This window comes from Eublepharis macularius, chromosome 18 (assembly GCF_028583425.1).
Source record: "Eublepharis macularius isolate TG4126 chromosome 18, MPM_Emac_v1.0, whole genome shotgun sequence".
Lineage (NCBI taxonomy): Eukaryota > Metazoa > Chordata > Lepidosauria > Squamata > Eublepharidae > Eublepharis > Eublepharis macularius.
In genome coordinates this window covers 9,342,216-9,414,304 of record NC_072807.1, presented here as the reverse complement: position 1 = coordinate 9,414,304, position 72,089 = coordinate 9,342,216, and the positions used below count along the sequence as shown (strand labels likewise).

Genomic DNA, 72,089 nt, shown 5'->3' with positions numbered 1-72,089 from the left:
CGGAGTTCCAGAACCTCTTAAAAACGGTCACATGGCCGGTGGTCCCACCCCCTGATCTCCAGACAGAGGGGAGTTTAGGCAATCCCCTCTGTCTGGAGATCAGGGGCGGGGCCACCAGCCATGTGACCATTTTCTCTGAGGGCAACCCACTGAGTTCCACCACCTCTTTTCCCAGAAAAAAAGTCCAGATTATTACTATTTAATTTTTTAGAAGACTTAATATAAGCTAATTCTTATCAAGAAGTTAAGATAATTATAGACTAGTAATAAGGTAGGTAGTGGGGAATTTGGGGTGTGTGTAAGAGAAATGGGAGGGAGGTATACAAGAAGTTGGGGCTGTTTTGTCTACTGGTTAAAGTTATTGTTCAAGGCTATACTATATACAATTTTTTTCTCACCAAATGCTGTAACTCAGGTACAGAGATATGTAAACAGAAAGGCTTCTTATTCAAATCTAATAGCTCAAAAGGAATTGTATAATGAGAATAAAAAAATACAAAAAATTATGGTTCATCATTATAAAACAAACTAATAGTCTACTAGAGGAAATCTGTTTCTTAAAACTGTGTAATGTCATCTCTTAAGGTCGTATCTTGGAACTGCAAGGGATTGAACAACGTTCTGAAGCTTAGGAGAGTTTCAAATGTTTTGTCTAAAGAACATCCATATTTTTTATTTTTGCAAGAAACTCCTTATGGGACAGTAGTAAAACAGGTATTAAAAACCAACTGGTTTGCTCAAAATTTTCAGGCACCAAGTTCATCAAAAGCCAGGGGGGTAGTAATTTTAATTTCAAGAGGGATACCTTTTCAATGCCTTGAAACAAAAAGAGATCCAAAAGGGAGATTTCTCTTTATAGAGGGTGAAATGGATGGAACCTCCTTGACTTTAGTATCATTATATGCCCCAAACACAAACCAATTAGATTTTATAAATGACACTCTGGCAGAATTAGCTATATTCCTAACAGGTGAGGTGCTTATAGGTTGTAATTTAAACCTAGACAAAAAATTATCTTGGTATCAAGGTCGTGGCCCCTGCCATACTCTGGAGGTTTGGGGTTCACTTTTGGGCTGCAGACCTGATCTTTTGTGACATACTGTCATATATGACTGTCTACATATCTGCCATGAGTATTCTTTGTGCTCTGTATTGTGTGCTGATCCTCTGAGAGTATGTGAAGTTGCATATTGGGGGCCTGTTTAGCTGGAAGTTGCTTATCTTACAGGTGCCTACTGGGATGTCTACTTTCGTTTTCACATCCACTTGAGAATGTGTCCTTGAGTACCGGCTTCTTCCTGGGAACTGAAAATAACTTCATCTCTCCTCTAGTTCTTCTTTCCTCCTATCTCAAAACCCCTTCCACCCCTTCCTTGTTCTTTCGTGCCAGAATCCTAACCGTCCATATCCTACAGGCAGGAACTCACCCTATAACTAACCCCTTCAAACTTCTACACGTCACTTCTGCTAGTACCCTTGTCTGTGTTTGCTGATACTGATGGATCTCAAATAAAGTAACTTTAACTCATACACTGGAGTGCGTGCAGTGAAGTACTATGGGGATCTAACTGCCAGAACCTGACACATACTTTGGAAGTGCTATAGGGCCCTGTGCTGGAGAAGCGGCTTGAGAAACTGTGAGATGCTGAGAAGGAATGTGGTTATCAGTGTTGCCAAGGAGATGTGGCCAGATGGCTTGAGAAGGACTGGATTCCTAGTCATAACAATATTACTTTCTTTCACTTTACTTTCTTGCTGCATAAATGGGAATGTAGCTAAAACTGTGTGTGTGGGAGGGGGGGTTAGAGTAGAGTGGGTTATGCTTGAAGGGTTTAATATGCCTAGTAGGGGGAGGGAAAAGTTATTCCTGACAAGAAATATCTGTATCTCAATAAAGCTTTAACTCATGTAGTGGTTAAGAGTGCAGGACTCTAATTTGGAGAACTGGGTTTGATTCCCCACTCCGCCAGTTAAAGCCAGCTGGGTGACCTTGGGCTAGTCACAGCTCTCTCGGAGTTCTCTCAGCCCCACCCACCTCACAGTTTGATTGTTGTGGGGATAATAATAACATACTTTGTAAACCGCTCTGAGTGGGTGTTAAGTTGTCCTGAAGGGCAGTATATAAATCAAATGTTGTTGTTATGATGATGATGTCTCCATGGACTCATGCAGTGAAGTTACTGAGATCTAAATTGGTAGTCCCTGACACTTGGACATAAAAGCAAAAATTAACTAATTGGAAAAAAGGTATATGAAACATGGGGGTAAAAAAAAATACATAAATTGGATCTACAGTGTAAAAACCTAGAATTATTGGAAACTTCTAAAATTTAAAAAACTTTGGCATATCTAAAACAAACATTCATAGTTAAAAATCCAAATTCTATGGAATTGCTAAAACACAGAGTCAAAAAGAAATAATCTTCAAATCTTATATTCTTGATTAAAAACCCCCAAGGGAAATCTTTAACTACATCTAACAATATAGCCCAATCAAAAATTATATAGATCTGAAACTCCAAAAGTAACTTTTGGATCCCAGGAGCAAAAGTTACTCCAAAAGTTACTCCTAAAGTATCAATTGACCTGGAAAAAGCCTTTGATAGTGTTGAATTCCCATTTCTTCACACTGTTCTAGAGGTTATGGATTTTGGCCCAAGGTTTAGGAACTCGGTCAGTGCCTTATATGCATCTCCGACCGCAAAACTACAGATTAATAATTGTTTGAGTGACCTTTTCCCCTTATCTAGAGGAACAAGGCAAGGCTGCCCTCTGTCCCCTTTTCTCTTTGCTTTAGTGATTGAACCATTAGCCATTTTAATTAGGAAGCACAAAAAGGTTGACGGTAGTAGAATAGGAGGGGTAGAGAATAAAATTAGTCTATATGCAGATGATATATATCATATTTAGAGAACTCTATTCCAACTTTAATGGATATTTTCACTCAATTTCAGTTTCTTCCTGGACTGAAGATTAATTTTAGCAAGTCATTCCTGGTACCTATTAACATCCGTAGAGAAACGAAAGAACAACTAGGTCCCCAGATTCTTCTTTCTTGGAAGGATACCAAATGGAAATATCTCGGGGTACAAATTCCAGCTAGATTGGATCTTAATGATTTAATTTCTGTTAATTTTGAAACGATACATAAGGAAACTAAAAGACAACTGAAAAAGTTGCATAAACAGGGCTTTTCACAAACTGACAGATTGCAAATCATTAAGAGTTTTATATTACCTAAATACTTATTTTTATTTCGGGCTTTACCTATACCTATTCCTAAAAATCTATATCTAAATGGCAATCTTCAATGACAGAATTTTTTTGGTCTTACAAACCCCCGAGAATTAAATTCAGTGTGATTTCTAACCCCAAAGCTCAAGGCGGCCTAAATTTTCCAAATTTGCAATTTTATTATGAAGCTGCCATATTAACTGCACTGCTTAGAGTAATTATGTTCAATCCAGATGAACAAACAAGCTGGCAACATATTGAAGAGGACTTTTGTGACAAACGTACAATTCTAGATTTTTTTTGGAATTTACTGATGGATAGATCACCCCTAGTCCAAAAAAATCAATTTTTAAGGATATCTTTGAAAATTTGGGATAAATATAGAAGTGAACTTCTTCCCTTATCCTCCAGATATGCCTCTTATACTAATCAATCTTGGTTCCCTCCTGCTCAAGGGAATTCTCCTTTTAGACGATGGTACCTTAAAGGCTTTGTTAGATTGGCAGATTTTATTTCAAATGGTCAAATCCTTTCCAAACCAGATATAGAGGCTGCAATGCAAGAAAGTATATCTTGGTTAAATTATTATCAGATTGGACATATTATACAAACCCTAGGTATAGTGCGAAATTGGGCAATGCCTTTAAACTACTCTAGAAGCACTATTTAAGCAAAGTGAGAGTGGCCATAAAGGTCTCGTTTCTAAGATCTATAAAGTACTATTATCAACATGTAATAATAAACCTAATATAACAGCTGAAAGAACTTGGATTGCAGATTGTGAAGGTAGAATTTCCAAAGAAGAGTTCGAAAAAACATGGAAGGCCCCAAGTTTTAACTCTAAAATTTCAACAATTCACCTTAACTCATTTAAAATATTACATAGAAGCTATTTAACTCCAATGAGAATTGCTAAATTTCAAAAAAAATTGAACTTAAAATGTTGGAAAGGTTGTGGACAGACAGGAGACTTCTTACATTGTTTTTGGCTTTACCCCACCATTAAAAGGTTCTGGAATAAAGTATTATTGCAAATAGAAAGTATAGTGGGCCAACAGATTCCAAGAAATCCAGAAAATATTTTTCTAGAAATAGATTTGTTAAAACAAGTAGATAAAAACAAGCTGGTTACAATAACAACTTTGTTAGCAATTGCTAGGATAGAGATTGCCAAGAAATGGAGAAATAAGAAAGGGCCCTCACTACAAAATTGGTATGATTCCATCTGAAACCATTTTATATTGGGTAAAGTGGATTGCTCTACAGGCATTCAGAATTTGGAAGCCTATCGAAAAAATTTCCAAGGAATATGGTTTCCTATTGTGCAGTTTTTGCAGGAAAAAGATATTGTTTCTTCTAACATTCATTGTCAAGAACTATTGAATTTCTAGATGTATGGAACTCCTTAGGAATTGTTATATTTTGGGTTTTGTATGATTGTGTTTATGTGGAATGGGTTTTGTATGGTTATGTTTTAAGTTAATGTGGAATAAATTTATTATAAAAAAACAAAAAAAAACAAAAGTAACTTTAATAACTGACTATCTAAATAAAATAAATTTCAAAACAACTCACACCAGAACATTTACTGCTCTGAGCATCGCTAACCTGTACATGGTGGATTTAGAATCCAAATACATTTTTGTAACAGAACACAACCCTTTTTTGGATAGCATCAGTGTTTACAAGAGGTACATTGATGACGTGTACTTTTTATTTAAAGGTGGGGAACGGATAGAGGCATTCATAACTTGGATTAATGGACTTGACATTAACATTAAATTTACTGCACAAATGGATGTCAATTGCATCAGCTTTTTGGATGTGGTGACTTACAGGAACGATCAGGGCAAGATTGGGGTGAGACCGTTCAAGAAGAGTACAGACAGGAATTCTTACTTAGAATTCCAGTCCTACCACCCCTGCCATATCAGAAATAACATTCCCTATGGCCAGATGCTGAGACTTAAAAGGAATTCGAGTGAGGAGAGTGATTACTGTAGGGGCACCCGTGGCATTAAGAGAGCCTTCTTGAACAGAGGATACCCCCTTGAGACCTTAGTAAGGGCAGAAAATAGGGTGGCTGGGACCCCTAGAAGTGATCTATTTCAACCAAGGGCTTATAAAGGGGATGAATCAATCAAGTGTGCGACAAAGTTTACCCCACTAGTGGCTAATATCAAGCATATATTTTTACACCATTGGCATTTAGTTTTGGAGATCAAGGGATGTGAGAATCCACTGAAAGTGGGTTTCAAACAGACCAGGAATATTCGTGATGTTGTTCACTCGGACTGCAGGGACCGCATGCTCCACCGGTGGGTCACCATGCATGCGGTCATTGTCACATTTGCCCACTGGTTTTAGCTGGCAAAGTTATTAAGAATGAAGGGAGGAACTGGGACATTGTGTTGAGGTACTTCTCCACATGTCAGACCAGCAGAGTAGTGTACTTGATTATCTGTGGATGCAAGAAGGTATATGTTGGAAGCACTCCATGCCTGGTCCAGGTTCAAATCATGGAGCATCTATGGAGCATCTATCACGAATTAAGAATCAAGTTATGCAAGCTTCTTTGGTGGAGCATTTTGCTGCACACCACAAAAGTGAACTAGAATTAAAATATACTGTACTGTATGTCGCCCCTGGGGGTGTAACTGGATATGCTCATAGAGACCTGTTGAAAAAAGAAGCCCATTGGATCTATTCCTTAGGGAGTCTACAGCCTAAAGGCTTGAATTCGGAGTGCAATTTGTCTTGTTTTTTGTGAGGTTGTGCAGTGTTGTTATATAGGATACTATCCCTTTAAGGTTGACTTTAACAAGCAGCGTGTTAAGTATTTAAGTACATTGTTAAGGGTGGGGTGTGCTGTCTTAACTGACCTGGCTGTGCTGAGAAAACACTGCACTCAAGAGTGTCTTTGCCATTTCCAGCTGGTGAGTGCATGTAAAGGCTTTTTATGTATTAATTTCTATGTATGAGTATTAGTTATGGTAATAAGGAGAAACTACATCTTCACTGTTATTTTTTATTTGTAGAATGTTTATGGTGGTATCTATTGTGGCCTCTGAGGAAATCTTGTCTAGATGAAACAAGCAGATTATTTTGACCTTGCCGGCCGCTTGTCAGGCCGACCCGGGACTGCTTTGCTCCTGGGATCCCTCTGACTGTGTCCACCCGCATAAGAACGAAGAGAGAAGATTTCTTACTGCCTACACATTTCCATCTCTGGCTTTTTCACATCTCCGACGGCTGTTTGGATTGCCTGGACGCTTGGAAAACTAGAGGAACTGAGAACAAATGGACTTTCATTTGATTTGTTTCCGGCGCCGCTTTCTTTTTTAGGAGTCATGGCCTGTTGTAATTGACTAAGACTGTTCCTTGTACTTACCCGACTGTGATGGTCATTTAAATATTCTTCTAATTATGTTTGTATATTAAGAAATTGTTTTGTTGGGTTGCACTATTTAGTGGCTTCAAGGATTACACTTGGTTTATACTTTTGTAATTAAGTGGTTTCATTTATCCCCGGGTTTTGTATATTTTGTATGGGTATAACTACCGTCTGAAGCTATTGCTTGATGTGAAAGTATGCAAAGGAGGGGCTGTCTCCACTGTTATCTGTCTGTTCTTCTACACTCCTCCGAGCCTGGGAAGAAGTGCTGGCACAGGCACTCATGACCTTGAGACTTTTACCACATCGACTCTGCTCTTTCCCACCAAGAGATTTCCTCTTGAACTTAGCTAACCGTTACCTAAAAGGGGTGGGGAATTGGGAATTCGCCTACACTTAGAATCCTCCATATGCTTTGTGCTTGTAGAGAAACGCCATTCCTGTCAGGGACGGAGTAGGTGCTGAACTGTAGCTTATCAATAAAGTTCTTTAACTCACGCCATGAAGTCTTTTTGAGAGTTGCCTGGCAACCTTCACAGATGATGCGTTCCGAAGAATGTGACAGCTCCCATGAGGCAGGGCAAGGCAGTGGCTCTGCACTACACATTCCAGTGTGATGTGGAGTTAGGGGGAGGGGTCATCGGACAGAAGTGCTTTGATAATAGGAAGCAGGAGGGAAAAGAGGGTGAAGTCCTCCTGAGTAGAATTACCTAGATTTTGGAGCGGGGGAGCTCTGGCAATAAATATTAGTGTAGGGTGGGCCTGGCCCATAGCTAGATGCATACTTTGCAGATTGCCACCTTGAAGACCATCTTGGTTGGGGCAGAGGAGGGCTTGTGTGAATTTGAGTGTCACCATCAGCCTACGGGGGGAGGTGCTCATCTTCTCTGTATCATCCCAATTTTAGTATATGTGCTGCTGAGGTGAGCTGTAGCATAGTAGTTGTGGTTGGGTGGCAAGTCAGGAGGACTCTGCAGGTTCAAATCCCACTACTGCCATGAGGTCAGTAGGTGCCCTTGGGTAAGCCACTCCTCTCAGCCCCAGCTCCCCAATTATTGTGAAGATAACAACAACACTGACTTTGTTCACTGCTCTGCATGAAGCACTAATCTGTGTAGAAAGGCTGTATATAAACACAATTATTATTATGGAGCTACTGACAGTCCAAGAGAACAAATCCAACAAAGAAAGACCTCCTTGCGTTAGCCTCTAAAATGGACTTGGATTCCTGTTTGACGTTGCTGTTGACATTTTACTACTCCCACTGGAATTACAGATGGCCAGTAAGCAAACCCTGGTCAGGCAACTGAAAGATGAAGTCCAGACTGGAGGGTGTTGATGCTGTTGGGAGGAGAAGTTGTGCAATGTGATGGTCAGTTAAGAAGAAGGGTAGCTACACAACATTTCTCACAATGATTCTACGCATGCAGGTGACCAATAATCCTGTACAGTCAACTCCGTCTACTCTTTGTAACATTAAAACATACCAGCAAGTTATTAGTCACACGGTCAAGCATTTCTAGTCCTTCAGTGTTACCCACCAATAAGGGGCTGATGCCCAGCTGATTCCTCAATTGCATCAGCTTTAGGATGACTGTTAGTAAGAGCTCTGCACTACCATCTAGGTGACAGTATTGATCTACATTGACAGTTCTGGCTGCCCAAGCCCCCAGGGATAGCACTATTCCAAATGGAACTGCTTTCCACTGTGTCATTCCTTGAAGAGACACCCAAGTATCTGCTCCCAAGGAAACCACTCTGTGCTGGCAGCAGGCAAAGATATAAAAGACCAGGCCTGCGATATTATAAAGACCCTCATCTTTTATTGAGAGATTTTGAACATGGGAGGAAAAGGCACGATTCACATTACACAAATCAAAGGCAGTTTTACAGCTTTCGGCTGGCGATGTCTTGTCCACAGCAGGCAAGGGTCTCAAAGCCTCTGACTGGAATCCTATGTATACTTAGCTTCTAAGCAAGTCCGACCAAAGTAAAATGACCCTAAAATATATTTATTTTAGCATGTAAGACTGCCACTTTACAGAGCATTCAAGGATAATTAACATTCCCAACATTTGGAACTGATTTCTGATTTCTGTCAACACAGTGTTCTTGTAAGAAATCAGCAGAGTAGCTGCAGTGACTGCACATTGGAAGGAATGAGAATTGACACAGACTCCAGTGTAGCTCTGTAAAATTACTTTACTAAGAGGATAAAATAGGGTTATTTTGGAAGAAAATAATAAATTGCTAATAGGCTACATCTTGCTAGTATAGATAGACAGAACTGCTTAACTGGATATTAGGAAAAACTTTTTTTACTGTCAGAGTAGTTCAAAGGTGGAATCAGCTGCCTAGGGAGGTGGTGAGCTCCCCTTCACTGGCAGTTTTCAAGAAGAGGCTGGATGAATACTTGTCAGGGATGCTTTAGGCTGATCCTACACTGGGCAGGGGGTTGGACTAGAAGGTCTGTATGGCCCCTTCCAACTCTGTGATTCTGTGAACTGAACTGCTCAACTGAACAAAGAGCAATAAAACTTCAGTGTATAGTACCACTTAATTGCCCGCCAATAAACAAGTTGCCCAATAGGAAATTCTACTTCATTATGCTTAGAAACTTCCCCTTCTATGGCAGAATCTTTACTCAAAGTCCTAATGGTTACATACAAAGTAAGTTTACTAATTAAGTAGGTAACACAAATAGTTTAACTCTTTCATGACTGAAACGAAAACACTTGCAAACCCCCCAACAGTTCTAAGTGAAGCCAGAAGGTAGGTGCCAACCTTTAGAGAGAGGCAGAGAGTGTGAAAGTACTCTTGGTGCAGCACACGATGTGCAGCCAAAATCCTTTTGCCTCCGGGAAACACCTTCGCATTGTAGAACAGGATATCGGCTTTAGCAGCACAGAAGTGCAGCTTTGCAGCTGGGAAGAATCTCTCTGACGGCAAGGGGAACTTTCACATGTGCATTAGAAGTGCACACACCCATATATGTTCTCTATATTTGAAGTGCCAGAATTCTACATTTTGTAATACTCACATTTACAGTTCATGGAGGTGACTTGTAACATTTTGGGAATGAGTTATTATTCAGACTTGAGAGTAGGGTAGAGTGAAACAAACCAAGTTTGAGCCAATAAATTTAACTCTTTAGGAGAAGCACCTCAGGACATTTATTTATGGACTACATACAGTTTTGAGTTGGATGTTCCTTGAGTATTTGGGTGTTGGTAGGATTCCTCATTTAGCAAGTGGCCAGAAATCGCTTTGAACCCAAGATATACGGAGACACCGCCTGGGTCCATCATCAAGGTCAGTGCTGTCCATTCTGAGTGGTAGCAGCTCTCCAGGTCTCAGGGCTGATGCCTTTTATATCACCTCCTACCTGATCCTTTTACCTGGAGATGCTGAGGACTGAACCTCCTTCCTTCCTATTTATATCCCGCCCTCTCCACAAGCAGGCTCAGGGTGGCTAACAACATTTATTTCTGCATGTAAAGTAGAGGACTTCCACTGAGCCATGGCTCCTCCCCAAACCACACCTCAAACTGCATAGGCAAATTATCTAATAAATATGATTAGATGATATAATATGCAGAATTTTGTTAGGCAGCTGGTGTTTGTCAGGGACTGTGGAAGGGTAAGTTGGTGAAAGAAAAAAATAGAAAGGAAATGGGCCTGCAACACCAAGAAAACCTGGAGGCGTGGTGTGCCTCCAGGATATGTCGTGTGAATTATCTCCTGCCTTTTAAGCACACTCTACAAGATGAGCACATCTTTATGATTTTATCCACAACTACAAAGAAAAAAAGCAATCCTCAAGATCCACAAGAAGCTGTTGGATTCTACGTTCTGTGTTCTGAACTGTTCTCATTGCCAGAGAGACTCCTTCACTGGCTGATATTAAAGAGATATGGATGAAGAGGCAGCTAGTGCAGGGTAATACCATGGGAACATTGGGGCTGCAGCAGCCGAGCGTGCGTTCAATCCTCATTTCCCCCCCCCCTACAAAACCCCTATGCAGTCATCACCCTTAGCACTGCTTGGTTTAAGAACTTCCAGTTCAGGTATTTCGAGATGCTGCTAGCAGATAAATGGCCACTTATACCCACCACAAGGTAGCCCTAAGCAGAGATACAGCCAATAGGCTGGCGTCTTGTGACCACCTAACATGAAAAATGTTCACACTCTCAAGGGACAGCTCAGAAGGCCGGGAGGTGGAGAACGCATCAAGGGGGCCTTTGTGCCAGAGCGTGAGAACTGGCTACCTAAAACACAACACCCACAACAGGGAAGTGGTCCCTATCCTGACACTAGGGTTGCCATCCTCCAGGTAGCACCGAGACTTCTTCCAGAATTACAACTGATTTTCAGACAACAGAGACCAGTTCCCCGGATGAAATGGCAGCTTTGGAGGGGGGACACATTCCCCACTGAGCCCCCTCTTCTTCCCAGACTCCATCTCCACAAGGCTCCACCCTCAAATCTCCAGGAATTTCCCAAGCTGAAGTTTGCAAGCCTACCTGGTACCCTGTTGTCAAGCGCGATTATGCCAGGAGTCAAGCCTGTTCATCAAGAGGCCTGGTTTGAAGACACCGATTTCTTCCCAACATGTGGGGTGGAACTACAGCACTCTTTCTGATAAATCCCCACTGAATATTTTGTGAACATGCACCGGCTCTTAAATCTTGGTCAGGTCCCAGAGGCAAGACCCAAACTCATTTTTTTAGCACATTAACATTGAAGTGACTAAACAGCAACTCAAAGGAATTGTGCATTATATGCCCTGAATTACTAAAAATTAACACTTTGGGGGGTGCTATTGCATACATTTTTTTCTGTTACCAGTAATATACCCAACAATAACTGAGTCCTACCAAATGTATGTATCTGGTGATTTGAAGCAGCATTAATTGCTATAAATACATTCATACATACGTTCGATTGCCAGCAAAAGATCCCCTAAGAGAATTCGCCCTTCAGGACACACCAAAATATACACTAATTTATGAGGGAGCAATTAATACACAACAATCCAGAGATTGGTTTTAACCAGTTTAATCTCCACTTGATTCCAAAGCAAACCATCTTGTTCCAGATTTATCTACTATTAAGTGTATACCTCAAATTTCCAAGAAGTTGTACCTTCCTCTAAATACCGGTATTCATCCCTTTGGCTGGGTGCCACTTCCAAAGCAATGAGTAATTTCAGAGACTATAAAATGCATGCAAGAAAAATCAATGTTGTCAACACTGCCCTGCAGTTTCAGGAACTAGATGCCAGGGCAGCTGAAATTAGAACCCGTTGGAGTTTCGCAGGGCCTGTAAAATGGAAATGTTCCACCGGGCCTCCGGCGGAGTGCCAGCGGGTGTCCTGCTTCCATCTAAGACCACCACTTCTGGGGCTGCCCTCGGCCATCGGCTATGCCCGTATACAGACTCCCAATATTTGTCTAAATAGCCTGCTCCTGGACTATTTTAATGATTTTTAAAAAATTATTGTTGATTTTATGTTTTTGTGATTTTAATGTATTTTTTAATGTTGTTAGCCGCCCTGAGCCCATTTGTGGGGAGGGTGGGGTATAAATCGAATAAAATAAATAAATAAATAAATAAACAAACACCGTTCAATGGGATTCTGCTACATTCATCACAAAGCCATGGCAGAAACTTTAATTCTTCCAGTGGCAAACAGGTTACATTTTTGAGAACTAGAGACGAGGTCATTGCTCCTTACAGTTCTGAGGCACATAAATAAGCAAAGGTGCTTCCAGGAGGGCACGGTGCTGTCTACAAAGATGGCAAGAGGCCAGGGCACCTTCAAGGGGTGTAGTGCCCTCTCGGTATTGCACGGAAGGTGTGGGAAGTGCCTTGGCAGTCTGAGTTCCTGGCTGATGGAACCTAAGAGAATATGTTAAACAGAAAGGAGTCAACTCACGGAGGATTGCTTCATTTCTGTGAAAGGGGAGAGGACACTCTAATTGGAAGTGAGCACAAGCATGCCTCTTTCAGCGGACCTTTTGAGAAGGAACCCCCTAATTCTACCCCCCGAGACTGATGCCAGCCTGTCTAGGCCTTCTGGGTATCAGGACTGTGTGTTGAATCCTTTCTAGTAATGGCTGTAGAGGTAGTTCTGATGGTAACTGAGGAAATAATGGTTCAAGTGATTGCCTCACAAGACTTACAGTGATATCCTAAGCAGAGTTACTCTACTCTAAGCCCACTGAAATTAATGGGCTTAGACTGGAGTAACTTTGTTTAGGATTTCATTGCTCAAGACTCAGCTAAGGTGTGCCGCAAGTTGTTCTGCGATTACTCCAAACTCCTAAATGTGTCCCTTTTCCCCCTGTTAGGATCTGAAGGAAAATGACTTTGACGAGTTATACTGGAGATGCCGATACAAAGTACATCTGCCAAGTAGCAGTTGAAGGAGGAGACAGGTCCACCATGCTCAGTGCCAATAAAGCCTGTTCTGACAGAGAAGCCACCCAGCGCATGTGGCCAGCTGATGCAGCCGAGAACATGCCTCCAAACCCAAGTCCGACAGCTCATACCTGAGACCTGCTCTGCCCAAAGCTCTCCTAGGCAGGCTCTGCCCTGCTTCTCCCTTCAGCTACACCATACTATTTCTTTCTCCCTGCTGAAGAGTTATCCCCACCTTCCCTTCAGTGCAGAAGCACAGGTATCCCCTGCGAGGAGAGGGCCAGTGGAAGGAAGAAGAAATCCCAAGCACAGCTCTCCTCCCAGCCCCCAAGAAAACTTGCGCCGAGCATCTTGATGGCTGCTGGGCTTCCATCCTTTCAATGGTGATGCTACTCCTACTGTTGGGGGCGAGGATGGTGGGGGAGGAGAGAAAGCTCCTGCCAGAAGAGCAGAGTTAATGGATGTTTCTCCTTTTAAAGGGAACAGAAGCCCCGTCAAAGCATGCAATGTTGGCAGGATTCCAGATGGGAAGCTTCTTTGAAGCTGTATGGTGCAAAGCATGTGCCTTTCCTGACATTTTCAAGAGATGCTAGGTGTCAAGGCAGGCAAGCCAGCCTGCCTGCCATGACGGCGAATGCATGTCTACGGGGGGTGGGGGTGGGGAGATGGGCTTTCTTCCTGTAGTGTAGCTTCTTTCACTAGGCCTATGCTTTGCTAAGAGACCTTATCAGTGCAGCAGTGTGGGAACCAGGCGTGGGAACTTCGGCTGGGCATCTCTTGCAGGACTTTTGCTGACTTCAACTGACTTGTTTGGACTGGGGGAGGGGAACTGGAGTATAACCTCTCAGGGAAGACTGTCCTTCAGCGTTCTGGGCAATCTCTATGTATCAGTGCACTTCTAGGGAGTTTTATCTGAATAAAGACCCTTTTAACTCATACCACTGTGTTGGATGAAGTGGAGAGCCAGTCACACACACTCACAGTCTAGCCTAGCTCACAGGATTGTTCTGAGAATAAAAAGGAGTGGAAAATGAGTTGAGGCACTTTGGGTCCTTGTAAAAAGTGGGGTATAAATCAAGTAAATAGACAAATAATTCTCTGAAAGCTTTCCCCCCATGTACATCTGCTCAGCTCAGAACTAGATAAAGGAGAAATCTTCCCGCCAAAGAAACAAAACAGTGTCTAAAATGGTGGGGGAGGAGAAAGAGGAGCAAGTGCAGGCCACCAGATGCTCATGAAGTTTCCCCAGTTTCAACGCAGCTCTTGACAGCTGGAGAAACTGGAAGATGGAAAAAATATACGCAATTTTCCTGTAACCAAAATTCTACGGAGGGGTGGGGAACGCTAGAAGACCCCGCAGCAGCTGAACAAAGAGTATAACATGCTATCATCGGGAGAAGTGCTGCACACGTCTGTGAACACCAGCAGCTGTAGATACAATGTTTGGGTGCAACTGTAGTGGGGAAAAAGATGGCCCTCAAAGTGTAGAACACTCCTACCACTTCTAGCAGATCCAACTGAAGTTTTAATAATAATAGTCTCATAGATTTGTACCAATCACGGAGCACCTCTTGAGACTCAAATAGACCTCCTTTGGCACCTTTGAGTTGGGTCATGCCTACTTAAAGCATTGACAAATTCTGAACCACGAGTTATCTATCCCCAGGATAACCAACCAGCTAACGTTACATTTAAAACAGATACAAAGTAAGTGTGACGTTGCATTCTACACTGAAGAATCTAAGTTCTAAATAAGTTGCAACAAACAAAATCAACACTTGGGCATTAATGCTGTGCAATCAAATCTATGCCTCACTCTGATGACCGTGGAATTCTGTTGGTCTTTCAGGTGCTATTATACTTTGTTCCGCTACTCCTATCATCAATATGAGACGACAATGAACATCCAGTCCTGTCCTGCATAACAATGGCAGTAGGGCCGGAAGTCTTCTGGGTTCTCCATCTCCAGCACTTTCCTCTTCTGTTTATAGTTCAGGAAGAGAAAGTGAGCAACTCTCAAAGTTTGCACGAGTATGGACGGCTGTCAGAAGCACTAAAAGATACCACCACAGAGCCAGTTTGGTGTAGCGGTTAAGAGCAGCAGGACACTAATCTTGAAAACCAGGCTTGATTCCCCACTCCTCCACTTGAAGCCAGCTGGGTGACCTTGGGTCAGTCACAGCTTCTCGGAGCTCTCTCAGCCCCACCCACCCCACAGAGTGATTGTCGAGAAGATAATAACAACATACTTCATAAACTGCTCTGAGTGGGCGTTAAGTTGTCCTGAAGGGCGGTATATAAATCAATTGTTGTTGTGATGCTGCTGCTGCTATTGAAACAGCTTTGTTCCCCTCCCCACAAAAGGAGAACAGGATAGTTTGTTTTCCACGACTCACCATGGCCTTGCCCCTTTGGAAACAGAAAGTCCTGGCTAAGCGCGACCTTACAGCTGACCAACAACACCAATCAGCAAACACGCACAGGTGGTTTGAACTTAAAGTAGCAACACTTGATATACTTTCCTGGGAATTCACCAGCAAATTTCTGAACTATTGTTTCTACTTTGGAGAGGGCAGTGTAGAACAAGGATAACCCTGTACAGTCAACTTAAAGGTGCTACTGGACTCTTTTTGATTTTGCTACTACAGACTAACACGGCTAACTCCTCTGGATCCTGTACAGTGTAAGACCCTCAGGGAAGCTAGATCCAGGGCTTTTTTTCAGCTGGAACAAAGTGGAATGGAGTTCTGGCACCTCTAGAAAATGGTCACGTGGCTGGTGGCCCCACCCCCTGATCTCCAGACATCGGGGAGTTGAGATTGCCCTCTGTGCACTTCCCTCTGTCTGATCAGGGGGAGGAGCCACCGGCCATGTGACCATTTTCGCTGAGGGTGATTTAAACTTTAAAAAACTCCTCCCTGAGTTCCACTGCCTCTTTTCCCAGAAGAAAAGCCCTGGCTAGATCTATATGGTTCCTAACAAAGAAAACAGAGAGAAGCAATACATCAAACGGGGAACACACTAAGTTAACAAAAGACCTTGGTCCAACAGTCAAAAAGGACAACATTTTTAAGAATTGACATTGGGATTCATATCTGTGATTCAGTTGCCTTTTAGGGGAATTGGTCTTTACAGTGCAACAGAATTTCCAATCCATTTTTTCTGCAAACCGCCCCCCCCCCCCCCCATCTCTCTCCCAAGATTAAAATTCCACAGAATGTAGGAGTGGCAGACATTCCCTGTATGATGCAGATATCTCTCTTGCAGTATTTCAAGATGTTTTTTCCTATCGTGTGGTGAATAATCTCTACCTACAGTCAACTTCCAATTAATAAATAGCAGTGTGCACTGAATGAAGAAATTAATAACACATGCAGAAAAAATTGGATACAAACTGGGTCAGTTAGGTTTTACAAATGGCATCCAAAATGGATACAAACTGGATCGGTTAGGTTTCACAAATGGCATCCCAAATGGATACCGACTAGATCAGTTAGGTTTTACAAATAGTATCCCTTGCAAATTGCTGACGTGTTCCAGAATTAAGAACAGTTTCACCTGCCAGAGCAGACAACAATGAGGAACAGGTGCTGCTTTCCCTTGCAATACAGGTAGGACAGCACTGATCGAGTCTTTTCTGCCTCTTGACTGTTACCGGCTTTTACATTTGTACAGATGAAGCTGACTGAAGAGTTCCAAAAGGCCATAACTCAACAGAGGCGTTTCCTCCATTGTCACGTGATCATGTGAGTCTCTTCATCCGCATCATAGAATTCTTCGTCTTCACTTCCGCTCCCAGCTGAACTATCCCGGTCAGACTACAAGGAAAATGAGAACCTGATGTCAGAGACAACCTCCGGCAAGTAACTGTGTGGCATGCTGGAGTTAACCTTCCCTCCTTACAGAGTGAACGGAGCCGTGAGTAAGGCAATGACGGATCCCTCTCCCCCACCGAAGCCTCTTCTCTCCCCACCTGGCTGCCCCTTCAAATACGCTTCCACGTGGAAAAGTGCGTGCAAGCTCTGACCGGCACCACTTGCTCCCCTCTCCCTGCTTCCAGGCTGCGGTCTGCAGTAAGGCTTCAGCCAGCCCTGTCTTTGCTTCTGCCATCACTGCTGTTGGGACATGGGCTCAGACTCCTTGGCTGCGGGGCTGATGTTGTTTGAGGAGGGGAGGGGAGTCCTATAAGGAACACTAGCAGTGTCCTGTTCAGAAGCAGGCTGCTGGGCTTCAGCTACTCAGCTGTGACCCAGGAGCATAAAGTAGCCCCCCCTCAGAACAAAGCTTTGCTGCCCCTCCTGCAATTGACGGCAGTTGCTGCCTTTCTCCATGGCATTTTCCTGCCCCTCAAGAGCAGCTGCTGCTGCCCTTCTCCACATGTGAAGAATGGAGGGGGGGGGGCAGAGATCAGACCTTTGGACACTTACCGAGAAGGGTCCTTCTCCTCTGAGGGCAGGAGGACATCTTGGGTTGTTTACTTTCACCCAATCAGGGAGGCAGAAAGTCAGATCTTTTCTTCCTCTTCCTCTTGGAGCCTAGGAATGCCCCCTTTCCCCCAGTTCTGGTGACTCCACAAGCAGTATGTCTTCCATCATTTAAAACACTCCCTAACAACCTCGTAATCTGTTTTGCTCATATGACCTGGAACCGAAAAAATTTGTAGACAAAAGTTCAGCAGATTAGAAATGGAAGGAGAGAGAAGGAGAAAAAAACAGCAGAAATACAGCATCTTATGCAAGAGAAGAAGTTGACAAGGAACTTGGGAGGGGCAAGATGTCTTCCTGCCCTCAGAGGAGAAAGACCCTTCGCGGTAAGTGTCCAAAGGTCCGTTCTCCCTCTGAGGCGGAGGACATCTTGGGTGCTCCCAACGCCATTATTCCTTAAAGGGGGGGGGGGAGTTCCTTGTCCTGCACCACATGCTGAAGAACTCGCCTTCTGAGTCGAAAATGTTCAACTTATAGTGTCTTACGAACATGGAACCTGAGGACCAGGTGGCCGCCTTGCAAACCTCCTCCACCGAAGCATTGTTGAAGAAGGCTGCGTTCGCTGCTGCACTTCTCACCAAATGGGCCGTAATCCCCTGAGGAACTTCTCTGTTACACAATCTGTACGCTTCTGCAATGCAGGATCTAATGTTTTTTCCAATTGTTGCAGATAACATTTTCTTCCCCTGGCTAGGAGGAGCGACATTTATGAAGAGGGAGTCTGTTCGTTTGATTGATTCTGTCCTGGTGAGATACGTCTTGAGGGCCCTTCTCATGTCGAGATTATGCCAGTCCCTTTCCTTGGGGTGGGAAGGATTGGGACAAAAGGACGGGAGATTGATTTCCTGCATCCCATGAAATCTATAATTGGATTTGGGAAGAAAAGTAGGGTCCGTGCGGAGAACCACCTTATCTCAATGGAAAATGCAGAGGTTGGGTTTGATCGACAGCGCTCCCAGCTCTAAAATTCGTCTGGCTGATGTGATGGCCACCAAGAATATCATTTTAAGTTTCAGCCATTTCAAGGAGATGGTTCTGAGTGGTTTGAAGGGGGGTTTAGTTAAGGCTGACAGTACAACGTGAAGTCTCCAAGTAGGGAAATGATGGATTGCAGGAGGACTCAACAAGGTGGCTCCCCTCAGGAAGCATTGAACATAAGGGCGTCTGGAAACCTTGAAGCCCTCCACCAAAGGAAGGACTGATATTAGGGCCGCCACTTGTTTACGGAGTGTGGCTGGCTTGAGGCCAGCACCCAGACCTTGTTGGAGAAAGTTCAAAATTGATGCGATCGATAGGTGCATGAAGTTGACCTTCTTTCTCCTGACCCAATGGGTGAGGGCCTTCCATGAGGTATTGTATATTCTGATGGCTGACTTCCTCCAGGAGGGTAGGAGGGTGTGTATCACCTGGGGAGGATATTTCAGGATCTCTAGGTGATGCCTCTCAATTCCATGCAGTCAGACACATCCAGTCTGGATGAGGATGCCACACTGGACCCTGCTGGAGGAGATCTGGCACTGTCGGAAGGCACATGGGTGGAAGACTCGACATTGACTGGATCGTGGAGAACCATGGTCTCCTTGGCCATCACGGCGCTACTAGGATCACTTCTGCCCTTTGTTCTATTATCCTCCTCAGCAGTTTGGGAAGGACTGGGATTGGAGGAAAGGCGTACAACAGGCCCCTGGGCCATGGAGATGAGAGGTCATAGGTCTCCTCCACTTGGGGGTGTAGGAACCTGGAGAAAAACCTCAGAACTTGACAATTTACCTGTGTCGTGAATAATTCCAGGATCAGGATCCCGAAATAGTTCATTATCTGCAGGAAGACTTCCCGCTTGAGGCCCCACTCTCCCAGATGAATATTTGCCTGCTTAACTAATTGGCCTGAGTGTTGGCTGGGCCCTTGACATGCTCTGCTTGCAGGGAGGCCAGATGGGACTTGGCCCAGTACATGAGCTTCATCGCCTCTTTGTGGAGCCTGGAGGAGCGTGTGCCCCCCGGTGGCTGATATACGCTTTGGTGGAAATATTGTCCGTGCGTATCAGGATGTCCTTGCCGGCTATGTCCTGGGAGAAGTGGGAGAGGGTGAGATGAATGGCCCTTATCTCCAGAAGATTGATGGGCAGTCATGTCTCCTCTTGGGACCAGGTGCCCTGGACAGGTCGGTCTTCCAGAATTGCCCCCCAGCCGGCTAGGCTAGCATCGGTAAATAACTGCAGTCTTGGTGGATTGAGGAAAGACTTCCCCTGGCATACACTGGAAGTCAGGGTCCACCACCTGAGACTTTTCTTGACCTTCTGGGGAACCTTGAGCTGTTGGTTGATCTTGGTCACAATTAGAGATTGGAAAGGTCAGAGGAACGATAGGAGTTCCCGAGTATGTAGACGACCCCAGTCCAAGGCCTCACAGTTTGCCACCAGAGTCCCCATTAATTTGGAAAGAGTAAGAAGCGAGTTGGAACTGCTCCTGATCATCAGGGTAGCCAGCTCCTTGGTCTTCTGGATCTTTTCTAGTGGAAGAAACAGGCATCCTTCTTTGGAGTCAATTATTAATTCCAGATGAAGCAACCTCTGAGAGGGTTGCAAGGAGCATTTGGACAGGTTTATCAGGAAACTGTGTGTCTGCAGGAAGAGAATGGTGGTCTGGGTGTCTGACACTGCCTTCTCCCTGGAGTCTCCTCTGAGAAGTAGGCCGTCTAAATAAGGATGGATGTGGATCCCCTTCTTTTGGAACTGGACGATGGGGTTGGTGAGGACCTTGGAAAAGACCCTGGGGGCCGTGGCTAGCCTGAATGGAAGTGTCTTGAACTGAAAATGGTGGTTGTCTACGTGGAACCTTAGGAACCGGCGATAAGCCGGGTGAATCTGGATGTGGAGATATGCCTTGGTAAGGTCTATTGAGGTGAGGAATTCTCCCGAGCGCAGAGCCTCTGAAATTGACCTTAAGGTTTCCATGTGAAAGTGCCTCAGTTTTATGAATCAGTTTACAAATTTTGAGTCTAAAATGGCTCTCCAATCTCCATTTCTCTTTGGCACCGTGAAAAAGAGAAATACCGGAGCCCTGCTCTCGATGTGGAACGGGTTCTATTGCCTTGATGTTCAAGAGGTGTTGAACTGCTTTTAGGGTGATGGTTCTTCTTTGGTAACCTTTGCGTAGGGGGGATTTCAGAAAACAATTCGGTGGGTAGGATTTGAACTCTATTGAATACCCCTTTGAGACTACTTCCAGGGTCCAGGCATCCGCCTTCAACTCCTCCCAGGCTTGGAGAAAAAAATTGTAGTTTCCTTCTCACCAGATCTCGAAGCAAGTCAAGATTTCTGATTCTTGGTGCCGTACTCCTGTCTGTCCCCCCGCTGCTGATGTTGTCTGTTGGATCTGAAGCCAAAGTTGGTTCTCTTGAAAGTTTGCTTGTTAATGGTCCAGGAGGCGCGCTGATGCCCTGGCACGGCCTTGCCAAGGAGTGACGCGTACGAAAGGACTGATTGTTGAAAGGCCGTCCGTCCAATCATCTGATCGACTTTCTTCTTGTCCTTTGTCTCCACCAGCACCTTCTCCAAGGTATCCCCAAACAATCTGTCCCCTTGGAAAGGGTATGCCATCAGGATAAATTTGGATCAAAGATCAACCGGCCAAGCTATGGCCCTGAACGAGAAAGTGAGAGCTACAGTGGCGTCTGCTGTGAAGGCTGCAGCCTTCATGATCTTGTTTGCCCCTTCTAAAAGGCGCTTCCAGTTGTCTGGTAGAAGCTGGATCAGCTTGTGTAACCACACCACTGATGCTCTGAATACAATGGATGCGGTGGAAGAGGCTCTGATCGCCATGGCTGTCACTTCGTGGGCTCTCCTATGAATGGCCTCAGCTTTTCTATTCCATATTGTCTCTGACCATCTTTGGACAGAAGACCCGAGGATTGGAGGGCTGCCACTGGAGCATCAATCTTTGGAACCTGCAAAAGCTCATTTGCGTAAGATGGTAAGGCATATAATTTTTTATATTGTCGAAGGCTTTCACGGCCAGAGAACGATGGTTGTTGTGGGTTTTCCGGGCTGTATTGCCGTGGTCTTGGCGTTGTAGTTCCTGACGTTTCGCCAGTCACAGCTGCTGGCAAAACGTCAGGAACTACAATGCCAAGACCACGGCAATACAGCCCGGAAAACCCACAACAACCATATAATTTTTTAATTGAGCTTGAACATTAATTACTAGAAGCAGGGAAGACCATTCTGCTTTTAACTGTCTTTCGAAGTATTCAGGGAAGCGGAAGACTTTCTCTGGGGTATCTGCCCTGGGGAAGAACTCCTTGCACCCTCTGAGCCTAGAGGTGGCCTTACCCGCCCCAGTAGTGTCATCCTCCCCTTTTTGTTTCTCTTGGAGGTCTAGGGCCGACAGAGCCTTGTTCAGTAGGTATTGGTAATCTTCAGCCCTAAATAGTCTATCAGACTGATCAAGCATAATAGTCTCCTCTTCCTCCTCCTCCCCGGAGAGGAACTCCCCCTCTTCTTCCTCCTCGCTGTTGGATGAAGTTTCTCCCCCCACTACACAGGCTTTGTCCCTGGATGCATCTGGGGCAGACTTCTGAGCAGCCTTGGTGGGACACCGCCGATGGGTGCAGCGTACCTTGCTGCGGGGGGAGGGGGGCGTGGGATGGAGGTAGACTCACTTGCTGCTTCTAGAGAAGGCTGACAAAAATTATTAATTTCCTCTCTCATGGTCGGGTGCAAGAGAGAAAGAAATTTGTCCTGTAGCAGGGAGCTGAGATCGCAGTTTACATTACCAGTTCCTTGGGCACTGGAACTGGCGGCCTGCAGGGTCCAATCTGTGCCAGAAGGGCCTGCGGAGCACTCTCCCAATGGGAGGTTGGCCGGCACGTTGCTGGGAACCGCATGGGATTTGGCGCGAATGCCATTGTTGTTTCCCGCCTTTTCTGCAGCTGCTATATTGGCGCTGCTGCCGACTCCGGGGTTGCACAGCTCTGCCAATCCCAACTCCTGCTGCTTGCGGCAAGGTCTCTTTGAAGAAGTACGCGGCTTTTCAGCCAGAAAGGTTCTGGGATTCGGTTCAAGCCTTGCTGGCCAGACAGTACCAGGGGGATTGGCTGCTTCCACCGCTAATGCGGCTGCTGATGAGCTTTCCTCTCTGCCGTCCATGAAGCTGTCTTCTGAGTCCCGAGACTCCATAACCTCTCGGGCTCGGTGCTGGCTAGGATCGGGCAACAAGTAGAGAGGAAGGTAAGAGGAAGATGAAAAAGAGCAAAGAGAGAGAAAAGAGGGAGCAGCTCAGATCGGTACAGAAGCTGGGAGATAAGAAGACAAAGACGCAGGGGAACGGGAAAGGAACAGGGCTCCACTGAAGACTGAAGGCTGGCAGAGAATCTGTAGCCACCACTGCTCTCCCTGGAGGCAGGAAAGAACTGGGGGGAAGGGGGCATTCCTAGGCTCCAAGAGGAAGAGGAGGAAAAGATCCGACTTCCTGCCTCCCTGATTGGGTGAAAGGAAACAACCCAAGATGTCCTGTGCCTGAGAGAGAGAAAAACCTTGCTTCACCACTCAGGAGGCAATCATCCAACAGTCCCTCCTCTCTTCGAAGCTTACCAGGTAAGCTCCCACCACACCTGAGGGGAGACGCTTCCCACAGATGTTAAACCCCCCCCCCGCCCCCCGCCTGAGAAAGCTCAGGTTCATTTGGTATAGTGGTTAAGAGCGGCAGGACTCTAATCTGGAGAGCCAGGTTTGAGTCCCTAGTCCTCCACCTGAAGCCAGCTGGGTGACCTTGGGTCAGTCATTGCTGTCTCAGAGCTCTCTCCGCCCTACCCTCTTTCAGAGCTCTCTCAGCCCCACCCACCTCACAGGTTCATTGCTGTGAGGATAACAACAACACACTTTGTAAACTGCTCTGAGTGGGTGTTAAGTTGTCCAGAAGGGCAATATACAAATCGAATGTGGTTGTTATGACGACGATAAGGCTGGATTTCCTAGATTTAAAGGACTCAGCGTGGCTCTAGGAGATTTGCAGCCACCCAGCAGGTCATCCCACACCTCAGAAGAGTCTTCCTGAAGGCTTGATTAGATCTTTCATCTCTTCCCTGAGAGTCCAGGCCTCGGAGGCTCTGGCATCACCTGAACTGGACAGAGGGGAGGCTTCCTGCTCAGCTTGACAGCTCTTCCTGCCAGAGGAACAGCATTAAGAAAGCTCTGGAGGGACCTACCTGGGAGCCCTCAAGTGCCTGCAGTGCCACGGCTTCACTGTCCAGCCTGCGGTAGGAGCAAACCTGCAGGTCAGAGATGGTCTCCAGCAATGGGCAGTTTAAGGTTTCAGGCAATAACAGGCTCAAAAGGCCTGACAGCAAACCCGTCACTCCAAACACAACATACGGCAAAGACCACTGCACAGATTTCTGCAAAAAAGATCAGGAACAAATATTAACAAGGCATTTCACGTTTTCCTGACAACTTCGGCTGAAACGTAATTGCACATTAAAGCCTCTTCCAGCTGTTCTGCAGTAGCAAAGCATTCAAGGGCCAAGAGTAGTTATGAGCTAGGCCTGAAGTAACACAGGTACACACATCACAACGCAGTCATACTCAGCACAGGTCCACTGAACACACATCTCAACACACCAATTCATTGTGAGCGTTAGTCCCAAAGTATGGCATGCACAGTTAAACATTTAAGCAGTGCAAAAACATCAATGACAAAAATACACAAATAGTCCCTTTGTGAGGCTGGGATGGGGAGAAGAGACGAGGTGCCTGGCGTACCTGCACCTCCTCCCCTCAACTCTGTAATGTGGGGATGTGGAGGGGAAGAGACGGAAAAGGAGAGCCACTTAGCTCTTTTCCTCATTTCTTTTAAATGAAGCCACTGTGACGTGGTGAGAGTCAGAGTGGTGTAGTGGATAGAGGGCTAGACAAGGATCCGAGAGACCCAGGTTCGAATTCCCACTCTGCCATGGAAGCTCCCTGGGTGACCTTGGGCCAGTCACGTCCCTCTCAGCCTAACTTTCTGCTGTGGGGATAAAATGAAGGAAAGGTGAATGATGTAAACCAACCTGGGGAGAAAGGTGGGCTGTAAATAAAGTAAAATAATAATAATAAAATAAATAAAATGTGCCAGATGTGCTAAGGGACGGCTTACTAGTGCGCTTGGTGTAGTGGTTAAGAGCGGCAGGACTGGAGAGCCGGGTTTGATTCCTCCTCCGCTTGAAGCCAGCTGGGTGACTTTGGGTCAGTCACAGCTCTCTCAGAGCTCTCTCAGCCACCCCCTCCCCCAACTCACAGGGTGATTGTTGTGGGGATAATAATAATAATAAACTTTGTAAATTACTCTGAGTGGGCGTTAAGTTGTCCTGAAGGGCAGTATATAAATCGAATGCTGTTGTTATTATTATTATGCCAGAACATAAGAGCAGCCTGCTGGGTCAGAGTGGTGGTCCATCTAGTGTGGCGCCCTGTTCTGGATGACCTGATCAGGCCTGATTCAGATACAGGCACGCATTTAAGAAGTCCTGAGCATCTAATCAGCTTTCCTGTTTCATATCATTTAACTCCTGGCCAGAGGCACACCACAGTTAACGTCTTTGGTATGTTACTGGGTATAGAACACAAGTAATACAGTTAGAGAGTCTCTGCTTCCCTTTTAAGCCTTTATTATTACAGCACACCTACTTAGTATTCTTAATAACAGCTCAACCAACAGAAAATCATACCATCCATTATAACAAATATAAGACCACTGGGAAGTGCAATTACACGAGTCCAAAAAGTATCTTGCCCAAAGATAAGGTGTTCACAGGCAAGGGCCCCCTTCTAGGAAGAAGCTCCCTGTCAGTTTAGCCTGTCATATTTATAGGGTTTCAGAACGTTTTTTTAACAATAGCTGCATCAAAGACTCAAATTCTCAGCTAACTTATTATCATATGACTTCATACACCAAACAAGGTTATCCATATTTGAAACATCTTGAAATACGTAACAACAGCTAATTCATTCTTGCTTTTTGTGTTAACAAAATCTATGTAGAATAAGTGATTACAAGGTTCTCATACATCCGAATATTTTTTGGCCCTCCACCAGTACGTCTATAATATTGTCAGCTTCTATGAAGTTAGACATTCCAGCCATTCTCAGATACTCCCTACATTGTATACATTGATATGAGTTACATGGCTCTTCTAATCTACGTATAGCAACACAACTGTGTAATTCTATTGTTTTATGCCCCTCTCTAAGGTTGTTTTATACTAGGCCTCTGGACTCCCTTTGTGGCCTGTCTAGTTATGGGGCCGGGCTAGCCCTGTTTCTGTGTGCAAAGGCATCTTCTTTGACTTTCTTGGTCAAATCCAGCAATTGTTCCGCTATAGTTCTAGCTATATCCATGACAATCCTGTTTCACATAGAAGCTGACCAGTTGTTCTGGAGGGTCAGGAACAGGGCACAGAGGCCAGGCCCCACCCCCACCCCATGCACTTTCCTACCAATAGTCTTTCCTAGCAAACAACCTACGCACAACCAGTATGTTCTGCCCACTTGGTGTAGACCAGTTACAATCAAAATGGTACATTTATGTGCTGCCTCACAACAACGTTCTCGATGCTTGCAAAATTTCCATAAATACACAGGAATGACAAAATTACAACAGTCCAAGCAGCAACAGTAGTTACACTCCCCCTACCAAAGAAAAACCAACAGTGATAATAGAAGGCCCACCCCCCCGCCCAATCTACACAGTAATGATTTACTGCCAAAGGCTCAAGAAACTAGAAAGCTCTTCCCCTGGTGCCAAAAATTATGGCAGGGGTCAATGCTTGGTGCACACCATGCAGAAGTTCCTACGTTCAACCTTGGCATCTCCAGTTGAAGGGACCAGGTAGTAGGTGATATGAAAGACCTCCGTCCAGGGCGGGCTCCAGCATCGCTGGTGCCTAAGGCAGCTTAAGGCTGCCACTGTGCACGTGCACATGCGTGCACACACCAGACTGCGTGATGAATCACTGCGTGTGGTGTCATCAGGCAGGGCTGGCGTGTGCAGCAGGCCTTCAGCTCTCCCATTCAGTTGCTCTGCGGGCCAGGCGCAGCCAGCCACCCTGGCCGCTGGCAGCACCTGGACCGCAGAGCAACTGAACGGGAGGCTGCCCGCTCAGCTGCTCCACGCTGCCGCCACCAGCACACAGTCCTGGCCGGGTGCAGCAGCTGCGGGCCAAGCGCGGCAGGCGGCTGGGGTGGTGCGTGGCAGTGTGCATCCTCCCAGCCCTCTGGCTCAATGCTCCACACGCTGTCCTGGCCACCTGCTGTGCCTGGCCTGTAGCTGTGTGGCAGCGGCGGCAGCAGCAGCACAGAGCAACTGGGTGGGAGGGCTGGGAGGCTGCCTACTCAGCGGCCCTGCGCTGCCGCCGCCAGCACACGCTCCTGGCCAGGCGCAGCAGCAGGGGGAAATTGAGCTCCGTGGCATGCACCCCTGCCCCCAGGCTGACGTTCCCTCTGGCGCCTTAGCGCCCGAGGCAGCTACCAGCCCGGCCTCAATGGGCGGGCTGGCACTGCCTCTGTCTGAGACCCTGGAGAGATGCCACCCTGAGTGGACAAAGCTGACCCAGATGGACCAAGAATCTGGTTAAATTCTAAGGCAGTTTCATGTGTTCAAGACTCAGAAGAATAAGTACCAAGCAAAGAGGTACAGGGGATTCTGTGCATGGGGCACCACGCAAGAAAAACCCTTGACCCCAGCAGCCTCCCATCTCACCTCCAAAGACCCTCTAAAATTTTCTCAAGGATTGAGCGGTTTCCAATCAGAGCAGGAGGGCCCAAAACAAGAAACAATGGCTGCAACTCAGCAGTAACCAGATGCAGTTCCCAACATCTTTGCTTAAAAGGATCCCAGGCAGCAGGCCTGGGAAGTAACTCTGCCTGAGTCACTACCAGTCAGAGTAGACAATAAGGTGGCTTCAGGGATCTTCATCTGTTTCAAGCAAGCCTCCCAGCTCCAGGTATACTGAACAGCTTGCTGCAGCCTTCTGGAACAACAGAGGGGCTCTTCAAAGCAGCATCAGCAGGCAAAGGCCCACAATGCAAAGCTGCCACTCTCTCCCTCTCGAACTGTTCCTGATGTTGGATGATGTTAGGCTGCAGTAGTGAGTGACAAGCTGTCACATCTGGTCATTCTTCAAACCCATGAATGCCAGCAAAACATTCCTTCCCTGCCCCATCTCTAACAACGCAAAAACTGCAGGAGTAACCCCCAAGCAACCGGCATCAAGAAAGCCTAAAACAAGGCAGAGGGCCAGACCAAAAGAAGTGGAAAAAATATATAGGATGTATTATAAGTCTTATAAGGTGCAAGTGCTACATCAACTTATAAATTTTTTTACACTAATATGTAAATCCAAAACTACAAATTTATACAAAAGTGTAAGTTGTCAGCGGCAAGTAACAATACATATACAACGAGCAATTAATGAAGAAACAGGTGCATCTAAAGGAGCAACGGTAAAACGCTGCGTCACTCACAACATCAGGTGAGTATAAGAACCCAACAAAAGACGAAGATTCTCATAGATGACTCATGTTTCTTCTTATTTCAGGTGCAAAAAGGGGCAAAAAGACCCCATGACTTGACAAGGAGCTAGCAGGTAACTTGTTTCGTTGAACCTTCCTCAGGAGTCACACCAAACAATACACTCGAGATAAAGACAGAACTACTGTAAGATTCTTTAGTGGGACATCAAGCACCTGGAGGCAACGGCCGCTGGCAACAAGAAGAAGAACAACAACATTCGATTTATATACCGCCCTTCAGGACAACTTAACATCCACTCAGAGTGGTTTACAAATTATGTTAATATTATCCCCACAACAAAACACCCTGTGAGGTGGGTGGGGCTGAGAGAGCTCTGAGAGAGCTGTGACTGACTCAAGGTCACTCAGCTGGCTTCAAGTGGAGGAGTAGCGAATCAAACCTGGCTCTCCAGATTACAGTCCCACTGCTCTAAACTACTACACCAAACTGGCTACTCACTTGGGGAAAAAAAGGCATCTATGAAAAATACTGAGTAAAAAAAAACAGCACCAGTTTTCAACTTGCAGAGGAAGAACAGAGCAACCGTAATTTATTTGCTTCCTTTGAAGTTTTTGGAGAAGAGACAAATGCAAAGCTGAGACACACCAGAGATGGGACAAAAGGAGCGATAATCCCTCCAACTCGAGAGAACATGGAACAGGCTCCCATTCCAACATTCCTGCAAAGAAATGACAAACAGCAATGTTTATGGGAACATTTTACTTCTTTTTGGACTTACGATCGGGCTTTTATGTCCAGAGGGGAATTGGGACACGAATGAAAACATCTGCATAGTAGAACACCCAGCACATAGCAATGAAGGAATGTACTGTTTAGACAAAGGACCAAGCTGCACCCTCCTGAACAACTGAAACGAATATATTTTTAAAAAACATTTTAAAAAGAATGTATTTTTTTAAAGCATGGCAGAAAGGAGAGAGACAGGTGGCCCCATCAGCAGACATTCCACTTGGCTGCATGAAAGGGAGGGATTAAGCGGCACCCCCCCCCCGCCCCCCTAGCTTGAGTTTTTCTCCCTACCAGAACTTCTGGTCATTATGTAACATTATGTAACTTCATGTCCTGACCTGGATAGCCCAGGTGAGCCCAATCTCATCAGATCTCAGAAGCTAAGCAGGGTCGGCCTTGGTTAGTAATTGGATGGGAGGCTGCCAATGAAGACCAGGGCTGCAGAGGCAGGCAATGTGGCAAACCACTTCTGTCAGTCTCCTGCCATGAAAACCCCACTAGGAGTTGCCAATATAGTGTATTGTAAGCCATTATCAATATATCTAATTCTCAATATGGCTTCATCTGCTGATACTTAAATCTGGGGATGAGGTCATGTATATAAAAAAAGATCTTTTGAAAAACTTGCTATAACCCCCAGGTGTGCAGAAAAATGTGTGCAGAAAAATCCAAAAACTTTTTAAAAATGCCCCTGGCAGGAAGGAAAAGTAGGAACCACCATCCCTTCCTCCTGTCAGTCTATGGAGAACAGGATACGTTGAAGTTCTCCCACCCCCTTGCAGCAAGAAATCCAAGCTCTCTTGAGTTAAGGTTCTTTAATGAGATATCATAGCTTCAGCATATATATGACCATAGGTTACACAGAGGCAAGTAAAAGCATCTGGCTGTACGCAGGTCTCTTGTTGAGAATGACGTATGGAGCGCTTGCTACAAAGTTTCAGTCCCTCTACGTAAGCGCCCCACCCTTGGTGCCCAACCAGCTGGGTACAGTCAGTGGGAGAGTAGGATGGAACTGTCCCAAGGCCGCCGTGGTGAGCCATCTCAGATAAGAGTGCAGCCTTCCCAGGAGCTGGACAGCTTATGTGAAAAATAGACACACACACACAGGAGATGATTGCAGTAATTCAGAAAGATGGAGGGACTGTGGGCAACAGACCTGACACCTCCCTGCTGCCATAAGAACATAAGAACATAAGCAAAGCCATGTTGGATCAGGCCAGTGGCCCATCCAGTCCAACATTCTGTCACACACAGTGGCTAGAAATCCAGTGCCATCTAAAGGACTGTCAGTGAGGCCAGGACACCAGAAGCCCTCCCACTGCCTTCCTTCCAGCACCAAGACAGATGAATTGTGGAGGAGTAACAGTGGAAATTAGCAGGGGAAAGAGCCACCCACCCCCCCTCACTGCTGCTTGGGGGGGAAGTGTTCTGGATAACTCTGGTAAGGACTGATTCAGATACAAATATCCAGTTAAGAAGCTCTGAGCGTAGACTTAGCTTTCCTATAACAAATTATTCAGCTCCTGGAAAGAGGTACACCACAGATAATGTTCTAGGTTTGTTACTGTGTATTGTACACTAGTAATGCAATTACAGAATCTCTGCTTCCATTCTAAGCCTTTCTTAATAAACATAATTATTTAGCAATCTTATATCAACTCAAACAACAGAAAATCATACCACCAATTATAGCTACAAAGACCATTAATGAAAGCAATTACATGAGTCAATTATCGTACTCAAAGATAAGAAGGTCACAGGCAAGGAGCCCCTTCTAAGAGGAAGCCCCCAATCAATCCAGCTTATCCTATTATAGGGTTTCAAAACCTTCTCTTGAAAACAGATGTGTCTTTCCCACTTTAAAGGGAGGCACATTCTCGGCTACCTTACTATCTTATAACTTCAAATGCCAGACAAGGTTATCCATAATTCTTAACTTAGTTCATGCTTGCTACCTCTTATCTTAACCAAGGCTATGTAAAATTAGTGATTACAAGACTTTCATACATATGAATATCTTTTGGCCCTCAACCAATACATCTATCCTTGAGTAATATCGCCAGCCTCCATGAAGTTAGATATTTCTGCCATTCTCAGACCCTCTTTACACCTGGGCCTTAATGCATTGTATATACTGATATGAGTTAGACAGCTCTTCTAATCAACATGAGGCCAAGCAACTATGTTACTCTGTTGTGTCATGCTCCTCTCCAAGGTTGTTATATTTTAGGCCTCTAGACGCCCTTTGTAGCTTGTCTATTTATGGAGCTGAAAAGAATCGACTGTAAGAGAAAACTCGACTGAGAAAGATTTAGTATTGAAAATTTTGTAGAAATTTTTTAGTACAAGTCACCCAATATTCTTAAAGTGCAAGTGCCTAAAGTGCTCTATGAGTAAACCTATACATTTTATGAATAAGTATCAAAATACAATACAAAATTTATTGTATCAAAATACAATAAATACAATCATAACAATCATCAAGACAGTATTTCATAAGCTATATTAGTCCAACCCGTTCTAACATACGGTTAAGTCCAAGGTAAGTATTCAATCAATAGATGAAATCCATTATGCAATGATGTAATCCCTTTAGGATTCGAGGCATGTTTAGGATTCAAATCAGTGAAGGAAAGCCCAACACTGCACTGGAATAGCTGATTTCGTTTTTGCAAAAAAGAAAAAGGAGGGATTACATCATTGCATAACAGACTTCATCTACTGATCGAATACTTAACTTAGACTTACCATATGCTAGAACCGATGGGACTAATATAATTTATGAAATATTGTCTTGATGATACTAATGATTGTATTCATTGTATTTTGATACTTATTTCTATAATGTATACTTTTACTTGCAGAGCATGTTAGGCACTTGCACTTTAAGAATATTGGGTGACTCAGAGCCAAAACACGTATCGGCTCCTTGTCCCTCTTGCTTCCACCAGCGTGCTCCCCTTGCTTCCCTAAATGCACTCGGCAGCCAGAGGGAGCCAAGCGTGCTGGTGTCAGCCAAAGGGACAAGGAGCCTATCACCAGTGCCAGCTCCCTCTTGCCGCCGCCTGCACGCTCGGCTCCCTCTGGCTGCTGAGTGCTTTAAGGGGAGCAAGGGGAGCTGGCGACAGCGAGAGGGAGCCGAGTGGACTAGACAAGATGCCTAGAGAAAGAACCTCTGCCAGGGAGAAGAGGGATTCTTTCTCTCTTCTCCCAGCCAGAGGTTCTCTCTCACTACACTTCCCATGGAACCCTGCGGGAAACTGATGCGTATCCTCCACATGTCTGTTTTGCTCTTATACTATATCTATAAAAATTTAAATACTGTATCTCTCTCGGTAGAGTTTTCTCTTACAGTTGGTTCTTGTCTGTAACCAACATAGCCTTTTCGTGGGGTGTAGCGGTTAAGAGCACGGGACTCTAATCTGGAGAGCCGGGTTTGATTCCCCACTCCTCCACTTGAAGCCAGCTCGGTGACCTTGGGCTAGTCACGGCTCTCTGGAGCTCTCTCAGTCCCACCTACCTCACAGGGTGTTTTGTTGTGGGGATAATAATGGCATACTTTGTAAACCGCTCTGAGTGGGCATTAAGTTGTCCTGAAGGGCAGTATATAAATTGCATGCTGTTGTTGTTGTTGTTATTAGTTATGGAGCTGGTCTAGCCCTGTTTGTGTGTGCAAAGGAATCTTCTATGACTTTCTTAGTCATATCCTGTAATTCTTCTCTTATAGTTTTAGCTATATCCATGACAAGATGCCAGTTGGCTGGAGGAAGGGGGAATGGGACTGGGAGCAGGCAAGTGGGCAGCCCAGACAGGCGGATCGAAGGATGAGTGAGCCGGGGAAGAATGGGATCCCCACCCCGATCCTCGCCACTATGAGCTGCAGAGGGGTAAGCAGGGGAGGAAGGAGCTGCCAATTCCCCCCACCACCAGGTGAGCTGTGGAGCGGCATCAGCAGAAATGGGCAGGAGGCGAAATCACCACCATATGGTGGCACAAGGTGGCAGTGATGCTGTGTGGCTGACGGACAGGGAAGTGGGAACTGGCAAGTGGGAGCTGGTGAGCAGGGGGGTGATGGGATTCCCACCCCCCCATGATCATGGATCCAGAGGAGTTAGCTGTGTTAGTCTGTAGTTGCAAAATAGTAAAGAGTCCAGTAGCACCTTTAACCAACTTTATGGTAGCATAGGCTTTCGAAAACCACAGCAATCTTCGTCAGATGCATCCCCCATGAGGCTCACAGGCTCACAGGTCCCCCTTGCTTTATATCGTACGTTGCCACTGGCAGAGAAAGGAGGAAAGGGAGTGAACATATAGACAACAGAAGCCACACATGCGAGCGGAAGTTTTCTTACCTGATCACTGTAGGGTAGAGTTCTGAGGTGTAGATATAAACAATGTTAAATGCAGAACTGATGGTGAGCTTCCCCAGTAATGACAAAGACCGGCTGTTCAGAACTGCAAACATTCCTGTCGCTGTTGGGGAAAATGCAATGCTTCTCAAAGTTCTGCAGCAAGCAAGTGCTCTTTGGCTTTTGTTCATATGTACAAACTTATTTTAAAATGGCGTGTCTCGCTGATGTGCAATCATGTAATTTTGAACTGATTTCAAGAATGTGATGGCCTCTGGCTAATAAACTTCGTTGTTGTATGTACAAACTCAGTGAGAATCAATCAATCGATCAATTGATTGCTCGATCTCGTTTTAAGTTTGTGCTCTTATGTACTACCTGTTGCTTTAAGTATGATCCTACTGGGTAGTTCTTTGTTGTCTAATGTCAGCCCTAGAATTGCTTATGTTCTGTTTCAGTATTTCTTCAACTCTGTATTGGACTCTTGCCAATGCTGTGTCTTTGTAAACTGGCATTTATTTACCCTCTGGCATTGTTTATTGAAATGTCCTTGATACTGATTGTGCTAATCTCACACTATGTAATCCGACTTGAGTCTCGGTGAGAAAGGCGGACTATAAATGACATAAATAAATAAACAGCTTTATGGGAAAGTCATCACACTGGACAGATATTGTGCTGATCACAAACGTGCTTTTAAAATGGCAAGAAAATGGCCATTTAGGGTCAAGCAGCATAAAAGGAGGAAGCTGTTTATTTTCTTTTAGCAGAAGTAAAATGATAAAGCCATGTAGTTTAAGGTTTCCCAAACATTCCCTAAAATAAATTTTTTTCACATCAACAGAGCAATCCTAAGCAGAGTTACTCCAGTCTAAGGCCATTGATTTCAGTGGCCTTACACTGCTGTAACTCTGCTTAGGATTGTGCTGTTAAGTTTGAAAATTCTTGCTAGTTCCAATGCAATGGAACTTCAAGGTAATGTTTAGGGAATTCCAGATATGCTGAACATTTTCATCTAGAAGTGTATTGCTAATGGATATAAGAAAGAAGTCTGTATGTGAATACACATCTATTCATTAATTCTGTAAACTTGACAGAGAAAGGAAGGGAAAGCTCAAAAGGCACTGGCTTCATTTGCCAAACAATATAACAACAGCCAAGCAAGAGAGTAATTTTTGAAAAAAATATATTGGGTAACAGCTTATGTCCAATTCATTGCAGTAGTTCACTTGTTTGAATTGGTGCTTAGTCTCTGTATTGACCAAGATCCGTCTCTTTAAAGTGCTATATAACAAAGCAAACCCTGTCAAGTCCAATTTATATAAACTGTTTTAAGAAACGTGAAATAAAAATAAGGGTAAGTAAAATAAGTAACAGCCCCCAGATCCCCCTGATGTTGCCAGGGAGTGGAGTACAAAGATCAGTGCTAGAGATTATTAACAGCTGGAACAGGCTCTGCTGCGATTAGGGTTGCAAGCCCCCCTTTGCTCAAAAGCGGGAGGTGGAGGGGGGGGTTGCTGGCAGTCATGGGGGGCCTGATCCATGTCCTATGTGTGCTCCAGACACCCTGATGACATCATTTCTGGTTGAAAAATGGAAGCAACAAGGTCTCAGTGGGGGCCAAATCAGCCCTAAACAGCATTTTTGCTATACTTGGGCTTGATTTGGCCCCCCAAGACTTTTCAACCTGAAGTGTCATTGGGGTCTCTGGAGCACATGCACAGGCCATTTTGCTGCGCACTTTGGTAGCTTCTGGCTTGCCACTCCATTCCTTTCCACCCCACCAGCTAGATGACTGGGGCCAGGGATCCCCTGCCCCCATTGTGTGTGTGTGTGGGGGGGGGGGTTGGCATCCTTAACTACAAGAGAAGGGACAGTGGGGCAAGGAAACTGATAGCAGAGAGCAAGAGGAATAGAAGCCCACACAATGCATGCTAAATGCTCAAGACCTGAGTACATCTGGAAGATATTTTATTTATTTGTCATTTATAGTCCGCCTTTCTTACTGAGACCCAAGAGGATTACATAGTGTGAGACCAGTACAATCAGTATCAAGGACATTTCCTTTCAGTGTCAAGGACATTTCCATAAACAATGTCACAGGGTAAATAAATACAAGTTTACAAAGACATAGCATTAGCAAGGATCCAATACAGTGTTGAAGAAATGCTGAAAAAGAACATAATCAGTTCAAGGACTGACATTAGACAACATGAAGCACAGGTAGTATATAGGAGTACATATATTTAAAGCAACAGATATGTAAGGCAACATAGCGGGGAAGTCTATGGTCCCTAACTCATTAGCAATATGCACCTTTAAATTCTTTAAATGTATTATTTATCATCGTCTAGGCCTTACTTTAGAAGACAAATGCGGAACTGTTAAAGAAGAAAAGGCAGCCAGTTTCAACTTAACGTCCTAAAACCAGGTTCTCAAAGGAAGGCTGTTTACTCCATAACTGTAGCGTTTTTTCTCTTATGCTGCCTAGTCTGCAACACAAGAGAGAGACTCCAACACTGGAGAGGGGAACCAGAGAGACTCCAACACTGCAGAGTCTGCAGAGAGACTCCAACGCTGGAGAGGGGAACCAGAGCTCCCAGGAGGCACAGGGGAAAGTGCAAAAGTAAGCACAAGGCAAGGGCAGCTGGAGAATGTCTGCAGCTTCTATCTGCAGCTTTCTGCTTCTTCTACAAGCCCCAAAGGAGGAATAAAGACAGAGGATGCTCAGAGAAACTGGACTGGGGAACCACACACTTTTAACTACATCCCCAACTCCATGTAAGGCAGACCCACAGAGACCGTCTATGTTTTTGGTTCTGGCTGCCAAAGACAATCCTTGGGTACATGCAGCTGAAGACGGCTTCTCTTATTATTTTTGCAAAGTTTTCCTGGGAAGATACCAGGCTGTTGCAGACTTTCCACAAGTAAGATTTATAAAATAAATCAAATAAAAATAAATCAAATAAAACAAAACCCTCACCTTTCTTTTCAGGAAGAAACATGACAATAAGAGAGGTCAGTCCTCCCAGGCACAAAAACGCTGCGAGGGTCCGCTTCCGGCCAAACCTGATGAGCCAGAAAGAGAATGATGAAGATGCAGTAAGAAGAGAAAACTAAGACATACTCCTTGCTTCAAGACAGTAAGTTCTTGATTCGCATGGCATCTCTTCTTCCTGTTTTTAGAAAGTCATAAGAAACACAGTGTCCAAGAATTTGATTGTGTTTTTGACTTGACTGAGGACTCAATTGTGTTTTTGGAAGAGGGATAAATATTGGTAAATTGGATGCACTGAAGTTATACACTGGCTCGCAACCTCTGTATGTTAGTATGCTTCGTAAAAACCCCAAAAACGACCAAATAAAAGGAGCCAGAACCTCTATTGGACAAAACAGGAGGTACTAAATACCAGAGGTCAGAAAGGAATATGCTTATAATGCAAAATAGCACAATGATATATTTATGAAGATATAAATTTGTAGCTTGTCAATTCCTCATTGTATGTATCTTATTATAGTATGATGTTTTTATAAATTGGTAAATATATCATTCTGCTATTCTGCATTATAGGTATATTCCTTTCTGACCCCTGGAATTTAGTACCTCCTTTTTTATGCTTTACCTCCCAGCTTCAAACACCCTGAGACAAGGTGGAAATGAATTCCTGACACGTCTGTTCTCTGGAATTCACACGATACGGTTACTTTGTATTTGGACATGTACCAGTATAATCCCATCAGTTACTAGGCTCGATTCAATGTTCTGGCCATCAGTACAAAGCCCTTCATGGCCTTGGCCCCTCATGTTTATGGGAGCACCTCTCTCTCTGTGCTCTGCTACAGATTTGCTCATCTTGAACAGGGCTTTCTGCAGGTATAACCCTGCAAATGGGTAAAATCCACAACTGCCTATACACATATATTCTTAGTGGACCCCACCTTATGGAATGGCCTGCCTGAAGAGGTCAAGAAAGCTCCCAACTTCCCAGCTTTCTGCAAACTATGCAGTTTAATTATTCAGGAGGGCTTTTCCACACAGGTAATGGAGATGTACTGCTAGGAAACGTTTCTGAAAATGCTTCAATAAAAGTACAAGGACTGTAGACTATACTACTGCGCACTGTCTGTTGATGTAGATGTGTTCCACATCATATTAATTACTTAAACAGTGTTGCAATTACCTGTAACTGTTGTTCATCGTGTTCCTTCTGTGCAGACACACATTGGGACTGTGCTTGTGCAGGCCTGCTTTGGAGAGATTTCTAGCTCTAAGACTTTAGAAGGGGGCACTCCTGCCCCTCTGCGCATGCGTGGCGTTTTCCTGCCTGAGCGCTGCGCAGAGCGCGCCCCCTCATCCCTTGGTTCTCCTATGCCACTGGAGGATGATTAAAACTCTTTCTCCTCACAGGACTGGAGTGGCATGGGGGGAGTTGGTGGGTCAGATGAAACCCCGGCCCAAGTTCTTATCAATGAATTGCCGTAATTCTGCTCATTCCCTCAGGGTCATAGAATACAATTTCAGTTCAATAGCACAGTCCATGGCCCTATGGGAGAGGTGTGGGGGAGCTCATCAGCCTCTCTTTCATCAAATACTTGGCTCAAGTCTCTATACTTGGGGGGAATTTGCTCATTTTCCTCCCTGGTTAATAGCACCACTTCCAGGAGAGCTGGCGCAGCTGGGCCCCATTCTGGGTTCCATTTATGGGTCTGGCAACTCTCCCCACCGAAACAAACTCACGATTTCTCCACCTTATATGCAGATCATGGCCATCCACTAGTATGTGGTGTACCTCAGGAATCAATACTCTCCCCGCTATTGGGTCTCCGGCTCCCTGTACTCGATGGGGCGGTGCTTACACTGGCCCCGAGAGTTAGGAGCCTGGGGGTGATTCTGGATGCCTCCTTGAAAATGGAGGCCCAGATTATGGCGATTGCCAGGTCGTCGTTCTTCCATCTTCGACAGACCAGGCAACTTGCCCCCTATCTCTCGACTCACAACTTGACTACAGTGGTCCAGGCAATGGTCACCTCTAGGCGAGACTACTGTAACGCGCTCTACGCAGGGCTTCTCTTGAACCTGATCCGGCAGTTGCAACTGGTCCAAAATGCAGCAGCGAGGGTCATTACTGGAGTGCCTTGCACTGCAAACATAACACTGGTACTGCACCAGCTGCATTGGTTACCGGTTGAGTACCGAATCAGATTCAAGGTTCTGGTACTAACCTATAAAGCCCTATGTGGACTGGGACCAGCGTATCTACAGGACTGCCTCTCCCTGTATGAGCATGGGAGAATGCTTCGATCCAGCAATAAACAGCTGTTACTGGTCCCTAGCCCCAGGGAGGCCCATTTAGCGTCGACCAGAACCAGGGCCTCCTCGGTCCTGGCTCCAACCTGGTGGAATGCTCTGTCTAAAGATATTAGCGACCGGCCGGATTTGCTATCCTTCCACCGGGCCTGCAAGACAGAGCTGTTCCACCAGGCATACGGTTGACGCCCTGGGCCTCCCTGCCAGGCACCTAGAGATAGCTGTGCCCTTACAAAGGGTATCTACCACCTAGCCTTTGCCATATATTCTTGGAGGTGGTTGGGTGGTGGTTGCTGGAGAAATCTGCTGCTATGTGTTTTTTTTAAAAAAATTGCTGCTGTATTGTTTGTTTGTGCGTTTTTAAATATTTAATGAGTTTTATTGGTTTTTAAAGGTACGTGCATTTTATATTATTGTATAAATTGTAATCTGCCTTGAGCCTGCTGATGCGGGGAGGGCGGAATATAAATCGAATAAAACAAACAAACAAACAAACAAACAAACAAACAAACAGTGAAACAATGAACGTAGAGGAAAGCGAGCAAAGAGAAGAGCAAGATGGCTTCTCTCACCAGCAGCAAAACGAGAACTGAGGGACGAGCGGGTGCTCCACTGCGCAGCACTTGGGCAGGAAAATGCCGCACATGCGCAGAGGGGTGGGAGTGCCCCCCTCTGAAATCTCAGAGCTAGAAATCTCTCTCCAAAGCAGGCCTGCGTAAGCACAATCCCAATGTGGGGCTGCACAGAGGAATGAAGACGAATATTTTGTTTCAGCAATGTTTCATCTCTGAATTCCTATATTTGGATTTTATGCTTTTTATGCTTATTTTTATGCCTCTTTTCAAACTTCTGTTATGCATACCCTATTGCATTGTTTACTGAATGTCCCAGCGGTTGATCACATGGACTTACACTGTACAATCTGCCTTGAGTCTCAGTGAAAAAGGTGGCCTATAAATAAATGAGAACTCTGTTTGCCCAAAAGGCAGTTTGTTAATCCTTCATTGTAGAAGAACATCATACTACCTCATGGTTGGTTTGTGCCACAAACTATAGTTAGTCTTCAGACAAATCCTGGTTTGTGCATAAGCCCCAGGTTGTCTGCTTCTTCCCTTCTCTTTGTCTTCCATCCTCTCTGTCTACCAGCAGGGAGGACATTCTCCCTGTCTGATTGTACCTGTGTACAAGTGGCTAAAAGGGACAGGCTACTCAAAAACTGTGGTGAATTCCAGTGTCTAAAGATTTGTACAAATTACGGCAAACTAACAAGCTACAAATGCTAGCTAAACATCCCAATTGCAATCTCTCAATGAAGCCTAAGAATCCATTATTTCGACTGACCTTTTCATAAAGATCAATATCAAATTAAATACAAATAAAGAACAAGAACCTCATACGTGGAAGAAAAATGTATCCATTATACCCACTGTCTTAAAAGAACTGTGATTAATAGCATTTACAAAGATTATTAAAATCGTAACGAAAGTTTAGTAGAGTCTGTGTGGCAAGGTTCAAAGCTCCCTGCAGTTCAACACTTACCATTTTTGATTAATCAAGTAGATACAGAGCGGGTATGCGGGAATCTCTATCAGTCCAGAAAGAGCCAGGTTGGCATAGATGCTGCCTCCCAGGTCACCCACATTGAGAGTAAGACCGTAATAAACTAAGCTGCATACAAACCTGTGGGGGACAGAGAACGGAAACAGGCAATGTTTAAGCGAGGAAGCATCTTGTGGCGCCATAAAGACTAACAAAAGCATTGCCTCGCGAGCCACAACCCACATTTCTTCATACACCCGACACAGTGGGCTCTCATTCATGAAAGCTTACGCCCCAATAAATGCACCAGCCTTTCGGACTTCACAAGATTCTGGCTGGAGCAGACTATCACACCTCCTCCTCTGGAACCAGACAAAGCTGGTTCAAGAAAAAAATGAAGGAAAAAGGCCCAACCCTAAAGGAATTAGGTAACCAAAAGGTTGGGAAAAACAAACCAAAGTGGACAAAATACGCATCTTCCTGTTGCTATACATATCTGACATGATCAGGCCTAGAAAGGTACATGGAGACTGGAAATAACATCACGGACTATAAATGGAAGGCTGAGATTTTTATCAATCAATATAGCACTTTTTAAAAACTCATTCTGTGCCTGATCAGGTCTATTTTACTTTATGTAATAAATAGATAAACACTGTATAGCAATTCATTAGTGACCACTGAAGAAGACTTTAATGCCAAAACACATACGGTCTGGTGATTATAGAGTTAGGTCTGGTCATTTGAAAGTGAGCTGTATGATATCTTTGTGTCTATTGCTCTTATCCTATTCATTATGGAAGAAGCCATACTGAGGTGCTATACATACAGCAATTGTTTTAATTTTATGATTTTATTGTTCTTTATTCCATTACATTTTTGTACTAGTTTTTCATTTGCTGTTTTAACATTTTGTATTTTGTTAATTTCCCACGTGCAGCCTGATCTTAACATTGAAAGTCAATGATAATATCATGCTTTATGCATGTCACAGGAAAGGACTTTTAAATGATGTGAGACTTGAGGGAGAAACTGAATTCCAGAATTTACCTGTGTACTTAAGTTTAATGCTAACCTTTAAGGTCACTTCACCGATTCACCATGTCAGACACAGAGGAACTGTTGCTCACTGGTGGTCTCTGTGGCAGTCTCGATGGCCACCCAGAATCCCACAGACCAGTACAAGTGGCAGAAGTGGCTCAGGGAAGCGATTGCCAAACAATGCACTCACATTCACTGGCACCGCTTGCATCTGGCACCCCACTTCCCTTGAAAGGAGCTTCTCCCCCACAGCCACTCCGCCAAGCCTGATCCTTGGAGCCTCAGTTCCTCTATCAAATAAATGAATACTTGCTCGACTTTGACTCAGATATCATAAAACATATCACCACATAATTTTGTGATGTGCATCGCTGGTTCCCGCCCCCCCCCCGAATATTTTCTACTGAAATAAAGGTTATCTAAACTAATGCCTATAAGATGTGTTTGGCTATTATTGAGCAATATGGAATGTGTGTCCTCAAAGTGATTTTGATTCTGCTGTTTGAGGAAAATATTTCTCTCTGTGCATATGAGTTACCATTAATCATTCAAGCCTGGGTCTTCACTATCAGGCCACTCTTTGTTCAATAACCTTTGAAAGTATTGGTGAATTTTGCAGCTTGCTTTATAGAAAGCTAGAGGCTGTGAGTTCCACATTCCTCTTCCCAGAAATTTAATTCATCAGATATGGCTGTCGTCAGGCATCAGCGCAAGCTAAATTATGAAGGCGTACAAAATTTTGGTGTATTATGCAACACATAAGCCATGCCTCTGATAATTTTGTCTACAGGTAAAATCTGAAAAATAAGAATGTTCAGGAGGTTACACATATTCGACACCACAATCCGTAATCATTTGAATAAACTGTGGATCTGTTTCAGCCCTTTCTAGATACATGTTATAAACAAGCCAATTTTCTTAATCGGCAGGATGCAAAATTCATCTAGGACTTGCACATTTACATCTGTTCAAACTTTAAAAATGCAGAAAATCCCAAAAAGAACTAAGAATCAAGATGGTAAAAGATGGCCTAGATCCACAGAGGGAAACATACAGACCCCAGAGGAACTGAACCAAAGCAGACTGTGCCTAACTCCATGTGGTATCTGAGATATTAAAATAAACCAAGGCCGAGTGCAGTCGTGGTGCTCACTGCATGGCTCGCAAGGAGCAACGTTGGCCTTTACCATCAGCCAAAAGAGCTGCACGACTACTGTATGCCCTGCCCACTCACCCCAAACATTCACATGCACTAACGCATGTTACTAATATTAATAGCTGTAGCTTACCACGATGACCTTACTATTGATCAGAGTACCACTAAGCATAGAGCGATGTCTATTCCTACTGGTGCTGAGCCTTGGCCAGCCCTTACGCATCGTCTGGGCTAAAGAGAAGGGCTCGCAAGTCAGACAGCTGACAAAACAGGGTGCAAGTGTTCCAAAATGCTTTATTAGACTGTATGTTAAAAATAAATGCTTCCCCATGTTAAAAGTCCCCTTCAAATTAAACTTCAGGAGACGGGGTGGATAGAACCTCTCTCCATGCTAAGTTTTCTACTTGCAAGGAGTTCAGTATGGTGTGGCGGTTAGTGTCAGACTGGAATAGGGAAGACCCAGGTTCAAATCTCCCCTAGAAACCTGCTGGATGATCTTGGGCCAGTCCCACACTCTCAGCTGAAACTGCTTTGAGTTTCCATGGAGGAGAAAGGCAGCGTATAACTGAAGTACATAAAATGTTTCATGACCCCACTAGGGACAGTACTATAAGTTACACTAATATAAAATAGTAAAAAGTCCAGTAGCCCCTTTAAGACTAATCAACTTTATTGTAGCATAAGCTTTTGAGAACCACAGCTCTCTTTGTCAGATGAAGAGATGCAGCTGACAGAGAGCTGTGGTTCTCGAAAGCGTATGCTACAATAAATTTGGTTAGTCTTAAAGGTGCTACTGGACTCTTTACTATTTTGCAACTTCAGATTATCACAGCTAACTCCTCTGGACTTATATAAAAATTATGATAACTTGTAGCAAGGCATGCAGGTTTCTCCAGATGTGCTTTAATTCAATATATGTATTTACTATGGAAAAAACTGGTGTAATTTTTGTTTCCCACTATACTTATAATGTATAACACTGCCCTAATTAAGACTCATCTATCAAAAGAATCAGAATTACCAAGACCTTTTAATTAAGAAGTTTCCGGGATGATAAGAAACAACAGAAGCTAGGTGATCAAAACAAATAATAATAAAGAGCAAACTCTCTCTGAAGATATAACGTGCCTATCTGGCTGCATCTCAATGACATCATAGTAGCAGAACTTCAAAATCAGACCCAAATACAGTGCAAGTACCAGATGAACATCATAATCAGAGTCCGCCCCAGAAGGATCTTGTATCGGAACAAGTCGAGGATGCTACCAGCCTCCTTGTGGCTCCTCTCCGATGGCAGTTTAAGCAAAAAAGTGCACTTTGGCTTGTGGTTCCTCTTTGCAATGAGGCAGAGAGAATCCTCAGCTTCACTCAGCTGCCCCTGTGAGTACAGCCAGCGAGGCGATTCAGGAACGAACCTGAAATATAAGAACAGTTCACAGATGGCAGCAGAGACAGTTTGTTGCTTCGCTGATCTTTCCGGTCAAGTGCAACATATTGCAAACACGTTCTGTACTACAGGAAGAACCACAGCTGTTTCACACAGCAGAGGCAAGGAAAAAAAATGAGTAAATGCTTAGCATCCAACACAGCACTGAGTACAGCGGATTCTGAGGCCCAAGCTACAGGTTACATTTAACCCAGAACTGCCACGGGGACAGGGAATAGGATGCCAGCTGTGACTTCTCTCTGGGAACTCAATTCCAAAATGCCACTGGGTGGGGGTGGGGGGCTGGCTCTGAGGAAGTGTTCCTTGCCCCGTGCAGGAGCTTTACGTGCAAGCATTCAGTTCATGTGCAAACAATATCCCCCTGGGGCTGTTCTGGGTCAGGAGAATGGCAGAGGGAGGGAGGGAGCCTGGAACCCTTCTTCCCCCTGCTCAATGGCCTTGATCCAGATCAGGCCCCTGTGGCACTTCAGAATTGAATTCCTGCAGGCAACTCGCAGCTAGCATACAGTTGCAAACCCCCATGGTTGCCTCATGTTAAACGTATTACTGAGTCCAGGCCTGCCAATGCCATCTAAACAGAGGTACGCCCTTCTGAGTCCATTGATTTTAATAAGGGTGTAACTGCTTGGGATGGTACTGTGAATATGCAAACACAGACTTAATAAAACCTTTGACACAATTCAGTCACATGCAACTAAAATGCGCAAATAATGCAACGACAGGGTGGATTCCAAACCGGTTGGTGAACCTGTTGCCCTTCCCAAATTCAGAAATGGCTGGTCTTAAATATTAAACCTGAATTAGATGCTAGAATGCTTGTTTTCTTTTGCCTCACTCTTGTTTCTCTTCAGGCTACAGTCTGCATTTAGCTTAAGGCATCTGAAAACAGACTATGTTCTAAAACTGGTAACAACTTCATTTTCTACGTTTTAAATGAATTAGCTGAACTCTTCAGATTTCCAAACATAAAAATGTAAGAAGTTCTATTTATAGCAAACTGGAAACCCCTTATTGACTTTCCGTGTGAAACTGAAAAAAATCAACTGATGATCTATGGATTTGAAGAGTAAGAAGGGAAAAAGGATTACAGAAAAAGTTTTATTCTTATAACAACAGAACAAGTGTGAACTCTGTAATCATGTTAATATTTGTCGTAAAGAAAAAAGTTTTCCTATTTTTTTCTTTTCTTTACTCTTTCTTTGTTTTCTTTTTGTTCCTTTATACTTTTTGTTTTTTAAACTCTATCAATAACATTCAATTAGCAAAAATGTAAGAAGCTGTTAATCAGCCCCAGAAAAAACAATGTTTAGGTGCTTAAAAACCATTGAATAAGGCACATAATTGCTTGATAAGTACATTAGTCACTGACTAACATTTGTTTCCTTAGTTTTCCTAACTTCTCTGCAGTCACATTAGTAAAAAAGCTTTTTTAAAAAAGTGTTGACTTTCAACATTAAAATAAGATTTAGGAATGCTCAGAAATATCTTGGAAACTTAAGGGTTATCTACAATTTGCATCCAGGCTGCCAATGGTATGAGGGTGTAGGAAATTATTAGGTGACTCAAGTTCGATAGTGATATCAAAACCATGCCTTCAGCTCACCGGATCAACTTTACAGGCAGCGTTTATTACATTCTGCCAAATAGCTGCCGATAAGCATTTCCATGTAAAATCAAACAAACTCAACAAGCAGCGTCTGGGACACTTGCATCAAGAAGCACATGCAGGTACATGAGCAGCAATGCGTAATCTGTACCACTCCCTCTGAAGCGCTAGTTGGCATTGGTGCTCTTGCCAAACAGATGTGGGACGACTGTGATGACTATCTCATATTTATCAACTATCCCTAGACAGAGGCTACTTAAAGATTTTCCAAGGGGCCTACCCTCCAAGAGTGACTTCACAAAGGATTCAGAGGTCTCTAAAGTTGAAAAGCTCAGAAGATAACTTCTTGGAGAAGGGACAGAAATATGAGTAAGGGGAAAAAAATGAGCAAACAGGAAAAAAAATCTTTTGGGTGCAACAGAGGAACACACACTGACAAGTAACTCCCACATCTCTGCATGAATACCACCACCACCACCAGAATGAGTTTAAGACAGTTAACTTACAGAGAGAGCAGGAAGACTACTGTTCCCTCCAGGTTAACCACAATTGCCAACATCCTCCAGGAGCGAATGAGATATCCTAGCAAAGCATACTGAGCAATTCCCACAGCAAAGAACAGGCCACCAATTGATCCTAATATATGGCAGGCAGGGGGAGAAAAGTGTTATTGACCATATACGGGGACTTAAAACAGAAAATACATGCTAAAAAAGGCTACCTGAACAAAGATGTGAAGGCAACAGACCTCATATTGAAAGCAGTTGGTACTTCTTTATGTCTTTTTCTGTTAATTAATCCTAACTCATTTTTCTGTACCACATTTTAGCCTGCACTGGACTACAATGCATGCAAGTTATACCATAAATTATGAAGATAGTTTCAGGGTAGCTGTGTTAGAGCCAAGCTACAAGTGGCGCCTGACACAGGTTGGACACTTGTCGGCTTCCCTCAAGTTTTGATGGGAAATGTAGGCGTCCTGGTGTTACAGCTTGGCTCTCCATTACAGCTGCAAGACCAGGACGCCTACATTTCCCATCAAAACTTGAGGGAAACTGACAAGTGTCCAACCTGTGTCAGGCGTCACTTGTAGCTTGGCTCTGAGTCTGTAGTAGAAGAGCAGGATTCAGGTCCAGTAGCACTTTAAAGACCAACTAGATTTCCAGGGTATGAGCTTTCGAGAGTCAAAGCTCCCTCTCAGAGGCTGCCACCTTAGGTCTCAAATAACTTCACTGCATGAGTCCACAGATGCATGAGCTAAAGCTTTTAATAATATAAGAGTTCAGTACAGAAAGACTTTCTTGATAGGAATGGCTGTCCCCTCCCGCTGTTAAGCATTACATTCTTCAGGCACTACCCACCCTACTCTAAACCCCTCCTTTTTGCTAGGTTCCCATCTATGCAGAGAAAGGAAGTACAGTGAAAGAAAGCAGAACTGTTGTGATTAAAAATCCATGGCCGTGCTGATAACTGCATTCCTTCTTAGTGTCTCACAGCTTCTCACGCTGCATCTCCAGCACTCCCAAAGTATGTCAAAGACCCTAATAGCGCTCCCAAAGAAGATCAGGCCTGCAGCACACCAGTGAACCCCAAACCCCCAGAGTACGGCAGGGGCCAAGACGACCCCTGACGCTCCCTGACCCTTGAAAGCTCAGGCCCTGGAAATCCAGCTGGACTTTAAGGTGCTGCTGGACCCAAACCATAAATTATGAACATTTAAAGGCCGATTTTTGTCATAAAAGGATGCATGAGGCAGAAGCTTCTAGATGCAAAAAGGATTCAAAGCATGTTTTAAATACACTAGTTTTACTGGGAGGAAGGCAGACATGCTAAATCCATGCATATGACTCATTACGAAAGACATTATTTTTAGAAATCAGGAAATCCAAAACACAGCCTTCTACATCTTCTCATTTTGTGGCGTGGTCCTCCTTTCTGCACGAATTTGCCCTGCAAAACTACCACGGATTGCTGCCTGTGCCATCTACTGAACAAGCATTAGATATCTATCCATTATTGTCCTAAAAGGTACTATCGTATAACTAGGTATTAAACTCTGAAGAGAGATTGTTCTTCCAAGTGGAGAACTATCTTGTTGCTCTATGATGAAATGCATCACTTTCTAGAACTTCACATATTAATTACCTTGTCCTTGAAACCGACTGTACTAATCTCACACTGTGTAATCTGCCTTGAGTCTCAGTGAGAAAGGCGGACTATAAATGACATAAGTAAATAAATATATAAAATAAATTACCAATAGCTATAGCCTCAATAAGGTCAAGATTGCCTACTCTGAGTAGCAGCTGCTCTTCAGGGTCTCAGGTGGAGGCCTTCCACATCACCTCCTACCTGCATGTTTTCACTTGGAAAGCCAGAGATTGGGCCTGGGCCTTCTACAGGCAAAGTTAATGCTCTGCCACTGAGACGCAACACCATCCCTGCTAAGCCCGAGAAACCATTTAAGGTTGGTTTGCTCTAGATCACCACTTCCCACCTGCTACTGCCTTTACTTTAATGGAAGGAGAACTCACTGTTCCAAAATAACAGGGGCTTGGAGAGTTTCCGTGAGCAGAATCACTATTTTTTTTATCAGAGTCAACCACATTAGATACAAACTCTGGTCGGTATCAGCAGAACAATTTGGACACACTGCCCATATCTTGAAGAACAGAAGGTTCTAGATCTATACTCTAGATCTATAAGAGTCAGAGGACTCACTCACTTGCAAGAGATCCCACAGAGCTTTGTGACCAAAGGACTGTTTATGTGCATACCAGGAATATAAACGTGGGGCTATTTTCATACAACACATACACATCTTAACATACAAAGTCACCTTTTCTGGAATGTGTGTACAAATCATAGAGATAGCTAATCACTGCTACCTATAAGCATCTCTTTTGTGTTAACTATCTCAAGAGATGCTTATATATAGTCGTGATTAGCTTTGACTTGCTCTGAGTTGCTAGGAGGTTAACACTGTGGATGTACACATTCTATACCAAATTCAAATTTGGATTTGCCAGAGACTTAATATGACACACGTAACAAAGGCACAGTAAGTCAAAGCTCTACCTGCCAATGCCCAATAAGCAGTGCCCACACATTCGTTCAGCAGGACAAAAGCCACCAGTGACATCCCACCGTTCATTACTCCAACCAAGAAGCGAGAGATGGCAAAGAACTCGTAGGAAGGGGAGAAACCATTTGCTACAGCAAACAGGATGTCAAGGGCAAAACCTGGAAGGCAAACAGAAGACACTTCTTCAGAACACAGACAAGCAGGATCCGACCCTACCCCCAATAAGCTACTTGCTGACATAATGAAAATTTTTAATGCGGCTTTTATGGCTCTGGGAAGTCTGAGTTTCACATACACAAAAAGCACACCAGTGGATGTCTGGAGAAAAAGGAGCCCAATACAGAACACCTTAGCTAGTTAACTTGGTGAAAAAAGGCCATAAAAGCCTAATGTAATGGATTTGCATTCAGTGGCTATTTCTGCCCTAGGAGGGTGACCCACAAGGAATCAGAGAGGGGATCCTGTACAGCTGACGTATGCCGGGGGCTGGGCACGTATAAAAACTGAGGCTAAGCGACTGGCCCTGGAGTGTCCGTCCTTCTTAAGCGTTGCAAAAACTCTGGGTGCTGATAGGCAGCTGCTGCGGGAGGGGGTAGCGTGGACACTTGTGCCCCTTGTGCTTGTTTGGGAGAGGCTGAGAGAACAGGGGCTGATCTTGAAGCTGCTTAAAGGCTGCTGCTTGCAAGTTCCTGACTCACAACTCAGACTCTGCTCTACTTCTAATCCGGAATTTATTGACGTGAATGAGCTTCAAGGAAGGCTCAGCTCCAAAGAGAACTGGGGTGCCAGAAAGCAGCAGGATCCAGGCAGGATCTGACTTGGGACTAAAATGCCCTGAATTCAGCAGGGTTCACTTCACAGAGATCTAGTCTTTAGGGATGATACCTCACCCTTGTGGCTTGAGAGGTCACCTATAGATGTAAAAAAACAGTGGGGGGGACACTCCAGACCTACCCCACTCCCCGCCCCCCAATCACAAGGGGGGTGGGTGGGAACACAGCACACAGTAGATCCCTCCTGAATCTGGAGAGGGAAGCAGCACAGCTGCCCCCAGCTTCGCTTCCCCTCCCCTCCCAGAGCACAGTTCAGTCCACGGAGCATGAAGAGGAGCCGTGTTTTCCTCTGGCCCAGACCAGCACATGGCAGTGCTGGGTCTGGGGCCAACAGGCGGAAGGTCAAGCCACCATCGGATCTCAATCCCACAGGAATGGAGAGATGCCTCATCATAACCCGCTCTGAAAACTAATCCCTGCCATTGATCTGCAGTAGGAGAGAGAGATGGGTCACAGCTGCTGAGCCAAGCCAGTGGGGCCAGAAAACCAAGCTGAGCCTCTCCCATAGGGCATGCTCTTGCGCTTTCCTCTCATGCTGCCTACTTCTCTGGGCAGCATGCTGATCGTGGGCACATGCAGTCTTCCCCAAGTCCATTTTAGAAAAGTAGCATTTTCTGCATACCTGGCGCATACCCTTAAGTATGAAAAAATCCTCACCCGTCTATCTGCCTCCACAATGGAGCTTTTGTTATCCACTCAGGACAGGTGCTTGACCTTTAAGGGGTATGATTTTAACAGAAGATGCCTGTGATGAACTTAGCTGTCCAGTTTAGGCTCGCAGGTCAGAACTGCTTTCAAGAAATTATGACATTGGCATGTCTGAAAAATCTTGGGACAGAAGACCGACTGAGCTGACATTTAACTTCCTGAGGGCAGCAAGGATGGTAATGGCAAGATATTGGGAAACCATCAGAAGGGGTCTACCAAAATGGGAGATTACATGCTGCGATATCTTAAGACGTCTGAATTCAACACACATCTTTAGATCTAGGGAAGGTAGAAGTATATGGATTTGGAACTGGGGTAAAGGAAAGATATCAGTTTAGTAATAGTAGTAGTAGTAGTAGTAGTAGTAGTAGTTTAATTGTATATGGCCAAAGGCCGTCACAGGAAAGATATCAGTTTAGGGAGAGGAAGGGGAAATAGAAGGCATCCGGGGCTGAATTAGAGTGGACAGTTGATTTAAACTTATTTATTGTATTAATTCAATTTATGGAAAATATTAAGAGTGTGAAACAATTTTTAAGAACTTATTTGCCATCTAAAATACAAGTCCATCAATTCAGCAGCTTCCCATGAACCAATGCCAGAATAACTAATTCATCTTTGCTAGAAGAAAATTTCCCCCAAACACTGAAGGAGACTGTTCTGAGGTTACATTTAAAAAACTGCTTTAAGATCTAGCCAACTGCTGACCTGCCTCAAGCTTTGCTTGTGAGGGGCGGGGGTAAAGTGACTGAACACGTAGTGGCAAAGAAACTCCCAATCTACCTGGCTGACCCACCTGTCCTTTTGGCTCACCTCGCTTCAGGCCAACTTTTGGGACCAAAACAGCTTTAATTGCTCTGGTGGATTATCTCTGTTTACAATCACTTTTTGCTAATCCTTTTAGACCTGCAGCTTTTGAAACTGCAGATCAAACTCAGTTGGAGTACCTGACAAAAGGGAGTGAGCGAGACAGGGAGCTCCTGTCATTAGTTTTCATCTTTTCTTTCAGACTAGGTGCAAAGCTTCCATCAAAGAGGCTGAATCCTCAGCACGGGGGTTGGAATACGGTGTGCCACAGGGCTCTGTCCTCTCACCAATGCACTTTAACATCTATGTCAAGCCACTCAACGAAGCCGTCCATATATCTGGTTGGTCAATCTGTGGATGACACCCAACTGTGTATCTCTGTATTTCCAGAGGTAGCGGTCGTGGTCCTAAACCAATGCCCTGATGCTCCCTGCAAGCAACTGGATGAAGGCAAATCAGCTGAAACGGAGTCCAGACGAGACGGAGGCCGTGTTGGCTGGGAAGGCGGCCTTGCCCTTTGTGGATGGGATTCGCCTGTTACTATTCCATTGCGTTGAGAGCTTAGCAGCACACCTGGACCCACCTTTGCTAATGGAGAGAGAGGCTGGAAGAGTCCCTCGGGCCTCGTTTGTGACCCGCCTTCCCTTACAGACTTCGTCAACCTGGCAACACTGAGCCAGCCCTCCAAAACCTTTAGACTAGATTACTGTAGCACACTCTACACGAGGCTGCCCTCGAAGGCAATTCAGACTTTTCACCTAGCACAAAATGTGGCCGTCCATCGTTGGGACTGGGACTAGTTGTGCCTATTGCACCAGTTTTACAACACCAGAACTCACCACCTATAAGGTTCCAGGCTCAATCTGAAGTACTGGTTCTTATCCTGAAGTCCTTCAAGGCCTGGGGCCATGCACACCTCTGCCTTGGAAACATACTTCAGCAGCCCATGTGCTTGACTTTTCTGTTGTGGCATCTGCCCTGGGGAATGGGCTCTCAGTGAGAAACACTGCTTGTGAAGCACTCCAATAACACAGGGCTTTCTTTTAAAACATGAGGACGGAAGATGGTGCTACCACTCAACAGTACTGGAGTTTCTTCAAGCCTTTCCTTGGTCATAACACACTCTGAAGACGGCACCGAGAAAAACTGAAGTTTCCCTGCACATATCATTTCTTACCTACAAGGTAGACCTTCTTTCGTCCGAAGCGGTCTGAGAGCTGGCCGAATGCAATCACTCCAACAAAGACACCGCTGAAGAAAAAGGAACTGGCAGCACTGACCTTGTATGATGTGTTTCCGATTAAAAACCACTAGGGGGAGAAGAAGCAGCATTAGGCAAAGTCTGACCGAACAAAAAGCAAGGACGGTCTTTTTACAACGCGGAAACCTCTTAACAGTATAGAAGAGGAAATCTTATTAAAAAGCCCCCTGCCTGCTCCTCCTCAGCACAGCACAGCACAGACTCAGCACCTCAAAAGTAAACTGTGGAGAAGGGGTTACACTTTCAAAACAAAGTAAATGTGGTTAGAATTTTTCACTTTATTTTTTCCCCCATAGATGCATACGCATTTCTAATGCTCATACACAATAAGTCACCTTGAGCCAAGAGGAAAGGTGGGGTATAAATATTTTTGTAATTAGTTAATTAAGCCTGCAGGAAGAGAATTTAGACAGGATGGGCTAAAACAACAAGCACTCTTAAAGCATTGACCTTAGCATATTGACAGTCAGTAACAAAAACCTGGCTGCTCAGAAGGCCATAACCAGCAACATCATCAGCTAATAAAACAAATATAATTAGCCAGAAGAACTCTCTTCAGCAGCCACTTATCAAAACAAATGGCAAGTATAAAAATGTAGATACTTCAGCAGAATGGGCAAGAGAATGGGCTCCTGGCAGGCAAAGAAGCTGGGACCACGGGAAGAAGCAGACCGGTCTTTAAGGTTTCTAAGCTCCGTGGCAGCCTGAACACCAAACCCGGGAGACCATTTTGGGAAGAATGACTCAGAAAGCTCCATGGACGGAAATCAACAAAATATTCTTAGAACTAGAAAAAAGTCTCAGAACCAGACTAACCCTGCAATTCTAAGAAGTGTTACCCCAGTCGAAACCCATTGAAATCAATCAGCTTAGACTGGAGTAACTCTTCTTGGGAAGTCACCCTATTATAACATGTGTTACAGTGTTACTATCAGAGACTTCAAAAACTCACAAAGGAGGAATGCAGCATGAAACCTCTACAGGTTTCACAGGAAGCAATCAGGTTTTTCCAGGGCTTTTTTTCAGCCGGAACACAGTGGAACGGAGTTCCAGAACCGCTTGAAAATGGTCACATGGCTGGTGGCCCCGCCTCCAGATCGCCAGACAGAGGGGAGTAAACCCCCCTCTGTCTGGAGATCAGGGGGCGGGGCCACCAGCCATGTGACCGTTTTCTCCGAGGGTGCAGGCACCTCTCCCAGTAAACACAGTTGTATGAAATAACTAAGCTTAATATCCTTACTCACAACTTCTTGCCTGCAATTCTTAAAGGAACTGTTTGACTACCGATGTTGTACAAGTTGTAGCTTGGGAGATTTAATACTGTGTTTTCTGGTAACAGCTACCAAATATTATTATTTATAGTCCACCTTTCTTACTGAGACCGAAGGTAGATTGCACAGTGCAAGTGAAAATACATCATAATCCACAGCTAGGACATTTACTGAGCAAAGTACAACAATGAACAACAGTTAGGACATTCAGTGAAACAGATACAGTAAGGTATGGTAGCAGAAAATTTGAAAACATGTATAAAGCCAAGCACAGAGATGAAATCTTTCTGAAACAAAGCATAACTAATTTACATGGCATGTTTAGCAACGTAGAAACTCCCAAGTAGGTGCATATCTACATCAGCAGAAAGTACCCAACAGTGTAGCGTATAGTCCCTGTCCCTACCAAGGCATCTTGAGCAATTTCTTATGACATAGCCCTATAATCTGGGTAGAAAGCCGTCCTGAATAATTCAGTTTTGCATAGTTTGTGGAAAGCCAGGAGAGTGGGTGCTTTCCTGACCTCCTCAGGCAAGCCATTCCATAAGGTGGGGGCTACCACAGAAGGCATGTGTATAGGCAGCTGATGATTTTGCCCAGCTGCAGGGTGGTATCTTCAGAAGGCCCTGTTCCAATGAGTGAAGCTGCCATGGCAGAACATAGGGGGAGAAGCAATTATGTAGATATGGGGGACCAAGGCCATGAAGGGTTTTGAATGTGACAGTCATGACCTTCAACTGAGCCTGGTAACTGATGAGTGACTGCAGAATGGGAGTGATACGCACACTCTGCCAGATTTAACAACAAGGTAAAAGCACAAGAAGAGAACTCCAGGTGCCTTGTGGCAGAACAAGTTGTCTCAGCCAGCTGCTGTGTGGCCATTGTTGACACTTATCAAGGACACACATCCTATCTTTTACTACCATTACTGCAATCTGGATTCCATCAAGAAAAGTAGGAGATCAACACTGTATGGGACAGTATAGATTTACAACTTCTGGTATTACATCTATTAAAATGTCAAACACAGGTTCTGATTTCCTTTTTCTTAAAAGATTATTGTTATGTTTTTCCTGTAGGTAAGTTTTTACATTTTATTTCTGTGTTAATGTGTGTGTGTGTTTTTAATTGTTACTGTGAAAGCTAGTTTGGTGTAGTGGTTAAAAGCGATAGGACTCTAATCTGGAGAGCCGGGTTTGATTCCCACTCCTCTGCTTAAAGCCAGCTGGGTGACCTTGGATCAGTCACAGCTCTTCCAGAGCTCTCTCAGCCCCACCCACCTCACAGGGTGATTATTGTTGTGGGGATAATAACACTTTATAAACCACTCTAAGTGGGCATTATGTTGTCCTGAAGGGCGGTATATAAATCAAATGTTGTTATTATTATTAAATACAGACTTCTGAGGAAAAGGAGGGGGACTGGATAGGTGAAAAGAGTGTGATCTGACTGGATAGTGGTTGTACCTAGGGGGAGGAGTGAACTGCAGTTTTTAGTCAGTGCTGATGGAAGAGGTTTTCAGTCTTTGGAAGTCTCAAATGATTGTGTGTGTGCAGCTGGGTCAGTTTGGGTATATCTGAGATAGAGGTTATTCTATCTAGGTCAGGCAAACTGTGTGGAAAGAAAGGCCTGAGTGAATCTATGTCTGCGTGGATGAGAGTTTTTACTGTTAGTGAAGATATGTGTGGAAAATTAGTCTGTGTAACTGAGTCTGTGAAAAAGATTATTATTTTTAAACCACCAAGTGTAAGAACTGCCAAGCTTAAGAACTATTCTGAAATACGCTTAGTAAAACTCTGCAACCATAACATTTGTGTACTTATAAATAAATTATACTTTTGTTTAAGGGGAAAAAATCTCCTTTTTTCCTCACAACCACCCTCACCCTGGCCATATCAAAGTACCATCTATAACAAGTCTTCCTATATTATCAGGTCTGAGAAAAGCCTTTGGTGGAAGCCGAAACCTTTTGAGGGAGCCAAGATCTCAGAGGCAGCAATATAATACAAACACAAAGGGGAAGGTGTACTCTAAGGTAAAAGCTTGGGTAAAGGAATGAACAACTGAAACTCCATGACAGCGGAAATAAAAAGTGTTTGTTGGTTGTGACCACAGCCAGATAAAGTTAAGGAGAAGCTGAATCAAAGGTCCAAATGCAAAGATTTAAAACAAACAAGCAAATCATTACAGTGTTGTTAGCATTTGATATTTTGTGCAGCCTGTCATCTTTGACTTCCAGTGAGGCAAATTATTTAGGTGGCTAAGCAGTGCCTCCAAGAAAGACAGAGGACAGATTACTTCTCAGAGAGTCGTCAACCTAACCACAAAACCAGGAAGAACCTCTTCCCAAAAAACCAGAAGGGCTGGTAAGGAGAGGCAATCAGTCAAAAGGTACAGCTGAGAAAATGAAACTAGGATGCTGCTAAGAAGGAAAAATGGTGGTGGTGACACTTCCTGACTAGGGTTGCCAGCTCTAGGTTGGGAAAATCCTGGAGATTTTGGGGGTGGAGCTTGGAGAAGGTGGGGTTTGGGAGGGGAGGGGCCTCAGCCATAGAATCCACCCCTCAAAGCAGCCATTTTCTCCAGAGGAACAGAACTCTTGTCAGCTGGAGATCAGTTGTAATTGTGGGAGATCTCGTCACCACCTGGAAGCTGGCAACCCTACTCCTGACACACACGCTTGGTACTATGCAAGTAAAACTTAAACTAGTAACATAACTTGGTGCCTGCACAGGTCCATTTAATGAAACAAGTATACAGAGAGGAATTCCAGAACAAATAAAGAGCCCATTCTCAAGATGGTGTCGGATGAAGAAAAAAAATCCTAATTCCTGTGAAGGTGGCAAACTCCAGGCTGGGAAATTCTTAGTGATACAAGGTGGAGCCTGAGGGAGGACGGGGTATAAAGCAGGCATTTTCTCCAGGAAAACTGTAGTCCAAAGAGCAGTTATATTTCTAGATCTCCAGCCCCCACCTGGAGGCTGGCAACCCACTTTACACTGCCAAACTTATACTGGATAACATAACAGATTTAGGGAGAATGTCGGTTGTGCTATAAAATTCACATTGCTGTTAAAACAAAGCAGCTCTGATATGCCAAGCACAGAAAGAACATGTTTCTTTTGGAACTTGGGAGGCAGTTATAAACCGGCTACCCTTTTATTCCAGTCCTGCACACAACCATTTTCTGTTGCTTTTAGAAGGAGGGAGATGACACCCGTGAACTAACATGAACAGAGTGTATCCTTTTCAGATGGTCACCCGGCCATGATTCAATGCACTGATTAGGAAGTTCAACACCCCCAGGCTGGCCACAGGAAACCTGCTGTTCCGTTACCTCGGAGGCAATAGACGTAAAGCTGCCACTGAAGTGAACGTGCTTGTGGACTTCGCTGCCATTGGCTGTTAGCAACCACCTTCCAAAAGCTCTTTCTTCACTCGCAGACTGGTTGCTATGGCTCCAATTAGCGGTGTTCCCTTTGAGATCCCAGTAGTAAGGAGGTGTCGCCCCCACCAGCGCAATGAGGATCGCTTCGCTGGCAACGTAGAGCTGAAACAATACAGAACAAGTGTCAAGATCGACATCAGGATAAGCGGCAACTGTCATGCATTCCAAGAACCGATTTCCTCGTTGCGGCAACACAATTGCCCAAGGGCTCTTTGCCTTCCAGATGAGACTTGATAAGATGAAATGCTGACAGCTTCTTCTAACACCCTCAGCTTCAGAAACATGACTCTGGTCTTGTCAAGTCCCATTATGATAAAGAAGCGCTAAGCCAGACATGCAACCAGCACTTACAAGAAGAGTGTTTTCTTCTTCTCCATCATGCTCCAAAATATTATATATCTTTGTAATTCTTTTTTTCTTCCAGGAAAGAAGTTATTATTTGCAACACATCCTGCCTACTTTTGGCCAGTTTCCCAAAACCCACTAGTGCTGTTCCTGATTTTCCTCTATAATACATTTTTAAACTGTACTGCAAATGATAAATACTCCCGAGAGTCCAAAACACACACCCACACACGCAAGCACGCTCTTTTTCTTCACGACCCATCCCTTTGCCTCCTTCTAAACAGCCTGCTCTAAGCGAGGAGATTCTGCTGCACTGGATGTGACTAGATTCCCAGGGTCTCCATCTTTGTGGTTCATGCTAGGTTCAGCTTTGCTTATAAGGAGTTTTATTCTGATAATGGAGTTGGAAGAAACAACAAAGCCACCTGTGTAAACCAGGATGGCAACCACTTATCATTCACCCACACACATCAGCCTATAAAGGGAGAAAATGAGCCACAGAAAGGTGCGAAACAAACATAAGTTACTGCACAGTATTTCAAAATGTCCATTGCACTTTTTAATGGATTCTCAGTGTCATTATCAAAACAACGCCTTAACTGGTTTGAGGAAAAGACAGTGTCTCAGTTCGGACAGAAAACAACTGTTTAACAATAGTAAGTTTGCAGAACTAGGACTCAACTTGCAGATGATGACCAAAATCCAAGTCTGCCGTAATAAATTCTGGTAACTTTGCCTTTGCTGGGTAATCTGGGAGGGCATCTTTAAAGAACAAGCCAGGAGGAAGTCATGCATCACACAAAGCCAAAATGAAGACTAGCTGCAGGTAATAAACCAGCTTCCAACCATGGTGTCAGATCCTGATCAGGCAGACCCTAAGTAACCCTAGTCACCAGAGTGGCCTACATTCAGTCCCACCAACCATGGCTAACTTAATCATCATTTTGCATGATGAGTCAATTGGTTAAACAGGTGGTGTGCCTTATTGTTCCTCTACCTCCCTGCAAAACGGGGAAGGGGCTCCAAATATAAGAGGGAGCCCAAGTTCTAGTCAACCAACAAATTTAAATACTGGAGCGCTTCACAAGCATCTGACCCAGCAGACATTTGCTAGCTCAGTCCTAAGCTCTGAATACCAGAGCAGGGCTAACAACGAAGGCACTTGCTAGCCTATATCCCTTGGCCAAGAAAAGATATTTTCCAAAAGACTTGCCTCCAAGGAACTGACAGCACAGCAGCTATAGCAGAATCCAGAGCAACCCTCGCTGCACTCATGGAGGAACATATCTAAGATGCTGCCCCCATCAGCCATAGATGGAAGCAGCCAGCGCCCACACACCTCCCTCATGTCACCCTGGCCCCATGCACAGTCTACAAGGGAAGGAACCAAGAAACTTGGCTCTCTGTAAGCTGGACTGGGGCATACTCAGTAACTAGGATTGCCAACTGAACTGAAGAAAAATGTCCTCTCTCTGTGTCTGTGTCTGTGAGAGAGAGAGAGACAGAGAGAGAGACAGAGACAGAGAGAGAGAGAGCGCCATTAGGTTGCAGCCAATAACAACAACATACTTTGAAACCACTCTGAGTGGGTGCTAAGTTGTCCTGAAGGGCAGTATATAAAACAAACATTATTATTATTATTAACTTATGGGGTTTTCAAGGCAAGACATGTTCAGAGGTGGTTAGCCATTGCCTCCTTCTGTGTAGCAGCCCTGGATTTCCTTGATGGTTTCCTATCCAATTAGTAACCAGGGCCATCCCTGCTTAGCTTCCAGGATCTGATGAGATCAGACTAGCCTAAACTATTCAGGTCAGGGTCCTGTCCCTTTAGTAGAGGCTGAACAAGATCTTATTTACCTCTGCTATTAAAGGGACAGAACATTTTTATCTCAGCCAGTTGGCAATCTTATCAGTAGGACGTTTCTTAACCACCATATGCCTGGGAGCTTCCCAGGTGAGGGTTCGAATTACTTCCTCTATCCTCTAAACACTTTTCCTTTTGATGTGTGACGAAAAATCATACTGAGAAATCTTATAGGGGAAGGTAGGGGGTGTCAAGGCTTGGTGTGTGCCATGAGTTTCAAGTGTAAACCTCAATGTAAGGGGAAAAGGGAGTTCATGTAGAAATGCAAGGGTTTGAGTCCAGTAGCACCTTAAAGGCCAACAAAGACTTCCCAAGGTATACGTTTTTTGAGAATCAAGCTCCCTTCATCAGATATGAGTAGGAATGGAAATCTCTGATGTGGAAACAGTAGGTGCGAGTCCTCTCACAAACTGAAACTAGCAGATACTGTTTACTTGGTGGTGAGAGATGTCAAGAGATTCAAACAGAAGAGCAGACATGTAGGAAACTGAGGTCAGAGGTATGAATCCCACCAAGACAGCTATCAAGGAGGCAGATCTCAGCCACTTCCTGGTGCAAGTTCTATTCCAAAGCAGCTGAGGTTAATCTTGAGCACAGGGTAGCAGCTGATCCCCATCGTTCAAACCCCTCAAAACAGAAAGACAGCTGTGAAACAGTCCACACATTTATTGAACAGTACCATGGAATGGAGTTCACAATGCAAGTCAGCTGAAGAGATTTGCCAACTCTCTTGTTCTGGCATGGCTCCTGTGCTGCTTTGATAGATTACAGAATCAAACAGAGCTGTCCCAATCACTGCATGCCCATGAGAGGTACAACTAGCCAAACAAGTGTCTGTTAATCAGCTTACAATGGTGCAGGAGCCAGGCGAGAATAGGAGAGTTGGCAACCACACAGCACAGGAGCCAGAGGAACAGTGGGCACTACAGCTGTTGGTCATGTTGTGAGTTTAGCAGGTGGTTGACCCTGAACTGTGAATGTGGTCCATTCTGGCCTCTACCCATTGGAGGGCTGCCTGGAAACAGACACAAGGACAGTAATCAGTAACGTTCAGCAGTTGCAACTAACAGCAATTTTGGTGCTCTTCCAGTTCCTCTATTTCCTCCCCAACCCTTTTAGGGATTCTCACATGATGAGACTCACTGATGGAGCAGACAATGCAGTCACTGGGCCACTACTTGCCCCTCCTTATAGGGAGCTGCATTGGAACTTTGTCTGCAGTTTCCACTCACACCATCCCATGGAGTCTTGATCCTGCAAAAGAGGTCATCAGGGTTTGGCCAGCAATGGCAATGCCTGGAGTAGCAGAGAAACATGGCGGCATTCCCTGCTTCCCCCTGTGGCAGACACTGCTACCAACTGTTGTGGGAGAACAGGGCAGCTTAGCCAACACACTGTAGGTATGTTTAGCAAGCATTGGAGATGAGATCCAAGATACGGGATCCCCCTGCTTTGCTTACCTGTGCAGGGTCCGTTACATTCCCATCTGGAGGAGAAGAGCCAAGCCAGTGTTTGTGTCCTGAGAGGGACTCTCTAAAAGTGGTTCTGAGCAGATCAGAGTTAGCAATAGGCTGCAGCAATGTCTGGGTGTTTTTAAGTGTCCCCATGAGTCCTCCCCCCACCACCCAGAGTGCCCAACATGAGGCTCAGATGATGGTGTATGCCCCGTCAGCTAAGCTATGGATGTTTATATAGTTGCTTAGGGGGAACTGTGATTGGCTGCAGATTTCATCAGTCCACAAAGCTGCCCTATGGCTGAGCAGGTGTGAAATGAGGCCTGTTCTTTTTCATCCACAGCCTGGTGCTGGGGGCAAATGTGGCTTGTGGATACTGGCCAAGTCTCACTCTTGCACGGGCATGCCCACTTCCGGCCGTTACGCTGGCAGGGCGTTCAGGAAGTTTTAAAGCGGGCATTTGACTCACGACTATACACTTACAACTTCCAGCAGTTTATTCCTTCAAAGCTGACGAGAGCACCATTGTTCTCCTTCTTTGAACTGTGCAAGAGTAACTGCTGTCCCTAAACCGACCACAAAGAGATCTTGCTACAGATCAACAATGCAAGACACCTGGAACAAGAACAGCTTCTTCGAAAACCCCTGGTTCCTGCACCTCATCTATATATTTTTGTTACATGCAGAGACAACCCCCCCCCACTTCAGGGGACTGTCCAAGGTTGTGCACAGCATTCTGCCTTCATCAGAGGTAGCTGAAAACAAAAACAAGCCCCCGGGGAAGACTCCCTCCCCTCCACTTATTTTGGAGAAAACCCTCCACTCTGCATCTCCTTTCTCAAAGAACTTCTGTCTTACTTAAACCCGATCTGTTAGCTGAGACAATGGAAAAACCTGCAGGACTTATTAGAACGGCCTGCTTCCACCTCACTCCTGCTTCCACCTTAATGCCCTCACTCGACCACAATCTCTCCCAGTTAATATCATGAACAAATCCTGAAATGCTCCCAAAGAAGTAACTCTCTTTGACCTCAGGGGAACAAGCCCTGTTGGCAGGATCTGGAGAAATATATACAGAGAAAATGTATACAGAGAAAATGTAATTATTTGTGTAGGGAGGCACTTTGCTTACCTTAAGGACTTGCACAACTTCTACTAAACACAAAGAGGGCCTCTGTAACCTTCTACTGACTTATAAGCACACCCAGTATTAGCAAATGCCATAACCATTTTATGTAACGTAACCATCAGTTGTGAAGCACAAAATCCCCCTGGGTCAAACCTTACAGCCATTGCCCTCAGAAAAGCATGATGTACTGCCACATGAAAGATTCTGAAATCTGAGATGCAGTCCAGCCATTTAAAATGCAATGCTATGCAGAGATACACCGATCTATACCCATTTATGTCAATGGGCTTTGAGCAGGATAACTCCCATAGGAAGACAGTCTGCTAGCTTTGAGTCCTAAGCTGTCTCAGCTCCCCAACAGGATCAGTTCCCTGTTTGAGACTCAAAGTCACGTCTGTCACACTGCCTTCACTATCTGACTTATCCTCTGTTTTTAGTGCAGCTCTCTCGTTTTGTGAGTTGTATGCATTATTTATTTACTTTATTTAAAGCATCACAGAGACTCAAGACAGATTACACAGCATAAAACACAGCAATGAAATAGCATCCTGCTCTCCTGGCGACAGCACCTGACATCTAATAAGCAATGCAAGAGGAGTAGGATTACCAAATTAGAAACAATGCAAAAAGTATCATCTTCTTACTGCACTGCACAGGTTTTTAAAATTGCAATCTGCCTTGACTCTCAGCAAGAAAACAATTATAAATGGAGCAAATAAATACATGACTACAGCAAGATAGGGCAACATCTACACAAGGGATGTAAGCTGGAAAGAACCTCCACCACCCTTCTGTTGAGCCAGTTTGGTGTGGTTAAGAGCAGCAGGACTCTAATCTGGAGAACTAGGTTGGATTCCCCACTCTTCCGCTTGAAGCCAGCTGGGTGACCTTGGCTCGGTCACAGCTTCCTGGAGCTCTCTCAGCTCCACTCACCTCACAGGGTGATTGGGTGTTAAGTTGTCCACAAGGGCAGTATATAAATCAAATGTCATTATTATATAAACCAGCACGATGAATTTCTAGTCCTTCATATCGGATGAAGGGAGCACAGACTTCTGTTGGGATAAGTTTTGTTAGCCTTTCAAGGAACCACTGCCTGGACTTGCTGCGGTCTGGCTGAGACATCTGCTCACTTGACAGAGCTGCTGAAGAGGCAGCCGCTCTCCAGGAGGGGCTCAGTTCAGACTGATGTTGTTACAGGAAGTGGAATTCCCCCCCCCTGAAATTCTGGTCCCCCCCCCAATACAGCCACTGACTCCTCTTACTCTCTTTCAAAAAAAAGAGGAGTTCTCTTTACGCCAGATGGGCACTCCTGTCCATTCTACCCACGCAGTTTTTGTGTGTGTGGATATATGTGTGTGTTACACATGAACACACCCTGACCTGGATAGCCCAGCTGAGCCTGATCTCATCCGATCTGGGTGGGAGACCTCCAACGAAGACCAGAGTTGTGGAGGCAGGTAATGGCAAACCACCTCCTTTGGGTCTCTTGCCTTGAAAACCCACCAGGGCTCGCCATAAGTCAGCTATGACTTGAGGGCACTCTCCACCACCACCCATGAACACACCGAAGCTGCCTTTCACTGAATCAGACCTACGGTCCATCAGGGTCTGTATTGCCTACTCAGACTGGCAGTGGGTCTCCGGCGTCCCAGGTTTTTCGTATCATCTCCCACTTGATCCTTTTAACCAGTGACTGAAACTCAAACCTTCTGCATGTCCAGCTGCAGTGAGGACGCTTCCAGCAAGTGGATAAGAAAGTTTGGGATGACATCACCTGCCTCTGAGCATCTGCAGAAAGAAATTCTGAAACGCCACAGACATCTCTTTGCATTTCTCTTTTGGTCAAAGGCAGGACTGATTCGAAATAGACTCCAAGGTCCTAAAAAGCTAGGGCAAAAGGAATGGATTGTTGGATTTCGGGTTGCCAGCCTCCAGATGGCGGCTGGAGATCTCCCGGGATTACAACTGATCTCCAGGAGGCAGAGACCAGGTCCCCTGGAGAAAATGGCTGCTTTGGAGGGTGGAGTCTCTGTGGCAGTATATCCTGCTGAGTTCCCCCTTCTACCCAAATGCTACCCTCTCTAAGCTCCACCCCACCAAATATCCAGGAATTTCCCAACCTGGAGTTGGCAACCCTCATTTTAAGGGGAGCCTGAGTGAAGAGGCCTCGAGAAGAGCTTCTTTTAGCAAGGCTGGATTGGAGGCATCCTCACACCAGGCCATCCTCGGGGGGGGGGCACCTCTGTGGTCCCTCACGCGGCCCCCCCTTCCCTCCTCACCGGCTCACCTGCAGCAGCGCGGCCAGCAGGACGCAAAGCCAGACCTGGAAGGGCCCCATCTGGCCCACCACGGGGAACGCCTCTTCCACCTCCATGGCGCGGCCGAGGGAGCGGCTGCGAATCCCGGCGCATCCCGCTCTCCCGGCGACGGCACCTGACAGGAGACCGCAGCCGTTGCTCGGAGGACGACGCCACCACGCATGCCTGGGAAGCAGGGAGCCGCGCCTGCGCTGTGCGGCGACGGGGACCCAGCGCGGCCAATCGCCGACCGAGGGGCGGGGGAGTAAGGAAAGGGACGCGCGTGCGCAGTGAGAGAGAGAACGAGAGGCGCGCTCTGGCGGGTGCCTTTTGTCGCTTCGGGCGCCGGGCTGTGCTCGTGAGCGCAAACGGGGCGGCGGCGGCCGAGAGACGCTTCCTTTGGGCGCCGCAGAGCGCGCAGGTTTTCTTGCTCTGCGTGAGGGGAGAGGGCGTGTAAACAGAGGAAGTTTTAAAAAATTTATTTATTTATTTTGTTTTTGTCATTTATAGTCTGCCTTTCTCACTGAGACTTAAGGCGGGTTACACAGTGCGAGATTAGTATAGTACAGTCATTATCAAGGTTTCTATATTTTTATTTGTAATTACATTTTACTTTTACTGAACAGTAAAAGTTAAATATAATTACATTTATTGTAATTATGTTTTCCTTTTACTGAACAGATAAAAGGGTACACAGAAAGGAAAAGGGGGAGAGGAGCCAAAATTACAATTAAAAGAGAATTAAAAAGATGCATCACAAGGACTATCAAAAACATACTAACCATCTATTCTAACCTTTAAAATACAGTTTTCAGATATATAACTTAACTGTACTCAAAAATGTGAGTTCATTATTAAATCATCTATAAAATATTTTATATTACATATAAGAATACTTTTACAACAATATCTATCCGAAAGGCATGCTAATCATATTAATTAACTAGCATACATATCCATATACTATATCAAGAATGTAAACAACATAAATATAAATATATAATATACAGATCAAAACTCATAATTGATCTATATCATTTATTTCCCATCTCTGGCTGTTTCCCCATGTCTTAAAAATCGCGCGATGCTCATAGAACGCTGGCAGCTTCATAGCACGATTTCTGACATCACGGTGCCACAGAAAACAGAATCATCACTGCCTGACGTCAGACATCGCGCCATGAAGCTGCCAGTGTTCCATGAGCATCACGCGATTTTTAAGACATGGGGAAACGGCCTCTATAATAGGAATAATAAATTTCCCACTTCTTTTCAATTTTTTTAATCGGTCTTTTATATAATTGGCTAATTTTGCCATATTCTGCCATTTTGACATTCCTCCACTTTCCATTTAGTTGCTATTACTACTCTAGCTGCCATCAGCATGTACCTGAGCAGTTCACATAATGTTCTTTCAACAGAGAAAGTTTTTGGAAAGGTGAAGTGGTTAGAATGTTGAATTAGGATCTGAGAGACCCAGGTGTGAACCCTCACTCTGGCATGGAAAGTCACTGGATGCCCTTGGGCCAGCTGCTTCCTCTGAGCATCGCCTACCTCACGGGGCTGTGGTAAGGATTTGGGGGGGGGGTTGTTGTTTATGGTCTGCCTTTCTCACCAAGAGTCTAGGCAGATAAAATGGAGAGGTGAATGGTGTTGTAAAATGCTTTGGGTCACCATTGGGAAGAAAAGCAGAGTATAAATATTTAAGTAAGAAAGGCTCTCGTCAGATCTCAGAAGCTAAGCAGGGTCGGCCTTGGTTAGTAATTGAATGGGAGACCTCCAACCAAGACCAGGGTTGCAGAGGCAGGCAATGGCAAACCACCTCTATTAGTCTCTTGCCATGGAAACCCCACCAGGGGTCGCCATAAGTCAACTGTGACTTAAGGGCACTCTCCACCACCAATGAATAAATAGTCCTGACCTAATAGCCCAGGTGAGCCTGATCTTGTCAGATTTCAGAAGCTAAGCAGGGTCGGCCTTGGTTAATAATTGGATGCGAGACCTCTAATGAAGACCAGGGTTGCAAAGACAGGCAATGGCAAACCACCTCTGTTAGCCCCTTACCATGAAAACCCCTCTAGGAGCTGCCATAAGTCAGCTATGCTCTTATGTCAGTGACACCAGTTTTTGATTGAACTATGTATTGTCTGCTCAAACACATCATCCACAGTCACTTGACTAGGTGTTGCCAAGCTCCAGGTAGTGGCTGGAGATCTCCTGGAATTACAACTGGTCTCCAGGCCACAGAGATCAATTCACCTAGAGAAAATGGCTACTTGGGGGGGTGGACTCCATGGAATTATGCCATTCCAAGGTCTTTTCCCTCCCTAAGCCCCACTTTCTCCAGGTTTCACCCCCCAGATCTCCAGGAATTTCCTAACTTGGAGCTGGCAACCCTACACTTGACTGAAAGTTCCACAGGACTTTCAACACTAAAAATTACCAACATGGAATTTGGCGTTTATCTTTGGTGTGCTTTCCAATGGTATAAACTTACCTGCAGGCCAAATTGTTGCCCAATGTACATATTCCTGGACTCAAATGAAAAGAAAAATAGATTCCTCTACTGCAGTGATGAAGGATGTCCATCAAAGACACTGTCACACTCTGCTCTAATGAAATGTAGGTGTGGTCCAAAACATAAATTATTCATACTGTATTGGTCAGCAAATTCATTCAGTTGTCCCATTAAGAGTTTTATTTTCTCCAATAGTACTTATTTTGGAACAAGGTTGGCAAAAATATAAAAGCCATCCCATCGACGTTAAAGTACAGTATATAATATTAGCCACAAAACTACGGGCAACAAACTCCTCACCACAAAACATTAAGGGTGACAATCAGGGAAGCATCAAGCCAAGGAGAGCATTTTTTAAAAAGAACAACCCATCCTCTATAAATGGTTTAAAAGCAGTCTTCTAACTGAGTCTGCTTAGGCAGAAGAGGGTCCTTCTTATCATCCTCTTAGAAGGCACAAAGGAAGATGGTGAGTCAGGGGCAGTTGATAATACTGGTGCCCCACCAAAAAGCCCCTGTTCCACTTTATTCTCTTTTGTCCGTGCGATGATGGCACTTCTGGGAAGTGACATCATTGCATGGGCCACAGCTGCTCTGGGAGCTCTCCTGTGCCCCAGAAGGGGCCCAAATTGGGACCAATTTGGCCTGAATTGGGCCATATCAGGCCTGAATCAGGCTGGATTTGGGCTGATTCGAGCCCAAATTGGCCCAGAACAAACTGCTGCAGAGCACAGGAGCACTCCCGTGCTCCTTAGCGGCCCAATCCGGGCCTATCCAGGTCCAAATTGGGCCCATGAGAGCGTGCTGCACCGATTCGGTTTCGTTTTCTCGGCCATGTCAGACGCTCCTCTCCGCAGGTCCGGGAGGAAGCGCCTGAGCAGCCTGACCGGGCGGCTGATCTGCGAAGATTAGCCCCCAGGACTCCCAGTGAGGGAGGCAGGGTCCGGGACGCGGCAGGAAGAGCCCCCTGAAATCGATGCGGGGGGTAAATTGCCCGTTTGTCCCTATGGAGGCCGGCAGACGTGCGCGGCACCTTGAGTGCTGCCGGGCTATGTAAAACGGCAAAGAGCAGAACTAGGCGGAAGCCTGTAAGTAAGCGAATCCCTTCTGTTATTACAAGCGCACGCGAAGGAGTGGTGGGATCTGAAGCTAAGAAGGCTCGCTCTTCCCCCTCTCTGAGTTTCAGAATTTGGTTGGCGGTCCCCCCCCCCCTAAAATGGCAGCGAAAAAGCAGAGTCCCGCTTTGGGCAAGTCAATTTCGGCTGCCCTGCAGGCGAAAGGAGAGTCGCTCGAAGACTTGGTGAAAAGGTCGGTTATCGAAGCCATAAAGCCCTTTGTTGACAAGCTGAATGAAACAGATCAAAGGGTGGGCTTAATTGAGAGCAAAGTGAAAACCATCAAGGAAGCAGCGGGGGGGGCAGAGAAGTCTGCCCAGGAAAATGCGTCACTCGTGAGGGCAACTAATAAAGAGTTAAAGCTGGTGGAGAACCAGCTCATCGGGCTACAAGTGGAACAAACACAGACAATTTTGCGCCTCCAGAACGTGAAAGAGGAGGAAAATGAGGATTTATGGGGTCTGGCCTCGGAACTATTGGCGACACCTGCGAGGGCAACTAAAGAAGAGGTAAAAAGCGCCATTTTGGAAGTCCGTCGGGCTTCTTCAAAATATGCAACAAAGCGTCAGCTGCCTCGCGAGATCATCATCGAGTTTTCATCTAAAAGGATCCGAGACACTATCCTATACAACTCATATAATGCGGATCTGGATTTTCTGGGTAATAAAGTCAAGATACTGAAGGACGTCCCATTTTTAGTTCGGAAAAGAAGATTTAAGTATAAAAAGCTCGCAGCTCTTCTGAGGGAACGTGGAATAAAGTACAAATGGCTATTTCCGGAAGGTATTTGGTTCAGTTACAAAGATCAAGCTTACAAGATAACATCAGAAGATCAATTAAGGGATTTTGAGGACAAAAATCAAGAATTTCAGCAAGACACCAAGCAAGAAGAAAAGGCGAAGTCTGAAGGGGGGGGGGGGGGGAACGAGCATTGCGGCTGCAGCTGCTCAGAGAGAATTGCGTCCGAGGCCCGGGGGGGGGGGGGGGAGGAAGACTTAATTTGAATTGTAATTTGTATTTTGCAAGGTCAGCCACTCCATCAATATTATACAAAGTTTTAATTTTTTAATAATGGCAGTATGAAGGGAAAGCATTATGTGTAGTGTAGTGTTGTTATATGTTGCTGTTTTTTTTCTTTCCTTCCCCTGTCCCCCTTCTCTCCCTTTGTATTGTTAGTCAATAAAAAAAAAGAGAGAGAGAGAGAGAGAGCGTGCTGCACCACCCGGGAGCGCATCCGGGGAGGCCCATGCCTCCCTCACCGGGCAGGTAAGCGGGCGTACCAGCCCGAGTAGATAAGAGGCACTGCTTCCATGCATGACCTGCCATCAAAGCAAGTGGATCTAAATGTGTGGCAGTGGCCTGTTCTTAAGAGAATGGGAGATAATTTTTTTTCAACTTTAAATATTGCCTTTACTTACAAGGTGATTAAGCATTCTATTTCTGTACCATTAAAATACTCTTGTAGATGTCAATTTCATTCTGTTTTTAGTACAAGGCTCCGTGCTACTGGCCGTAGAAGCAAGAGGGAAATGTGTTTAGCTGACACTTTGAATTATTTTCTGTGAACAAGCAACGTTTTGTATACTGGTTCAGGATCAGTATATGAGTTCAGGACTGTCCCCAGACTTAATATAGGGCACCCACCAAGCCGCCTTCCATTGAGGTTCATGATCAGAGTGAACCTACATGCTTCAATAATATTAACGTGCCCCACTCCTGACTGTGACATAAATTTGCTGTAGGATATAAATTTAGAGCCTGACATTCTAAAAGGATTTGGCATTTCTAACTGGTTCATTGGGCTTAGCACCTGAGGCTCTGTGAAAGCAAGAGTTTCACAGAGTCTATCTCTCGCGCCTTTAACGATTGCATTTATTAGACTGAATTGTGTTGATGAGGCAAAAGATGCTTTAGGAGAGACGAGGGAAGCCGAAGTGTGAAGAGAGGCAGCTGAGTTCCCTGGAGCCTGTTAACCAACTCACTTGGCTTGGCCTTGGGACGAGATGGCAAAAATGAATTTTCAGAGTGGCAAAAGAGTAATGATGAAAGCCCGCAGTCTGATAGTCTGAAATAGAACAGTGTGCAGCGGCGGCACAGACGGAAGATAATAATTCCCATGGCTACTGCAGTGGCATAAGCCATGCACAGAACAGTGACTGCTGAGAGAAGGGCAGCATTTCTGTAGCCCCAGAGGAGGGGGGGTTAGTGACTGACTCCCTCTCCCCTCTGTTTCCCCCCACACACCAGCACAAAGCTGAGAAGCTGGTCTGAGAATCCTGGATTGCCCTTTTACTGGGGCACTTGAGGCCAAGGCTTGCCAAGGATCTGGTAACAGTACAGGGCTGGGTAGAGCAGTTTCTGGGAGGAGAGACAGGAGCTGGTCCAAATAGGCCCCAGCAGGGTTTTTTTCCAGCAGGAACACAGTGGAACGCAGTTCCGGCACCTCTCGAAAGTAATCATGTGTTTGGCAGCCTCACCCCCTGATCCTATTTCCTCCCCGCATTCAGCCAAAGGCGTCTGGCTCTTTTGCAGCACGTCGAGCCTCAGCAGCAGCAAATAGGAGTGGGCCCCATGCCCCAGCTTGCTGGGGAGGGGCTGCCTCTACTGCCACTTCCTCAAATGCTTCCCCCTGGCTGTAGGCAAAAAGGAGCCTCCCCGCCCCGAGAATGCAGTGGGCAGTGAAGCAGCAGGCATGGTCAGCCAGGCAGGAGATTTTCTGGAGACCAGGTATGGAGAACAGGTGCTGGTGCTTCCCCTTCCCGGCACTCCTCCATTCCAGACCTGTGTCCAGGCAACCTGAGCTTGCTCGGGCCAGTGGCGTAGTTTGATGGAAGCCAGAGGGGCAATCGCCCCAGGTGCAAAAAATTTAGGGGGCACTGCACTGAAGAGAGCCTGCGCTACAACCACAGGAGGCTGCCCATGGTGCCTGCCATGCTGACGGGATGGCCAGCTCACTGGGCGCTGAGCTGGCCCTCCTGCAGCGGCTGCTGGCTGAGGAGTGTGCTGAGCTGGCAGTGCAGGCAGCTATGCCGAAGGGCTGCCAGGTAAGGGGCGAGAAGGTGAGCGGGCCTGAATCATGGGAGCGTTCCTGAGGGGTGGGTGGCTGCGGCAGAGGACTGCCAGGTAAGGGGCAGGGAGATGAGTGGGCCCAAATCACGGGAACACTCCCAGGGAGCGGCCACACCCTCCACGATGATGTCACCTCCTGGAAGTGATGTCATTGCATGGTCCTGAGAGAGCGCGTGCGTGCGCAAGCCCACTGAGTTCCACCACCTCTTTTCCCAGAAAAAAAGCCCTGGCAGGTTAGATAGGCACACTTCTGTTAGATAAATATCCAAATAGCTGAGGGATTTTAAAAAAGATTATAAACCTCTTTGGTTTGCTAGCCAAGGAGTATGCTACATCAGAAGGGTCTATGCTAAATAAAGGTGGCGAATCATTTAAGCAACAAAGTGAGAAAGAATAGCTACAAGAGCTGTGAACCCCGTTATACTGGATCAAAAATCCATATTTTAGGATTGGTTCTGCTGTAGATGTTTATTCCCATTAAAAAGGCCCTGTGATATCATTGGCTTGGCATGGGTGCCAATTCTCAGTCGTCTGTTCCAAGTGATATTGCTGCCCCCACCCAGGCAAACTCCTTGTAAACTAACTGGGCCTGCTCCTGAGGAGACACCTGTGAGCAGATGTCATTCATTCAAATACTCACGTTAAAGAGCTGATAACCATGTCAAGTAATACAAGAGGAAGCATTATCCAGACCAGAAACAAGAACCCATATCACTATATTTGATTGGAGAAACCAGGACATGTCTTTGGGGAAGGGGAGCGAGGACATTTTTCCACTTCTTTTTTTGCTAGTCCTGGGCAAGGATGCATCTGTCCTACCCACACATTTTTATTATCTGAACAGCAAATCTGCTTGATAAGAACACTCCTGAGTTGCTTGCAGCTTCAGACTTCCCGTTGCAAACCAAGTTGAGCTTATATTTCATTTCCAATTATCTGTAAGCAAAGCCAGTTAGCCGAGCCACCTCCAGGGAGGGAAAACAGAGACAGGGAGATGAGGCTAGTTAAAGGAAACTGCTTTTAAGTTTGCTACCGTAATTTAGATCTTTCTTTTAAAGAAACCCTTCATCTTTGGTGCTTCCTTTATGGCATTTGGGGAGGAGAGAGTCCTGTTTCCTAAGGACAATTGCCCCTGCAGACTGTGCTACTGGGCACTTTATAGTTGGGTAAAAATCTATGCAAATGGCCAGTAACGAAAACCAAAGGATGTCTGTGCAATGATGGGCTTGATGTTGTCTGCTCCAGGATAGATACTGTGCAAACAAGCCTATTTTATACAAACAAACCTATTTTAAAAAAAACTATTCCATTTATTAACAAGTATGTCTATACAGCTCACAGATTTTAGACTATAGAATGTCATATAAAATGCAAAACCAAACAAGCCTTTTCAAGTCTACATATAAGGCATAATCCGGAATCCAGTCTGTAAACCGTATAGGATAGCAATTAAGGCCCACACCAACTAACTCATGGACATCCTGGTATATCTGGAGGTTTAAAAAGAGGCAAACTCCCCTATTAGTCCCTGCAAAATCCAAAAACCAGAATGAAACCCATGTCATGCTTTTTATTAGGATCAACCACATTGACACAAAATGA

The 72,089-nt window shown here is 45.0% G+C and overlaps 1 protein-coding gene across 2 annotated transcripts; it reads right to left on the bottom strand.

Annotated features, from left to right (window-relative positions):
* Positions 1-11,689: 11,689 nt before the first annotated feature.
* SLC22A15 (solute carrier family 22 member 15) lies at positions 11,690-63,955 on the bottom strand. 2 transcript variants are annotated; one of them, XM_055002813.1, is made up of 12 exons: positions 63,777-63,955; positions 56,584-56,796; positions 51,892-52,024; positions 48,360-48,524; positions 45,788-45,917; positions 43,428-43,643; positions 40,032-40,172; positions 36,168-36,253; positions 33,188-33,308; positions 28,692-28,764; positions 23,743-23,931; positions 11,690-16,869 (listed from the first exon to the last, which is right to left on the bottom strand). In XM_055002813.1, the coding sequence occupies exons 1-12, from the start codon at positions 63,861-63,863 to the stop codon at positions 16,786-16,788; spliced, it is 1,638 nt and encodes a 545-aa protein (XP_054858788.1). In that variant the 5' UTR covers positions 63,864-63,955; the 3' UTR covers positions 11,690-16,785. The 2 variants fall into 2 exon arrangements, with proteins under 2 accessions (XP_054858788.1, XP_054858789.1); XM_055002814.1 differs by lacking the exons at positions 11,690-16,869; positions 28,692-28,764 and having other exon boundaries at positions 23,779-23,931.
* Positions 63,956-72,089: the final 8,134 nt, after the last annotated feature.

Bases quoted from the DNA above. Each gene is read 5' to 3' on its own strand.
- SLC22A15 (XM_055002813.1), bottom strand. From the start codon at position 63,863: ATGGAGGTGGAAGAGGCGTTCCCCGTGGTGGGCCAGATGGGGCCCTTC. The intron at 45,918-48,359 runs GTAGAGCTTTGA...GCCATATATTAG, and splicing joins TGCTTATTGGGCATTGGCAG to GATCAATTGGTGGCCTGTTC. The intron at 36,254-40,031 runs GTAAGTGTTGAA...CTGGCTCATCAG, and splicing joins TACTTGATTAATCAAAAATG to GTTTGGCCGGAAGCGGACCC.